We start from the raw sequence: 72,089 nt of genomic DNA on the forward strand, positions 1-72,089 counted from the left end.
GCCTAACCACAACCCAAACCCTAAACCTAACCCTATCCCTAATTCTAACCGTAACACTAACATTACCCCTAATGCTAAACCCTAAACCTAACCCTAACCTTAAACCTAAACATACCACTAACGCTAACACTAATACTAACATTAACCGTAACACTAACCCGAACCCTAAGGTAACATAACCCTAACACTAACGATAACCCTAACCTTACCCTAACCCAAACACTAACCGTAAGCTTTACCCTAAACTAACCATAAATATAACCCTAAACCCTAACCCTAAGCCTAACCCTAAAACTATCCCTCAACCCTAACGCTAACCACAATCCGAACCCTAACCTAACTCTAACACTAACCCTAACCCTAAGCTTACCCTAACCCTAACACTACCCTTAACCCTAAACACTAACCCTTACCATAACCCTAACACTAAGCCTAACACTAAACCCTAACCCTAAACCCTAACCCTAAACCTAATCTTAACCTAACCCTAAACCTAACGCTAACCCTAACCCAAACCGGAACCCTAATGCTAACACAAACCTAACCCTAGAGCTTACCCTAACCCTAAACAAAAACCTTAACCCTAATCGTACCCCAATCCTAACCCTTACGTAACCCTAAGCCTAACATTAACCCTAAACCTAAACGTAACCTTAAGCCACACCCAAACCCTAACCCAAACCCAAACCCTACCCTAACCCTAAACTTAACCCTAATCCTAACCTTACGTTAACATTATCCTAATCCAAACCCTAACCCTAACCCTAACCCAAACCCTTCCCTAACAATCACACTAACACTAAACAAACCCTAACCCTAACATTAACTCTAAACATAACCCTAACCCGAACCCGAACCCTAACCCGAACCCTAAACCTAACCCTAACCCTAACGCTAATCCTAATCCTAACATTACACTAACACCAATCCTTACCATAACGCTTAAATAACCCTAACCCTAACGCTATCGCTAACTCTAAACCCTAACTCTAACCTTAATCCGAACCTTAACTTAACACTAAACCTAACCCTAACCATAACACTAACCCTAAACCTAAGCCACACAATAACCCTAACCTGAACAGAACCCTAGCCCTGACCCTAACCCTAACCCTAACCTTATATTAACACTAACCCAAACCCTAACTGTAAACTAACCCTAACATTAAGCTTAATATAACCCTAACTCCAAACCCTAAACGAAACCCTAACTCTAACCCTAACCTAAACCTCATCCAAACCCTAACCCTAACCCTAACACTAAAGTAACCCTAACTCTAACATTAACCCTAACCTTAACCCTAACCCTAACCCAAATCCTAAACCTAACCATAACCCTAAGCTGAACCCTAACCTAAACCTAACCCTAACCCTAAACCCAATCCTAATCCTAACCCTAACAAAAAACCTAACCCTAACACTATCCCTAACCCTAACCCTTCCCTTAACCTAACCATAAACCTATTCCTAAACCCTAACCCTAACCTAACCCTAACCCATACACTAACCTGAACCCTAACCCTCAACTAACTATAATATGAACCCTAACAATAACCCTAACCCTAAACCCTAACCCTAACACTACCCTAACCCTAACCCTAAATCGAACATAACCATAACCCTAACCCCAACCCTAAATTTAAATCTAACCCTAACACTAACCCTAAACTTAATCCTAACCCTAAACCTAAACCTTGACCTAACCCTACACCTAACCCTATCCTTACGTAACCCAAATCTAACCCTCACCCTACCATAAACCAACACTAACATTAACCCTAACCTAAACCTAACACAAATACCTAAACCTAAACCTAACCCTAAATCTAACGCTAACACTAACCCTAACGAAACCCTAACCCGAACGCTAACCTAAACTTAACCTAACCCTAATCCGAACGCTAAACTAAAGCTATCCCTAACACTAACCCTAATCCTAACCCTAAACTTAAACCAAAGCCACACCCTGACCATAAACCTAAACCTAACCTTATCCCTAAACCTAACCTAACCCATACACTAAATTAACCCGAACGCAATCCTAATACTAACACTAACCCTAACCCTTACCTTAACCCTAACGCTAACCCTACGCTAAACATAACACTAACCCTAATCCTAAACCCTAAACCTAACCCTAACCCTAACCCTAAACATAATCCTAAGCCAAAACCTAACTCTAATTTAACCGTAACCCTAAATCTAACCCTACCCATAAACCTAAACTAAACCTAAACCTAACAAAAACCCAATCCTTAACCCTAACCTAACACTAATACAAACCGTAACCCTAACCCTAATCCGAACCCTAATCTAACCCAAACCCTAACCGTAAACCTAACCCTAACCCTACCTAACACTAACTGAAACCTTAACCCTAACCCTAACCCAAAAACTAACACTAAACCCTAACCCTAACCCTATTCCGAACCCTAACCTAACTATAATCCTAACCAAACTCTAACCCTAATATTACCCCTAATCTTAACCGAACCTATCCCTAACACTAACCCTAACACTAACCCTAACTCTAACCAAAACCCTAACCCTAACCTAAACCCTAAACCTAACCCTATACTTAACCCTACACTAACCCTAAAACTAACACTAAACCCTAACCCTAACCCTAATCTGAACCCTAACCTAACCCTAACCCTAAATCTAAACCTAACCCTAACCCTAACCCAAACCCTAACCACAACCCTACCCCTAACCCTAACCCCACCCTAACACTAACCCTAACCCTAAACCTAACCGTAACACTAACCCTACACTAACCGTAACACTAATGTTAAACCCTAACCCTAACAATAATCCGAACCCTAATTAACCCTCAGCCTACCCCAAAACCTTACCGTAACCCTAACCAAAACCCTAACCACAACCCTAACATTAACCTAACCCTAAACGTACTCTAACACTGACCTTATCGCTAACCAGAAACACTAACACTAACCCTAACCCTAACCCTAACCCTAACCCTACCTGTAATCCTAAATCTAATCCTAATCCTAACCCTAACGCTACCTGTAACCCTAAAACTAATCCTAACCCTAACCCTAACCCTAATCCGAACCCTAACCTAACGCTAACCCTAGTCCTAAACTTAACACAAACCCTAACCCAAACCTAAACCTAACCATAACCATATCCCTACCCTAACACTAACCCTAAACCTAAACCTAAACAATAACCCTAATCCTACCCTAACTCGAACCCTAACCCTAAACATTAACCCTAACTCTAACCCTAACCTTACCCTAACCCAAAGCCCAACCCTAACACTAACCCTAAACTGACTCTAACATTAATCCTAACCCTAAACCTAAACCCTAACCCTAACCCTAACGCAAACATAACCCTAACCCTAACACTAAACATGAACCTTAACCCTAACCCTAATCTGATACCTAACCTAACCCTAACCCTCAGCCTAACCACAACCCAAACCCTAAACCTAACCCTATCCCTAATTCTGACCGTAACACTAACATTACCCCTAATGCTAAACCCTAAACCTAACCCTAACCTTAAACCTAAACATACCACTAACGCTAACACTAATACTAACATTAACCGTAACACTAACCCGAACCCTAAGGTAACATAACCCTAACACTAACGATAACCCTAACCTTACCCTAACCCAAACACTAACCGTAATCTTTACCCTAAACTAACCATAAATATAACCCTAAACCCTAACCCTAAGCCTAACCCTAAAACTATCCCTCAACCCTAACGCTAACCACAATCCGAACCCTAACCTAACTCTAACACTAACCCTAACCCTAAGCTTACCCTAACCCTAACACTACCCTTAACCCTAAACACTAACCCTTACCATAACCCTAACACTAAGCCTAACACTAAACCCTAACCCTAAACCCTAACCCTAAACCTAATCTTAACCTAACCCTAAACCTAACGCTAACCCTAACCCAAACCGGAACCCTAATGCTAACACAAACCTAACCCTAGAGCTTACCCTAACCCTAAACAAAAACCTTAACCCTAATCGTACCCCAATCCTAACCCTTACGTAACCCTAAGCCTAACATTAACCCTAAACCTAAACGTAACCTTAAGCCACACCCAAACCCTAACCCAAACCCAAACCCTACCCTAACCCTAAACTTAACCCTAATCCTAACCTTACGTTAACATTATCCTAATCCAAACCCTAACCCTAACCCTAACCCAAACCCTTCCCTAACAATCACACTAACACTAAACAAACCCTAACCCTAACATTAACTCTAAACATAACCCTAACCCGAACCCGAACCCTAACCCGAACCCTAAACCTAACCCTAACCCTAACGCTAATCCTAATCCTAACATTACACTAACACCAATCCTTACCATAACGCTTAAATAACCCTAACCCTAACGCTATCGCTAACTCTAAACCCTAACTCTAACCTTAATCCGAACCTTAACTTAACACTAAACCTAACCCTAACCATAACACTAACCCTAAACCTAAGCCACACAATAACCCTAACCTGAACAGAACCCTAGCCCTGACCCTAACCCTAACCCTAACCTTATATTAACACTAACCCAAACCCTAACTGTAAACTAACCCTAACATTAAGCTTAATATAACCCTAACTCCAAACCCTAAACGAAACCCTAACTCTAACCCTAACCTAAACCTCATCCAAACCCTAACCCTAACCCTAACACTAAAGTAACCCTAACTCTAACATTAACCCTAACCTTAACCCTAACCCTAACCCAAATCCTAAACCTAACCATAACCCTAAGCTGAACCCTAACCTAAACCTAACCCTAACCCTAAACCCAATCCTAATCCTAACCCTAACAAAAAACCTAACCCTAACACTATCCCTAACCCTAACCCTTCCCTTAACCTAACCATAAACCTATTCCTAAACCCTAACCCTAACCTAACCCTAACCCATACACTAACCTGAACCCTAACCCTCAACTAACTATAATATGAACCCTAACAATAACCCTAACCCTAAACCCTAACCCTAACACTACCCTAACCCTAACCCTAAATCGAACATAACCATAACCCTAACCCCAACCCTAAATTTAAATCTAACCCTAACACTAACCCTAAACTTAATCCTAACCCTAAACCTAAACCTTGACCTAACCCTACACCTAACCCTATCCTTACGTAACCCAAATCTAACCCTCACCCTACCATAAACCAACACTAACATTAACCCTAACCTAAACCTAACACAAATACCTAAACCTAAACCTAACCCTAAATCTAACGCTAACACTAACCCTAACGAAACCCTAACCCGAACGCTAACCTAAACTTAACCTAACCCTAATCCGAACGCTAAACTAAAGCTATCCCTAACACTAACCCTAATCCTAACCCTAAACTTAAACCAAAGCCACACCCTGACCATAAACCTAAACCTAACCTTATCCCTAAACCTAACCTAACCCATACACTAAATTAACCCGAACGCAATCCTAATACTAACACTAACCCTAACCCTTACCTTAACCCTAACGCTAACCCTACGCTAAACATAACACTAACCCTAATCCTAAACCCTAAACCTAACCCTAACCCTAACCCTAAACATAATCCTAAGCCAAAACCTAACTCTAATTTAACCGTAACCCTAAATCTAACCCTACCCATAAACCTAAACTAAACCTAAACCTAACAAAAACCCAATCCTTAACCCTAACCTAACACTAATACAAACCGTAACCCTAACCCTAATCCGAACCCTAATCTAACCCAAACCCTAACCGTAAACCTAACCCTAACCCTACCTAACACTAACTGAAACCTTAACCCTAACCCTAACCCAAAAACTAACACTAAACCCTAACCCTAACCCTATTCCGAACCCTAACCTAACTATAATCCTAACCAAACTCTAACCCTAATATTACCCCTAATCTTAACCGAACCTATCCCTAACACTAACCCTAACACTAACCCTAACTCTAACCAAAACCCTAACCCTAACCTAAACCCTAAACCTAACCCTATACTTAACCCTACACTAACCCTAAAACTAACACTAAACCCTAACCCTAACCCTAATCTGAACCCTAACCTAACCCTAACCCTAAATCTAAACCTAACCCTAACCCTAACCCAAACCCTAACCACAACCCTACCCCTAACCCTAACCCCACCCTAACACTAACCCTAACCCTAAACCTAACCGTAACACTAACCCTACACTAACCGTAACACTAATGTTAAACCCTAACCCTAACAATAATCCGAACCCTAATTAACCCTCAGCCTACCCCAAAACCTTACCGTAACCCTAACCAAAACCCTAACCACAACCCTAACATTAACCTAACCCTAAACGTACTCTAACACTGACCTTATCGCTAACCAGAAACACTAACACTAACCCTAACCCTAACCCTAACCCTAACCCTACCTGTAATCCTAAATCTAATCCTAATCCTAACCCTAACGCTACCTGTAACCCTAAAACTAATCCTAACCCTAACCCTAACCCTAATCCGAACCCTAACCTAACGCTAACCCTAGTCCTAAACTTAACACAAACCCTAACCCAAACCTAAACCTAACCATAACCATATCCCTACCCTAACACTAACCCTAAACCTAAACCTAAACAATAACCCTAATCCTACCCTAACTCGAACCCTAACCCTAAACATTAACCCTAACTCTAACCCTAACCTTACCCTAACCCAAAGCCCAACCCTAACACTAACCCTAAACTGACTCTAACATTAATCCTAACCCTAAACCTAAACCCTAACCCTAACCCTAACGCAAACATAACCCTAACCCTAACACTAAACATGAACCTTAACCCTAACCCTAATCTGATACCTAACCTAACCCTAACCCTCAGCCTAACCACAACCCAAACCCTAAACCTAACCCTATCCCTAATTCTGACCGTAACACTAACATTACCCCTAATGCTAAACCCTAAACCTAACCCTAACCTTAAACCTAAACATACCACTAACGCTAACACTAATACTAACATTAACCGTAACACTAACCCGAACCCTAAGGTAACATAACCCTAACACTAACGATAACCCTAACCTTACCCTAACCCAAACACTAACCGTAATCTTTACCCTAAACTAACCATAAATATAACCCTAAACCCTAACCCTAAGCCTAACCCTAAAACTATCCCTCAACCCTAACGCTAACCACAATCCGAACCCTAACCTAACTCTAACACTAACCCTAACCCTAAGCTTACCCTAACCCTAACACTACCCTTAACCCTAAACACTAACCCTTACCATAACCCTAACACTAAGCCTAACACTAAACCCTAACCCTAAACCCTAACCCTAAACCTAATCTTAACCTAACCCTAAACCTAACGCTAACCCTAACCCAAACCGGAACCCTAATGCTAACACAAACCTAACCCTAGAGCTTACCCTAACCCTAAACAAAAACCTTAACCCTAATCGTACCCCAATCCTAACCCTTACGTAACCCTAAGCCTAACATTAACCCTAAACCTAAACGTAACCTTAAGCCACACCCAAACCCTAACCCAAACCCAAACCCTACCCTAACCCTAAACTTAACCCTAATCCTAACCTTACGTTAACATTATCCTAATCCAAACCCTAACCGTAACCCTAACCCAAACCCTTCCCTAACAATCACACTAACACTAAACAAACCCTAACCCTAACATTAACTCTAAACATAACCCTAACCCGAACCCGAACCCTAACCCGAACCCTAAACCTAACCCTAACCCTAACGCTAATCCTAATCCTAACATTACACTAACACCAATCCTTACCATAACGCTTAAATAACCCTAACCCTAACGCTATCGCTAAAATCTAAACCCTAACTCTAACCTTAATCCGAACCTTAACACTAAACCTAACCCTAACCATAACACTAACCCTAAACCTAAGCCACACAATAACCCTAACCTGAACAGAACCCTAGCCCTGACCCTAACCCTAACCCTAACCCTAATATTAACACTAACCCAAACCCTAACTGTAAACTAACCCTAACATTAAGCTTAATATAACCCTAACTCCAAACCCTAAACGAAACCCTAACTCTAACCCTAACCTAAACCTCATCCAAACCCTAACCTTAACCCTAACACTAAAGTAACCCTAACCCTAACATTAACCCTAACCTTAACCCTAACCCTAACCCAAATCCTAAACCTAACCATAACCCTAAGCTGAACCCTAACCTAAACCTAACCCTAACCCTAAACCCAATCCTAATCCTAACCCTAACAAAAAACCTAACCCTAACACTATCCCTAACCCTAACCCTTCCCTTAACCTAACCATAAACCTCTTCCTAAACCCTAACCCTAACCTAACCCTAACCCATACACTAACCTGAACCCTAACCCTCAACTAACTATAATATTAACCCTAACAATAACCCTAACCCTAAACCCTAACCCTAACACTACCCTAACCCTAACCCTAAATCGAACATAACCATAACCCTAACCCCAACCCTAAATTTAAATCTAACCCTAACACTAACCCTAAACTTAATCCTAACCCTAAACCTAAACCTTGACCTAACCCTACACCTAACCCTATCCTTACGTAACCCAAATCTAACCCTCACCCAACCATAAACCAACACTAACATTAACCCTAACCTAAACCTAACACAAATACCTAAACCTAAACCTAACCCTAAATCTAACGCTAACACTAACCCTAACGAAACCCTAACCCGAACGCTAACCTAAACTTAACCTAACCCTAATCCGAACGCTAAACTAAAGCTATCCCTAACACTAACCCTAATCCTAACCCTAAACTTAAACCAAAGCCACACCCTGACCATAACCCTAAACCTAACCTTATCCCTAAACCTAACCTAACCCATACACTAAATTAACCCGAACGCAATCCTAATACTAACACTAACCCTAACCCTTACCTTAACCCTAACGCTAACCCTACGCTAAACATAACACTAACCCTAATCCTAAACCCTAAACCTAACCCTAACCCTAACCCTAAACATAATCCTAAGCCAAAACCTAACTCTAATTTAACCGTAACCCTAAATCTAACCCTACCCATAAACCTAAACTAAACCTAAACCTAACAAAAACCCAATCCTTAACCCTAACCTTAACCCTAACCTAACACTAATACAAACCGTAACCCTAACCCTAATCCGAACCCTAATCTAACCCAAACCCTAACCGTAAACCTAACCCTAACCCTAACCTAACACTAACTGAAACCTTAACCCTAACCCTAACCCAAAAACTAACCCTAAACCCTAACCCTAACCCTATTCCGAACCCTAACCTAACTATAATCCTAACCAAACTCTAACCCTAATATTACCCCTAATCTTAACCGAACCTATCCCTAACACTAACCCTAACACTAACCCTAACTCTAACCCTAACCCTAACCCTAACCTAAACCCTAAACCTAACCCTATACTTAACCCTACACTAACCCTAAAACTAACACTAAACCCTAACCCTAACCCTAATCTGAACCCTAACCTAACCCTAACCCTAAATCTAAACCTAACCCTAACCCTAACCCAAACCCTAACCACAACCCTACCCCTACCCCTAACCCCACCCTAACACTAACCCTAACCCTAAACCTAACCGTAACACTAACCCTACACTAACCGTAACACTAATGTTAAACCCTAACCCTAACAATAATCCGAACCCTAATTAACCCTCAGCCTACCCCAAAACCTTACCGTAACCCTAACCAAAACCCTAACCACAACCCTAACATTAACCTAACCCTAAACGTACTCTAACACTGACCTTATCGCTAACCAGAAACACTAACACTAACCCTAACCCTAACCCTAACCCTAACCCTACCTGTAATCCTAAATCTAATCCTAATCCTAACCCTAACGCTACCTGTAGCCCTAAAACTAATCCTAACCCTAACCCTAACCCTAATCCGAACCCTAACCTAACGCTAACCCTAGTCCTAAACTTAACACAAACACTAACCCAAACCTAAACCTAACCATAACCATATCCCTACCCTAACACTAACCCTAAACATAAACCTAAACAATAACCCTAATCCTACCCTAACTCGAACCCTAACCCTAAACACTAACCCTAACTCTAACCCTAACCTTACCCTAACCCAAACCCCAACCCTAACACTAACCCTAAACTGACTCTAACATTAATCCTAACGCTAAACCTAAACCCTAACCCTAACCCTAACGCAAACATAACCCTAACCCTAACACTAAACATGAACCTTAACCCTAACCCTAATCTGATACCTAACCTAACCCTAACCCTCAGCCTAACCACAACCCAAACCCTAAACCTAACCCTATCCCTAATTCTGACCGTAACACTAACATTACCCCTAATGCTAAACCCTAAACCTAACCCTAACCTTAAACCTAAACATACCACTAACGCTAACACTAATACTAACATTAACCGTAACACTAACCCGAACCCTAAGGTAACATAACCCTAACACTAACGATAACCCTAACCTTACCCTAACCCAAACACTAACCGTAATCTTTACCCTAAACTAACCATAAATATAACCCTAAACCCTAACCCTAAGCCTAACCCTAAAACTATCCCTCAACCCTAACGCTAACCACAATCCGAACCCTAACCTAACTCTAACACTAACCCTAACCCTAAGCTTACCCTAACCCTAACACTACCCTTAACCCTAAACACTAACCCTTACCATAACCCTAACACTAAGCCTAACACTAAACCCTAACCCTAAACCCTAACCCTAAACCTAATCTTAACCTAACCCTAAACCTAACGCTAACCCTAACCCAAACCGGAACCCTAATGCTAACACAAACCTAACCCTAGAGCTTACCCTAACCCTAAACAAAAACCTTAACCCTAATCGTACCCCAATCCTAACCCTTACGTAACCCTAAGCCTAACATTAACCCTAAACCTAAATGTAACCTTAAGCCACACCCAAACCCTAACCCAAACCCAAACCCTACCCTAACCCTAAACTTAACCCTAATCCTAACCTTACGTTAACATTATCCTAATCCAAACCCTAACCCTAACCCTAACCCAAACCCTTCCCTAACAATCACACTAACACTAAACAAACCCTAACCCTAACATTAACTCTAAACATAACCCTAACCCGAACCCGAACCCTAACCCGAACCCTAAACCTAACCCTAACCCTAACGCTAATCCTAATCCTAACATTACACTAACACCAATCCTTACCATAACGCTTAAATAACCCTAACCCTAACGCTATCGCTAAAATCTAAACCCTAACTCTAACCTTAATCCGAACCTTAACACTAAACCTAACCCTAACCATAACACTAACCCTAAACCTAAGCCACACAATAACCCTAACCTGAACAGAACCCTAGCCCTGACCCTAACCCTAACCCTAACCCTAATATTAACACTAACCCAAACCCTAACTGTAAACTAACCCTAACATTAAGCTTAATATAACCCTAACTCCAAACCCTAAACGAAACCCTAACTCTAACCCTAACCTAAACCTCATCCAAACCCTAACCTTAACCCTAACACTAAAGTAACCCTAACCCTAACATTAACCCTAACCTTAACCCTAACCCTAACCCAAATCCTAAACCTAACCATAACCCTAAGCTGAACCCTAACCTAAACCTAACCCTAACCCTAAACCCAATCCTAATCCTAACCCTAACAAAAAACCTAACCCTAACACTATCCCTAACCCTAACCCTTCCCTTAACCTAACCATAAACCTCTTCCTAAACCCTAACCCTAACCTAACCCTAACCCATACACTAACCTGAACCCTAACCCTCAACTAACTATAATATTAACCCTAACAATAACCCTAACCCTAAACCCTAACCCTAACACTACCCTAACCCTAACCCTAAATCGAACATAACCATAACCCTAACCCCAACCCTAAATTTAAATCTAACCCTAACACTAACCCTAAACTTAATCCTAACCCTAAACCTAAACCTTGACCTAACCCTACACCTAACCCTATCCTTACGTAACCCAAATCTAACCCTCACCCAACCATAAACCAACACTAACATTAACCCTAACCTAAACCTAACACAAATACCTAAACCTAAACCTAACCCTAAATCTAACGCTAACACTAACCCTAACGAAACCCTAACCCGAACGCTAACCTAAACTTAACCTAACCCTAATCCGAACGCTAAACTAAAGCTATCCCTAACACTAACCCTAATCCTAACCCTAAACTTAAACCAAAGCCACACCCTGACCATAACCCTAAACCTAACCTTATCCCTAAACCTAACCTAACCCATACACTAAATTAACCCGAACGCAATCCTAATACTAACACTAACCCTAACCCTTACCTTAACCCTAACGCTAACCCTACGCTAAACATAACACTAACCCTAATCCTAAACCCTAAACCTAACCCTAACCCTAACCCTAAACATAATCCTAAGCCAAAACCTAACTCTAATTTAACCGTAACCCTAAATCTAACCCTACCCATAAACCTAAACTAAACCTAAACCTAACAAAAACCCAATCCTTAACCCTAACCTTAACCCTAACCTAACACTAATACAAACCGTAACCCTAACCCTAATCCGAACCCTAATCTAACCCAAACCCTAACCGTAAACCTAACCCTAACCCTAACCTAACACTAACTGAAACCTTAACCCTAACCCTAACCCAAAAACTAACCCTAAACCCTAACCCTAACCCTATTCCGAACCCTAACCTAACTATAATCCTAACCAAACTCTAACCCTAATATTACCCCTAATCTTAACCGAACCTATCCCTAACACTAACCCTAACACTAACCCTAACTCTAACCCTAACCCTAACCCTAACCTAAACCCTAAACCTAACCCTATACTTAACCCTACACTAACCCTAAAACTAACACTAAACCCTAACCCTAACCCTAATCTGAACCCTAACCTAACCCTAACCCTAAATCTAAACCTAACCCTAACCCTAACCCAAACCCTAACCACAACCCTACCCCTACCCCTAACCCCACCCTAACACTAACCCTAACCCTAAACCTAACCGTAACACTAACCCTACACTAACCGTAACACTAATGTTAAACCCTAACCCTAACAATAATCCGAACCCTAATTAACCCTCAGCCTACCCCAAAACCTTACCGTAACCCTAACCAAAACCCTAACCACAACCCTAACATTAACCTAACCCTAAACGTACTCTAACACTGACCTTATCGCTAACCAGAAACACTAACACTAACCCTAACCCTAACCCTAACCCTAACCCTACCTGTAATCCTAAATCTAATCCTAATCCTAACCCTAACGCTACCTGTAGCCCTAAAACTAATCCTAACCCTAACCCTAACCCTAATCCGAACCCTAACCTAACGCTAACCCTAGTCCTAAACTTAACACAAACCCTAACCCAAACCTAAACCTAACCATAACCATATCCCTACCCTAACACTAACCCTAAACCTAAACCTAAACAATAACCCTAATCCTACCCTAACTCGAACCCTAACCCTAAACACTAACCCTAACTCTAACCCTAACCTTACCCTAACCCAAACCCCAACCCTAACACTAACCCTAAACTGACTCTAACATTAATCCTAACGCTAAACCTAAACCCTAACCCTAACCCTAACGCAAACATAACCCTAACCCTAACACTAAACATGAACCTTAACCCTAACCCTAATCTGATACCTAACCTAACCCTAACCCTCAGCCTAACCACAACCCAAACCCTAAACCTAACCCTATCCCTAATTCTGACCGTAACACTAACATTACCCCTAATGCTAAACCCTAAACCTAACCCTAACCTTAAACCTAAACATACCACTAACGCTAACACTAATACTAACATTAACCGTAACACTAACCCGAACCCTAAGGTAACATAACCCTAACACTAACGATAACCCTAACCTTACCCTAACCCAAACACTAACCGTAATCTTTACCCTAAACTAACCATAAATATAACCCTAAACCCTAACCCTAAGCCTAACCCTAAAACTATCCCTCAACCCTAACGCTAACCACAATCCGAACCCTAACCTAACTCTAACACTAACCCTAACCCTAAGCTTACCCTAACCCTAACACTACCCTTAACCCTAAACACTAACCCTTACCATAACCCTAACACTAAGCCTAACACTAAACCCTAACCCTAAACCCTAACCCTAAACCTAATCTTAACCTAACCCTAAACCTAACGCTAACCCTAACCCAAACCGGAACCCTAATGCTAACACAAACCTAACCCTAGAGCTTACCCTAACCCTAAACAAAAACCTTAACCCTAATCGTACCCCAATCCTAACCCTTACGTAACCCTAAGCCTAACATTAACCCTAAACCTAAATGTAACCTTAAGCCACACCCAAACCCTAACCCAAACCCAAACCCTACCCTAACCCTAAACTTAACCCTAATCCTAACCTTACGTTAACATTATCCTAATCCAAACCCTAACCCTAACCCTAACCCAAACCCTTCCCTAACAATCACACTAACACTAAACAAACCCTAACCCTAACATTAACTCTAAACATAACCCTAACCCGAACCCGAACCCTAACCCGAACCCTAAACCTAACCCTAACCCTAACGCTAATCCTAATCCTAACATTACACTAACACCAATCCTTACCATAACGCTTAAATAACCCTAACCCTAACGCTATCGCTAAAATCTAAACCCTAACTCTAACCTTAATCCGAACCTTAACACTAAACCTAACCCTAACCATAACACTAACCCTAAACCTAAGCCACACAATAACCCTAACCTGAACAGAACCCTAGCCCTGACCCTAACCCTAACCCTAACCCTAATATTAACACTAACCCAAACCCTAACTGTAAACTAACCCTAACATTAAGCTTAATATAACCCTAACTCCAAACCCTAAACGAAACCCTAACTCTAACCCTAACCTAAACCTCATCCAAACCCTAACCTTAACCCTAACACTAAAGTAACCCTAACCCTAACATTAACCCTAACCTTAACCCTAACCCTAACCCAAATCCTAAACCTAACCATAACCCTAAGCTGAACCCTAACCTAAACCTAACCCTAACCCTAAACCCAATCCTAATCCTAACCCTAACAAAAAACCTAACCCTAACACTATCCCTAACCCTAACCCTTCCCTTAACCTAACCATAAACCTCTTCCTAAACCCTAACCCTAACCTAACCCTAACCCATACACTAACCTGAACCCTAACCCTCAACTAACTATAATATTAACCCTAACAATAACCCTAACCCTAAACCCTAACCCTAACACTACCCTAACCCTAACCCTAAATCGAACATAACCATAACCCTAACCCCAACCCTAAATTTAAATCTAACCCTAACACTAACCCTAAACTTAATCCTAACCCTAAACCTAAACCTTGACCTAACCCTACACCTAACCCTATCCTTACGTAACCCAAATCTAACCCTCACCCAACCATAAACCAACACTAACATTAACCCTAACCTAAACCTAACACAAATACCTAAACCTAAACCTAACCCTAAATCTAACGCTAACACTAACCCTAACGAAACCCTAACCCGAACGCTAACCTAAACTTAACCTAACCCTAATCCGAACGCTAAACTAAAGCTATCCCTAACACTAACCCTAATCCTAACCCTAAACTTAAACCAAAGCCACACCCTGACCATAACCCTAAACCTAACCTTATCCCTAAACCTAACCTAACCCATACACTAAATTAACCCGAACGCAATCCTAATACTAACACTAACCCTAACCCTTACCTTAACCCTAACGCTAACCCTACGCTAAACATAACACTAACCCTAATCCTAAACCCTAAACCTAACCCTAACACTAACCCTAAACATAATCCTAAGCCAAAACCTAACTCTAATTTAACCGTAACCCTAAATCTAACCCTACCCATAAACCTAAACTAAACCTAAACCTAACAAAAACCCAATCCTTAACCCTAACCTTAACCCTAACCTAACACTAATACAAACCGTAACCCTAACCCTAATCCGAACCCTAATCTAACCCAAACCCTAACCGTAAACCTAACCCTAACCCTAACCTAACACTAACTGAAACCTTAACCCTAACCCTAACCCAAAAACTAACCCTAAACCCTAACCCTAACCCTATTCCGAACCCTAACCTAACTATAATCCTAACCAAACTCTAACCCTAATATTACCCCTAATCTTAACCGAACCTATCCCTAACACTAACCCTAACACTAACCCTAACTCTAACCCTAACCCTAACCCTAACCTAAACCCTAAACCTAACCCTATACTTAACCCTACACTAACCCTAAAACTAACACTAAACCCTAACCCTAACCCTAATCTGAACCCTAACCTAACCCTAACCCTAAATCTAAACCTAACCCTAACCCTAACCCAAACCCTAACCACAACCCTACCCCTACCCCTAACCCCACCCTAACACTAACCCTAACCCTAAACCTAACCGTAACACTAACCCTACACTAACCGTAACACTAATGTTAAACCCTAACCCTAACAATAATCCGAACCCTAATTAACCCTCAGCCTACCCCAAAACCTTACCGTAACCCTAACCAAAACCCTAACCACAACCCTAACATTAACCTAACCCTAAACGTACTCTAACACTGACCTTATCGCTAACCAGAAACACTAACACTAACCCTAACCCGAACCCTAACCCTAACCCTACCTGTAATCCTAAATCTAATCCTAATCGTAACCCTAACGCTACCTGTAACCCTAAAACTAATCCTAACCCTAACCCTAACCCTAATCTGAACCCTAACCTAACGCTAACCCTAGTCCTAAACTTAACACAAACCCTAACCCAAACCTAAACCTAACCATAACCATATCCAAACCCTAACACTAACCCTAAACCTAAACCTAAACCTAAACAATAACCCTAATCCTACCCTAACTCGAACCCTAACCCTAAACACTAACCCTAACTCTAACCCTAACCTTACCCTAACCCAAAGCCCAACCCTAACACTAACCCTAAACTGACTCTAACATTAATCCTAACGCTAAACCTAAACCCTAACCCTAACCCTAACGCAAACATAACCCTAACCCTAACACTAAACATGAACCTTAACCCTAACCCTAATCTGATACCTAACCTAACCCTAACCCTCAGCCTAACCACAAACCAAACCCTAAACCTAACCCTATCCCTAATTCTGACCGTAACACTAACATTACCCCTAATGCTAAACCCTAAACCTAACCCTAACCTTAAACCTAAACATACCACTAACGCTAACACTAATACTAACATTAACCGTAACACTAACCCGAACCCTAAGGTAACATAACCCTAACACTAACGATAACCCTAACCTTACCCTAACCCAAACACTAACCGTAATCTTTACCCTAAACTAACCATAAATATAACCCTAAACCCTAACCCTAAGCCTAACCCTAAAACTATCCCTCAACCCTAACGCTAACCACAATCCGAACCCTAACCTAACTCTAACACTAACCCTAACCCTAAGCTTACCCTAACCCTAACACTACCCTTAACCCTAAACACTAACCCTTACCATAACCCTAACACTAAGCCTAACACTAAACCCTAACCCTAAACCCTAACCCTAAACCTAATCTTAACCTAACCCTAAACCTAACGCTAACCCTAACCCAAACCGGAACCCTAATGCTAACACAAACCTAACCCTAGAGCTTACCCTAACCCTAAACAAAAACCTTAACCCTAATCGTACCCCAATCCTAACCCTTACGTAACCCTAAGCCTAACATTAACCCTAAACCTAAACGTAACCTTAAGCCACACCCAAACCCTAACCCAAACCCAAACCCTACCCTAACCCTAAACTTAACCCTAATCCTAACCTTACGTTAACATTATCCTAATCCAAACCCTAACCCTAACCCTAACCCAAACCCTTCCCTAACAATCACACTAACACTAAACAAACCCTAACCCTAACATTAACTCTAAACATAACCCTAACCCGAACCCGAACCCTAACCCGAACCCTAAACCTAACCCTAACCCTAACGCTAATCCTAATCCTAACATTACACTAACACCAATCCTTACCATAACGCTTAAATAACCCTAACCCTAACGCTATCGCTAACTCTAAACCCTAACTCTAACCTTAATCCGAACCTTAACTTAACACTAAACCTAACCCTAACCATAACACTAACCCTAAACCTAAGCCACACAATAACCCTAACCTGAACAGAACCCTAGCCCTGACCCTAACCCTAACCCTAACCCTAATATTAACACTAACCCAAACCCTAACTGTAAACTAACCCTAACATTAAGCTTAATATAACCCTAACTCCAAACCCTAAACGAAACCCTAACTCTAACCCTAACCTAAACCTCATCCAAACCCTAACCCTAACCCTAACACTAAAGTAACCCTAACCCTAACATTAACCCTAACCTTAACCCTAACCCTAACCCAAATCCTAAACCTAACCATAACCCTAAGCTGAACCCTAACCTAAACCTAACCCTAACCCTAAACCCAATCCTAATCCTAACCCTATCAAAAAACCTAACCCTAACACTATCCCTAACCCTAACCCTTCCCTTAACCTAACCATAAACCTCTTCCTAAACCCTAACCCTAACCTAACCCTAACCCATACACTAACCTGAACCCTAACCCTCAACTAACTATAATATTAACCCTAACAATAACCCTAACCCTAAACCCTAACCCTAACACTACCCTAACCCTAACCCTAAATCGAACATAACCATAACCCTAACCCCAACCCTAAATTTAAATCTAACCCTAACACTAACCCTAAACTTAATCCTAACCCTAAACCTAAACATTGACCTAACCCTACACCTAACCCTATCCTTACGTAACCCAAATCTAACCCTCACCCTAACCATAAACCAACACTAACATTAACCCTAACCTAAACCTAACACAAATACCTAAACCTAAACCTAACCCTAAATCTAACGCTAACACTAACCCTAACGAAACCCTAACCCGAACGCTAACCTAAACTTAACCTAACCCTAATCCGAACGCTAAACTAAAGCTATCCCTAACACTAACCCTAATCCTAACCCTAAACTTAAACCAAAGCCACACCCTGACCATAACCCTAAACCTAACCTTATCCCTAAACCTAACCTAACCCATACACTAAATTAACCCGAACGCAATCCTAATACTAACACTAACCCTAACCCTTACCTTAACCCTAAAGCTAACCCTACGCTAAACATAACACTAACCCTAATCCTAAACCCTAAACCTAACCCTAACCCTAACCCTAAACATAATCCTAAGCCAAAACCTAACTCTAATTTAACCGTAACCCTAAATCTAACCCTACCCATAAACCTAAACTAAACCTAAACCTAACAAAAACCCAATCCTTAACCCTAACCTTAACCCTAACCTAACACTAATACAAACCGTAACCCTATCCCTAATCCGAACCCTAATCTAACCCAAACCCTAACCGTAAACCTAACCCTAACCCTAACCTAACACTAACTGAAACCTTAACCCTAACCCTAACCCAAAAACTAACCCTAAACCCTAACCCTAACCCTAATCCGAACCCTAACCTAACTATAATCCTAACCAAACTCTAACCCTAATATTACCCCTAATCTTAACCGAACCTATCCCTAACACTAACCCTAACACTAACCCTAACTCTAACCCTAACCCTAACCCTAACCTAAACCCTAAACCTAACCCTATACTTAACCCTACACTAACCCTAAAACTAACACTAAACCCTAACCCTAACCCTAATCTGAACCCTAACCTAACCCTAACCCTAAATCTAAACCTAACCCTAACCCTAACCCAAACCCTAACCAAAACCCTACCCCTACCCCTAACCCCACCCTAACACTAACCCTAACGCTAAACCTAACCGTAACACTAACCCTACACTAACCGTAACACTAATGTTAAACCCTAACCCTAACAATAATCCGAACCCTAATTAACCCTCAGCCTACCCCAAAACCTTACCGTAACCCTAACCAAAACCCTAACCACAACCCTAACATTAACCTAACCCTAAACGTACTCTAACACTGACCTTATCGCTAACCAGAAACACTAACACTAACCCTAACCCTAACCCTAACCCTAACCCTACCTGTAATCCTAAATCTAATCCTAATCCTAACCCTAACGCTACCTGTAACCCTAAAACTAATCCTAACCCTAACCCTAACCCTAATCCGAACCCTAACCTAACGCTAAACCTAGTCCTAAACTTAACACAAACCCTAACCCAAACCTAAACCTAACCATAACCATATCCCTACCCTAACACTAACCCTAAACCTAAAACTAAACAATAACCCTAATCCTACCCTAACTCGAACCCTAACCCTAAACACTAACCCTAACTCTAACCCTAACCTTACCCTAACCCAAAGCCCAACCCTAACACTAACCCTAAACTGACTCTAACATTAATCCTAACGCTAAACCTAAACCCTAACCCTAACCCTAACGCAAACATAACCCTAACCCTAACACTAAACATGAACCTTAACCCTAACCCTAATCTGATACCTAACCTAACCCTAACCCTCAGCCTAACCACAACCCAAACCCTAAACCTAACCCTATCCCTAATTCTAACCGTAACACTAACATTACCCCTAATGCTAAACCCTAAACCTAACCCTAACCTTAAACCTAAACATACCACTAACGCTAACACTAATACTAACATTAACCGTAACACTAACCCGAACCCTAAGGTAACATAACCCTAACACTAACGATAACCCTAACCTTACCCTAACCCAAACACTAACCGTAATCTTTACCCTAAACTAACCATAAATATAACCCTAAACCCTAACCCTAAGCCTAACCCTAAAACTATCCCTCAACCCTAACGCTAACCACAATCCGAACCCTAACCTAACTCTAACACTAACCCTAACCCTAAGCTTACCCTAACCCTAACACTACCCTTAACCCTAAACACTAACCCTTACCATAACCCTAACACTAAGCCTAACACTAAACCCTAACCCTAAACCCTAACCCTAAACCTAATCTTAACCTAACCCTAAACCTAACGCTAACCCTAACACAAACCGGAACCCTAATGCTAACACAAACCTTACCCTAGAGCTTACCCTAACCCTAAACAAAAACCTTAACCCTAATCGTACCCCAATCCTAACCCTTACGTAACCCTAAGCCTAACATTAACCCTAAACCTAAACGTAACCTTAAGCCACACCCAAACCCTAACCCAAACCCAAACCCTACCCTAACCCTAAACTTAACCCTAATCCTAACCTTACGTTAACATTATCCTAATCCAAACCCTAACCCTAACCCTAACCCAAACCCTTCCCTAACAATCACACTAACACTAAACAAACCCTAACCCTAACATTAACTCTAAACATAACCCTAACCCGAACCCGAACCCTAACCCGAACCCTAAACCTAACCCTAACCCTAACGCTAATCCTAATCCTAACATTACACTAACACCAATCCTTACCATAACGCTTAAATAACCCTAACCCTAACGCTATCGCTAACTCTAAACCCTAACTCTAACCTTAATCCGAACCTTAACTTAACACTAAACCTAACCCTAACCATAACACTAACCCTAAACCTAAGCCACACAATAACCCTAACCTGAACAGAACCCTAGCCCTGACCCTAACCCTAACCCTAACCCTAATATTAACACTAACCCAAACCCTAACTGTAAACTAACCCTAACATTAAGCTTAATATAACCCTAACTCCAAACCCTAAACGAAACCCTAACTCTAACCCTAACCTAAACCTCATCCAAACCCTAACCCTAACCCTAACACTAAAGTAACCCTAACTCTAACATTAACCCTAACCTTAACCCTAACCCTAACCCAAATCCTAAACCTAACCATAACCCTAAGCTGAACCCTAACCTAAACCTAACCCTAACCCTAAACCCAATCCTAATCCTAACCCTAACAAAAAACCTAACCCTAACACTATCCCTAACCCTAACCCTTCCCTTAACCTAACCATAAACCTATTCCTAAACCCTAACCCTAACTTAACCCTAACCCATACACTAACCTGAACCCTAACCCTCAACTAACTATAATATTAACCCTAACAATAACCCTAACCCTAAACCCTAACCCTAACACTACCCTAACCCTAACCCTAAATCGAACATAACCATAACCCTAACCCCAACCCTAAATTTAAATCTAACCCTAACACTAACCCTAAACTTAATCCTAACCCTAAACCTAAACCTTGACCTAACCCTACACCTAACCCTATCCTTACGTAACCCAAATCTAACCCTCACCCTACCATAAACCAACACTAACATTAACCCTAACCTAAACCTAACACAAATACCTAAACCTAAACCTAACCCTAAATCTAACGCTAACACTAACCCTAACGAAACCCTAACCCGAACGCTAACCTAAACTTAACCTAACCCTAATCCGAACGCTAAACTAAAGCTATCCCTAACACTAACCCTAATCCTAACCCTAAACTTAAACCAAAGCCACACCCTGACCATAACCCTAAACCTAACCTTATCCCTAAACCTAACCTAACCCATACACTAAATTAACCCGAACGCAATCCTAATACTAACACTAACCCTAACCCTTACCTTAACCCTAACGCTAACCCTACGCTAAACATAACACTAACCCTAATCCTAAACCCTAAACCTAACCCTAACCCTAACCCTAAACATAATCCTAAGCCAAAACCTAACTCTAATTTAACCGTAACCCTAAATCTAACCCTACCCATAAACCTAAACTAAACCTAAACCTAACAAAAACCCAATCCTTAACCCTAACCTTAACCCTAACCTAACACTAATACAAACCGTAACCCTAACCCTAATCCGAACCCTAATCTAACCCAAACCCTAACCGTAAACCTAACCCTAACCCTAACCTAACACTAACTGAAACCTTAACCCTAACCCTAACCCAAAAACTAACCCTAAACCCTAACCCTAACCCTATTCCGAACCCTAACCTAACTATAATCCTAACCAAACTCTAACCCTAATATTACCCCTAATCTTAACCGAACCTATCCCTAACACTAACCCTAACACTAACCCTAACTCTAACCCTAACCCTAACCCTAACCTAAACCCTAAACCTAACCCTATACTTAACCCTACACTAACCCTAAAACTAACACTAAACCCTAACCCTAACCCTAATCTGAACCCTAACCTAACCCTAACCCTAAATCTAAACCTAACCCTAACCCTAACCCAAACCCTAACCACAACCCTACCCCTACCCCTAACCCCACCCTAACACTAACCCTAACCCTAAACCTAACCGTAACACTAAGCCTACACTAACCGTAACACTAATGTTAAACCCTAACCCTAACAATAATCCGAACCCTAATTAACCCTCAGCCTACCCCAAAACCTTACCGTAACCCTAACCAAAACCCTAACCACAACCCTAACATTAACCTAACCCTAAACGTACTCTAACACTGACCTTATCGCTAACCAGAAACACTAACACTAACCCTAACCCTAACCCTAACCCTAACCCTACCTGTAATCCTAAATCTAATCCTAATCCTAACCCTAACGCTACCTGTAACCCTAAAACTAATCCTAACCCTAACCCTAACCCTAATCCGAACCCTAACCTAACGCTAACCCTAGTCCTAAACTTAACACAAACCCTAACCCAAACCTAAACCTAACCATAACCATATCCCTACCCTAACACTAACCCTAAACCTAAACCTAAACAATAACCCTAATCCTACCCTAACTCGAACCCTAACCCTAAACACTAACCCTAACTCTAACCCTAACCTTACCCTAACCCAAAGCCCAACCCTAACACTAACCCTAAACTGACTCTAACATTAATCCTAACGCTAAACCTAAACCCTAACCCTAACCCTAACGCAAACATAACCCTAACCCTAACACTAAACATGAACCTTAACCCTAACCCTAATCTGATACCTAACCTAACCCTAACCCTCAGCCTAACCACAACCCAAACCCTAAACCTGACCCTATCCCTAATTCTGACCGTAACACTAACATTACCCCTAATGCTAAACCCTAAACCTAACCCTAACCTTAAACCTAAACATACCACTAACGCTAACACTAATACTAACATTAACCGTAACACTAACCCGAACCCTAAGGTAACATAACCCTAACACTAACGATAACCCTAACCTTACCCTAACCCAAACACTAACCGTAATCTTTACCCTAAACTAACCATAAATATAACCCTAAACCCTAACCCTAAGCCTAACCCTAAAACTATCCCTCAACCCTAACGCTAACCACAATCCGAACCCTAACCTAACTCTAACACTAACCCTAACCCTAAGCTTACCCTAACCCTAACACTACCCTTAACCCTAAACACTAACCCTTACCATAACCCTAACACTAAGCCTAACACTAAACCCTAACCCTAAACCCTAACCCTAAACCTAATCTTAACCTAACCCTAAACCTAACGCTAACCCTAACACAAACCGGAACCCTAATGCTAACACAAACCTAACCCTAGAGCTTACCCTAACCCTAAACAAAAACCTTAACCCTAATCGTACCCCAATCCTAACCCTTACGTAACCCTAAGCCTAACATTAACCCTAAACCTAAACGTAACCTTAAGCCACACCCAAACCCTAACCCAAACCCAAACCCTACCCTAACCCTAAACTTAACCCTAATCCTAACCTTACGTTAACATTATCCTAATCCAAACCCTAACCCTAACCCTAACCCAAACCCTTCCCTAACAATCACACTAACACTAAACAAACCCTAACCCTAACATTAACTCTAAACATAACCCTAACCCGAACCCGAACCCTAACCCGAACCCTAAACCTAACCCTAACCCTAACGCTAATCCTAATCCTAACATTACACTAACACCAATCCTTACCATAACGCTTAAATAACCCTAACCCTAACGCTATCGCTAACTCTAAACCCTAACTCTAACCTTAATCCGAACCTTAACACTAAACCTAAAACTAACCATAACACTAACCCTAAACCTAAGCCACACAATAACCCTAACCTGAACAGAACCCTAGCCCTGACCCTAACCCTAACCCTAACCCTAATATTAACACTAACCCAAACCCTAACTGTAAACTAACCCTAACATTAAGCTTAATATAACCCTAACTCCAAACCCTAAACGAAACCCTAACTCTAACCCTAACCTAAACCTCATCGAAACCCTAACCCAAACCCTAACACTAAAGTAACCCTAACCCTAACATTAACCCTAACCTTAACCCTAACCCTAACCCAAATCCTAAACCTAACCCTAACCCTAAGCTGAACCCTAACCTAAACCTAACCCTAACCCTAAACCCAATCCTAATCCTAACCCTAACAAAAAACCTAACCCTAAAACTATCCCTAACCCTAACCCTTCCCTTAACCTAACCATAAACCTATTCCTAAACCCTAACCCTAATCTAACCCTAACCCATACACTAACCTGAACCCTAACCCTCAACTAACTATAATATTAACCCTAACAATAACCCTAACCCTAAACCCTAACCCTAACACTACCCTAACCCTAACCCTAAATCGAACATAACCATAACCCTAACCCCAACCCTAAATTTAAATCTAACCCTAACACTAACCCTAAACTTAATCCTAACCCTAAACCTAAACCTTGACCTAACCCTACACCTAACCCTATCCTTACGTAACCCAAATCTAACCCTCACCCTAACCATAAACCAACACTAACATTAACCCTAACCTAAACCTAACACAAATACCTAAACCTAAACCTAACCCTAAATCTAACGCTAACACTAACCCTAACGAAACCCTAACCCGAACGCTAACCTAAACTTAACCTAACCCTAATCCGAACGCTAAACTAAAGCTATCCCTAACACTAACCCTAATCCTAACCCTAAACTTAAACCAAAGCCACACCCTGACCATAACCCTAAACCTAACCTTATCCCTAAACCTAACCTAACCCATACACTAAATTAACCCGAACGCAATCCTAATACTAACACTAACCCTAACCCTTACCTTAACCCTAACGCTAACCCTACGCTAAACATAACACTAACCCTAATCCTAAACCCTAAACCTAACCCTAACCCTAACCCTAAACATAATCCTAAGCCAAAACCTAACTCTAATTTAACCGTAACCCTAAATCTAACCCTACCCATAAACCTAAACTAAACCTAAACCTAACAAAAACCCAATCCTTAACCCTAACCTTAACCCTAACCTAACACTAATACAAACCGTAACCCTAACCCTAATCCGAACCCTAATCTAACCCAAACCCTAACCGTAAACCTAACCCTAACCCTAACCTAACACTAACTGAAACCTTAACCCTAACCCTAACCCAAAAACTAACCCTAAACCCTAACCCTAACCCTAATCCGAACCCTAACCTAACTATAATCCTAACCAAACTCTAACCCTAATATTACCCCTAATCTTAACCGAACCTATCCCTAACACTAACCCTAACACTAACCCTAACTCTAACCCTAACCCTAACCCTAACCTAAACCCTAAACCTAACCCTATACTTAACCCTACACTAACCCTAAAACTAACACTAAACCCTAACCCTAACCCTAATCTGAACCCTAACCTAACCCTAACCCTAAATCTAAACCTAACCCTAACCCTAACCCAAACCCTAACCACAACCCTACCCCTACCCCTAACCCCACCCTAACACTAACCCTAACCCTAAACCTAACCGTAACACTAACCCTACACTAACCGTAACACTAATGTTAAACCCTAACCCTAACAATAATCCGAACCCTAATTAACCCTCAGCCTACCCCAAAACCTTACCGTAACCCTAACCAAAACCCTAACCACAACCCTAACATTAACCTAACCCTAAACGTACTCTAACACTGACCTTATCGCTAACCAGAAACACTAACACTAACCCTAACCCTAACCCTAACCCTAACCCTACCTGTAATCCTAAATCTAATCCTAATCCTAACCCTAACGCTACCTGTAACCCTAAAACTAATCCTAACCCTAACCCTAACCCTAATCCGAACCCTAACCTAACGCTAACCCTAGTCCTAAACTTAACACAAACCCTAACCCAAACCTAAACCTAACCATAACCATATCCCTACCCTAACACTAACCCTAAACCTAAACCTAAACAATAACCCTAATCCTATCCTAACTCGAACCCTAACCCTAAACACTAACCCTAACTCTAACCCTAACCTTACCCTAACCCAAAGCCCAACCTTAACACTAACCCTAAACTGACTCTAACATTAATCCTAACGCTAAACCTAAACCCTAACCCTAACCCTAACGCAAACATAACCCTAACCCTAACACTAAACATGAACCTTAACCCTAACCCTAATCTGATACCTAACCTAACCCTAACCCTCAGCCTAACCACAACCCAAACCCTAAACCTAACCCTATCCCTAATTCTGACCGTAACACTAACATTACCCCTAATGCTAAACCCTAAACCTAACCCTAACCTTAAACCTAAACATACCACTAACGCTAACACTAATACTAACATTAACCGTAACACTAACCCGAACCCTAAGGTAACATAACCCTAACACTAACGATAACCCTAACCTTACCCTAACCCAAACACTAACCGTAATCTTTACCCTAAACTAACCATAAATATAACCCTAAACCCTAACCCTAAGCCTAACCCTAAAACTATCCCTCAACCCTAACGCTAACCACAATCCGAACCCTAACCTAACTCTAACACTAACCCTAACCCTAAGCTTACCCTAACCCTAACACTACCCTTAACCCTAAACACTAACCCTTACCATAACCCTAACACTAAGCCTAACACTAAACCCTAACCCTAAACCCTAACCCTAAACCTAATCTTAACCTAACCCTAAACCTAACGCTAACCCTAACACAAACCGGAACCCTAATGCTAACACAAACCTAACCCTAGAGCTTACCCTAACCCTAAACAAAAACCTTAACCCTAATCGTACCCCAATCCTAACCCTTACGTAACCCTAAGCCTAACATTAACCCTAAACCTAAACGTAACCTTAAGCCACACCCAAACCCTAACCCAAACCCAAACCCTACCCTAACCCTAAACTTAACCCTAATCCTAACCTTACGTTAACATTATCCTAATCCAAACCCTAACCCTAACCCTAACCCAAACCCTTCCCTAACAATCACACTAACACTAAACAAACCCTAACCCTAACATTAACTCTAAACATAACCCTAACCCGAACCCGAACCCTAACCCGAACCCTAAACCTAACCCTAACCCTAACGCTAATCCTAATCCTAACATTACACTAACACCAATCCTTACCATAACGCTTAAATAACCCTAACCCTAACGCTATCGCTAACTCTAAACCCTAACTCTAACCTTAATTCGACCTTAACTTAACACTAAACCTAACCCTAACCATAACACTAACCCTAAACCTAAGCCACACAATAACCCTAACCTGAACAGAACCCTAGCCCTGACCCTAACCCTAACCCTAACCCTAATATTAACACTAACCCAAACCCTAACTGTAAACTAACCCTAACATTAAGCTTAATATAACCCTAACTCCAAACCCTAAACGAAACCCTAACTCTAACCCTAACCTAAACCTCATCCAAACCCTAACCCTAGCCCTAACACTAAAGTAACCCTAACCCTAACATTAACCCTAACCTTAAACCTAACCCTAACCCAAATCCTAAACCTAACCATAACCCTAAGCTGAACCCTAACCTAAACCTAACCCTAACCCTAAACCCAATCCTAATCCTAACCCTAACAAAAAACCTAACCCTAACCCTATCCCTAACCCTAACCCTTCCCTTAACCTAACCATAAACCTTTCCTAAACCCTAACCCTAACCTAACCCTAACCCATACACTAACCTGAACCCTAACCCTCAACTAACTATAATATTAACCCTAACAATAACCCTAACCCTAAACCCTAACCCTAACACTACCCTAACCCTAACCCTAAATCGAACATAACCATAACCCTAACCCCAACCCTAAATTTAAATCTAACCCTAACACTAACCCTAAACTTAATCCTAACCCTAAACCTAAACCTTGACCTAACCCTACACCTAACCCTATCCTTACGTAACCCAAATCTAACCCTCACTCTAACCATAAACCAACACTAACATTAACCCTAACCTAAACCTAACTCAAATACCTAAACCTAAACCTAACCCTAAATCTAACGCTAACACTAACCCTAACGAAACCCTAACCCGAACGCTAACCTAAACTTAACCTAACCCTAATCCGAACGCTAAACTAAAGCTATCCCTAACACTAACCCTAATCCTAACCCTAAACTTAAACCAAAGCCACACCCTGACCATAACCCTAAACCTAACCTTATCCCTAAACCTAACCTAACCCATACACTAAATTAACCCGAACGCAATCCTAATACTAACACTAACCCTAACCCTTACCTTAACCCTAACGCTAACCCTACGCTAAACATAACACTAACCCTAATCCTAAACCCTAAACCTAACCCTAACCCTAACCCTAAACATAATCCTAAGCCAAAACCTAACTCTAATTTAACCGTAAGCCTAAATCTAACCCTACCCATAAACCTAAACCTAACAAAAACCCAATCCTTAACCCTAACCTTAACCCTAACCTAACACTAATACAAACCGTAACCCTAACCCTAATCCGAACCCTAATCTAACCCAAACCCTAACCGTAAACCTAACCCTAACCCTAACCTAACACTAACTGAAACCTTAACCCTAACCCTAACCCAAAAACTAACCCTAAACCCTAACCCTAACCCTATTCCGAACCCTAACCTAACTATAATCCTAACCAAACTCTAACCCTAATATTACCCCTAATCTTAACCGAACCTATCCCTAACACTAACCCTAACACTAACCCTAACTCTAACCCTAACCCTAACCCTAACCTAAACCCTAAACCTAACCCTATACTTAACCCTACACTAACCCTAAAACTAACACTAAACCCTAACCCTAACCCTAATCTGAACCCTAACCTAACCCTAACCCTAAATCTAAACCTAACCCTAACCCTAACCCAAACCCTAACCACAACCCTACCCCTACCCCTAACCCCACCCTAACACTAACCCTAACCCTAAACCTAACCGTAACACTAACCCTACACTAACCGTAACACTAATGTTAAACCCTAACCCTAACAATAATCCGAACCCTAATTAACCCTCAGCCTACCCCAAAACCTTACCGTAACCCTAACCAAAACCCTAACCACAACCCTAACATTAACCTAACCCTAAACGTACTCTAACACTGACCTTATCGCTAACCAGAAACACTAACACTAACCCTAACCCTAACCCTAACCCTAACCCTACCTGTAATCCTAAATCTAATCCTAATCCTAACCCTAACGCTACCTGTAACCCTAAAACTAATCCTAACCCTAACCCTAACCCTAATCCGAACCCTAACCTAACGCTAACCCTAGTCCTAAACTTAACACAAACCCTAACCCAAACCTAAACCTAACCATAACCATATCCCTACCCTAACACTAACCCTAAACCTAAACCTAAACAATAACCCTAATCCTACCCTAACTCGAACCCTAACCCTACACACTAACCCTAACTCTAACCCTAACCTTACCCTAACCCAAACCCCAACCCTAACACTAACCCTAAACTGACTCTAACATTAATCCTAACGCTAAACCTAAACCCTAACCCTAACCCTAACGCAAACATAACCCTAACCCTAACACTAAACATGAACCTTAACCCTAACCCTAATCTGATACCTAACCTAACCCTAACCCTCAGCCTAACCACAACCCAAACCCTAAACCTAACCCTATCCCTAATTCTGACCGTAACACTAACATTACCCCTAATGCTAAACCCTAAACCTAACCCTAACCTTAAACCTAAACATACCACTAACGCTAACACTAATACTAACATTAACCGTAACACTAACCCGAACCCTAAGGTAACATAACCCTAACACTAACGATAACCCTAACCTTACCCTAACCCAAACACTAACCGTAATCTTTACCCTAAACTAACCATAAATATAACCCTAAACCCTAACCCTAAGCCTAACCCTAAAACTATCCCTCAACCCTAACGCTAACCACAATCCGAACCCTAACCTAACTCTAACACTAACCCTAACCCTAAGCTTACCCTAACCCTAACACTACCCTTAACCCTAAACACTAACCCTTACCATAACCCTAACACTAAGCCTAACACTAAACCCTAACCCTAAACCCTAACCCTAAACCTAATCTTAACCTAACCCTAAACCTAACGCTAACCCTAACACAAACCGGAACCCTAATGCTAACACAAACCTAACCCTAGAGCTTACCCTAACCGTAAACAAAAACCTTAACCCCAATCGTACCCCAATCCTAACCCTTACGTAACCCTAAGCCTAACATTAACCCTAAACCTAAACGTAACCTTAAGCCACACCCAAACCCTAACCCAAACCCAAACCCTACCCTAACCCTAAACTTAACCCTAATCCTAACCTTACGTTAACATTATCCTAATCCAAACCCTAACCCTAACCCTAACCCAAACCCGTCCCTAACAATCACACTAACACTAAACAAACCCTAACCCTAACATTAACTCTAAACATAACCCTAACCCGAACCCGAACCCTAACCCGAACCCTAAACCTAACCCTAACCCTAACGCTAATCCTAATCCTAACATTACACTAACACCAATCCTTACCATAACGCTTAAATAACCCTAACCCTAACGCTATCGCTAACTCTAAACCCTAACTCTAACCTTAATCCGAACCTTAACACTAAACCTAACCCTAACCATAACACTAACCCTAAACCTAAGCCACACAATAACCCTAACCTGAACATAACCCTAGCCCTGACCCTAACCCTAACCCTAACCCTAATATTAACACTAACCCAAACCCTAACTGTAAACTAACCCTAACATGAAGCTTAATATAACCCTAACTCCAAACCCTAAACGAAACCCTAACTCTAACCCTAACCTAAACCTCATCCAAACCCTAACCCTAACCCTAACACTAAAGTAACCCTAACCCTAACATTAACCCTAACCTTAACCCTAACCCTAACCCAAATCTTAAACCTAACCATAACCCTAAGCTGAACCCTAACCTAAACCTAACCCTAACCCTAAACCCAATCCTAATCCTAACCCTAAAAAAAACCTAACCCTAACACTATCCCTAACCCTAACCCTTCCCTTAACCTAACCATAAACCTATTCCTAAACCCTAACCCTAACCTAACCCTAACCCATACACTAACCTGAACCCTAACCCTCAACTAACTATAATATTAACCCTAACAATAACCCTAACCCTAAACCCTAACCCTAACACTACCCTAACCCTAACCCTAAATCGAACATAACCATAACCCTAACCCCAACCCTAAATTTAAATCTAACCCTAACACTAACCCTAAACTTAATCCTAACCCTAAACCTAAACCTTGACCTAACCCTACACCTAACCCTATCCTTACGTAACCCAAATCTAACCCTCACCCTAACCATAAACCAACACTAACATTAACCCTAACCTAAACCTAACACAAATACCTAAACCTAAACCTAACCCTAAATCTAACGCTAACACTAACCCTAACGAAACCCTAACCCGAACGCTAACCTAAACTTAACCTAACCCTAATCCGAACGCTAAACTAAAGCTATCCCTAACACTAGCCCTAAACCTAACCTTAAACTTAAACCAAAGCCACACCCTGACCATAACCCTAAAAGTAACCTTATCCCTAAACCTAACCTAACCCATACACTAAATTAACCCGAACGCAATCCTAATACTAACACTAACCCTAACCCTTACCTTACCCTAACGCTAACCCTACGCTAAACATAACACTAACCCTAATCTTAAACCCTAAACCTAACCCTAACCCTAACCCTAACCCTAAACATAATCCTAAGCCAAAACCTAACTCTAATTTAACCGTAACCCTAAATCTAACCCAACCCATAAACCTAAACTAAACCTAAACCTAACAAAAACCCAATCCTTAACCCTAACCTTAACCCTAACCTAACACTAATACAAACCGTAACCCTAACCCTAATCCGAACCCTAATCTAACCCAAACCCTAACCGTAAACCTAACCCTAACCCTAACCTAACACTAACTGAAACCTTAACCCTAACCCTAACCCAAAAACTAACCCTAAACCCTAACCCTAACCCTATTCCGAACCCTAACCTAACTATAATCCTAACCAAACTCTAACCCTAATATTACCCCTAATCTTAACCGAACCTATCCCTAACACTAACCCTAACACTAACCCTAACTCTAACCCTAACCCTAACCCTAACCTAAACCCTAAACCTAACCCTATACTTAACCCTACACTAACCCTAAAACTAACACTAAACCCTAACCCTAACCCTAATCTGAACCCTAACCTAACCCTAACCCTAAATCTAAACCTAACCCTAACCCTAACCCAAACCCTAACCACAACCCTACCCCTACCCCTAACCCCACCCTAACACTAACCCTAACCCTAAACCTAACCGTAACACTAACCCTACACTAACCGTAACACTAATGTTAAACCCTAACCCTAACAATAATCCGAACCCTAATTAACCCTCAGCCTACCCCAAAACCTTACCGTAACCCTAACCAAAACCCTAACCACAACCCTAACATTAACCTAACCCTAAACGTACTCTAACACTGACCTTATCGCTAACCAGAAACACTAACACTAACCCTAACCCTAACCCTAACCCTAACCCTACCTGTAATCCTAAATCTAATCCTAATCCTAACCCTAACGCTACCTGTAACCCTAAAACTAATCCTAACCCTAACCCTAACCCTAATCCGAACCCTAACCTAACGCTAACCCTAGTCCTAAACTTAACACAAACCCTAACCCAAACCTAAACCTAACCATAACCATATCCCTACCCTAACACTAACCCTAAACCTAAACCTAAACAATAACCCTAATCCTACCCTAACTCGAACCCTAACCGTACACACTAACCCTAACTCTAACCCTAACCTTACCCTAACCCAAACCCCAACCCTAACACTAACCCTAAACTGACTCTAACATTAATCCTAACGCTAAACCTAAACCCTAACCCTAACCCTAACGCAAACATAACCCTAACCCTAACACTAAACATGAACCTTAACCCTAACCCTAATCTGATACCTAACCTAACCCTAACCCTCAGCCTAACCACAACCCAAACCCTAAACCTAACCCTATCCCTAATTCTGACCGTAACACTAACATTACCCCTAATGCTAAACCCTAAACCTAACCCTAACCTTAAACCTAAACATACCACTAACGCTAACACTAATACTAACATTAACCGTAACACTAACCCGAACCCTAAGGTAACATAACCCTAACACTAACGATAACCCTAACCTTACCCTAACCCAAACACTAACCGTAATCTTTACCCTAAACTAACCATAAATATAACCCTAAACCCTAACCCTAAGCCTAACCCTAAAACTATCCCTCAACCCTAACGCTAACCACAATCCGAACCCTAACCTAACTCTAACACTAACCCTAACCCTAAGCTTACCCTAACCCTAACACTACCCTTAACCCTAAACACTAACCCTTACCATAACCCTAACACTAAGCCTAACACTAAACCCTAACCCTAAACCCTAACCCTAAACCTAATCTTAACCTAACCCTAAACCTAACGCTAACCCTAACCCAAACCGGAACCCTAATGCTAACACAAACCTAACCCTAGAGCTTACCCTAACCCTAAACAAAAACCTTAACCCCAATCGTACCCCAATCCTAACCCTTACGTAACCCTAAGCCTAACATTAACCCTAAACCTAAACGTAACCTTAAGCCACACCCAAACCCTAACCCAAACCCAAACCCTACCCTAACCCTAAACTTAACCCTAATCCTAACCTTACGTTAACATTATCCTAATCCAAACCCTAACCCTAACCCTAACCCAAACCCGTCCCTAACAATCACACTAACACTAAACAAACCCTAACCCTAACATTAACTCTAAACATAACCCTAACCCGAACCCGAACCCTAACCCGAACCCTAAACCTAACCCTAACCCTAACGCTAATCCTAATCCTAATATTACACTAACACCAATCCTTACCATAACGCTTAAATAACCCTAACCCTAACGCTATCGCTAACTCTAAACCCTAACTCTAATCTTAATTCGACCTTAACTTAACACTAAACCTAACCCTAACCATAACACTAACACTAAACCTAAGCCACACAATAACCCTAACCTGAACAGAACCCTAGCCCTGACCCTAACCCTAACCCTAACCCTAATATTAACACTAACCCAAACCCTAACTGTAAACTAACCCTAACATTAAGCTTAATATAACCCTAACTCCAAACCCTAAACGAAACCCTAACTCTAACCCTAACCTAAACCTCATCCAAACCCTAACCCTAACCCTAACACTAAAGTAACCCTAACCCTAACATTAACCCTAACCTTAACCCTAACCCTAACCCAAATCCTAAATCTAACCATAACCCTAAGCTGAACCCTAACCTAAACCTAACCCTAACCCTAAACCCAATCCTAATCCTAACCCTAACAAAAAACCTAACCCTAACACTATCCCTAACCCTAACCCTTCCCTTAACCTAACCATAAACCTATTCCTAAACCCTAACCCTAACCTAACCCTAACCCATACACTAACCTGAACCCTAACCCTCAACTAACTATAATATTAACCCTAACAATAACCCTAACCCTAAACCCTAACCCTAACACTACCCTAACCCTTACCCTAAATCGAACATAACCATAACCCTGACCCCAACCCTAAATTTAAATCTAACCCTAACACTAACCCTAAACTTAATCCTAACCCTAAACCTAAACCTTGACCTAACCCTACACCTAACCCTATCCTTACGTAACCCAAATCTAACCCTCACCCTAACCATAAACCAACACTAACATTAACCCTAACCTAAACCTAACACAAATACCTAAACCTAAACCTAACCCTAAATCTAACGCTAACACTAACCCTAACGATACCCTAACCCGAACGCTAACCTAAACTTAACCTAACCCTAATCCGAACGCTAAACTAAAGCTATCCCTAACACTAACCCTAATCCTAACCCTAAACTTAAACCAAAGCCACACCCTGACCATAACCCTAAACCTAACCTTATCGCTAAACCTAACCTAACCCATACACTAAATTAACCCGAACGCAATCCTAATACTAACACTAACCCTAACCCTTACCTTAACCCTAACGCTAACCCTACGCTAAACATAACACTAACCCTAATCCTAAACCCTAAACCTAACCCTAACCCTAACCCTAACCCTAAACATAATCCTAAGCCAAAACCTAACTCTAATTTAACCGTAACCCTAAATCTAACCCTACCCATAAACCTAAACTAAACCTAAACCTAACAAAAACCCAATCCTTAACCCTAACCTTAACCCTAACCTAACACTAATACAAACCGTAACCCTAACCCTAATCCGAACCCTAATCTAACCCAAACCCTAACCGTAAACCTAACCCTAACCCTAACCTAACACTAACTGAAACCTTAACCCTAACCCTAACCCAAAAACTAACCCTAAACCCTAACCCTAACCCTAATCCGAACCCTAACCTAACAATAATCCTAACCAAACTCTAACCCTAATATTACCCCTAATCTTAACCGAACCTATCCCTAACACTAACCCTAACACTAACCCTAACTCTAACCCTAACCCTAACCCTAACCTAAACCCTAAACCTAACCCTATACTTAACCCTACACTAACCCTAAAACTAACACTAAACCCTAACCCTAACCCTAACCTGAACCCTAACCTAACCCTAACCCTAAATCTAAACCTAACCCTAACCCTAACCCAAACCCTAACCACAACCCTACCCCTACCCCTAACCCCACCCTAACACTAACCCTAACCCTAAACCTAACCGTAACACTAACCCTACACTAACCGTAACACTAATGTTAAACCCTAACCCTAACAATAATCCGAACCCTAATTAACCCTCAGCCTACCCCAAAACCTTACCGTAACCCTAACCAAAACCCTAACCACAACCCTAACATTAACCTAACCCTAAACGTACTCTAACACTGACCTTATCGCTAACCAGAAACACTAACACTAACCCTAACCCTAACCCTAACCGTAACCCTACCTGTAATCCTAAATCTAATCCTAATCCTAACCCTAACGCTACCTGTAACCCTAAAACTAATCCTAACCCTAACCCTAACCCTAATCCGAACCCTAACCTAACGCTAACCCTAGTCCTAAACTTAACACAAACCCTAACCCAAACCTAAACCTAACCATAACCATATCCCTACCCTAACACTAACCCTAAACCTAAACCTAAACAATAACCCTAATCCTACCCTAACTCGAACCCTAACCCTAAACACTAACCCTAACTCTAACCCTAACCTTACCCTAACCCAAACCCCAACCCTAACACTAACCCTAAACTGACTCTAACATTAATCCTAACGCTAAACCTAAACCCTAACCCTAACCCTAACGCAAACATAACCCTAACCCTAACACTAAACATGAACCTTAACCCTAACCCTAATCTGATACCTAACCTAACCCTAACCCTCAGCCTAACCACAACCCAAACCCTAAACCTAACCCTATCCCTAATTCTGACCGTAACACTAACATTACCCCTAAAGCTAAACCCTAAACCTAACCCTAACCTTAAATCTAAACATACCACTAACGCTAACACTAATACTAACATTAACCGTAACACTAACCCGAACCCTAAGGTAACATAACCCTAACACTAACGATAACCCTAACCTTACCCTAACCCAAACACTAACCGTAATCTTTACCCTAAACTAACCATAAATATAACCCTAAACCCTAACCCTAAGCCTAACCCTAAACTATCCCTCAACCCTAAAGCTAACCACAATCCGAACCCTAACCTAACTCTAACACTAACCCTAACCCTAAGCTTACCCTAACCCTAACACTACCCTTAACCCTAAACACTAACCCTTACCATAACCCTAACACTAAGCCTAACACTAAACCCTAACCCTAAACCCTAACCCTAAACCTAATCTTAACCTAACCCTAAACCTAACGCTAACCCTAACACAAACCGGAACCCTAATGCTAACACAAACCTAACCCTAGAGCTTACCCTAACCCTAAACAAAAACCTTAACCCTAATCGTACCCCAATCCTAACCCTTACGTAACCCTAAGCCTAACATTAACCCTAAACCTAAACGTAACCTTAAGCCACACCCAAACCCTAACCCAAACCCAAACCCTACCCTAACCCTAAACTTAACCCTAATCCTAACCTTACGTTAACATTATCCTAATCCAAACCCTAACCCTAACCCTAACCCAAACCCTTCCCTAACAATCACACTAACACTAAACAAACCCTAACCCTAACATTAACTCTAAACATAACCCTAACCCGAACCCGAACCCTAACCCGAACCCTAAACCTAACCCTAACCCTAACGCTAATCCTAATCCTAACATTACACTAACACCAATCCTTACCATAACGCTTAAATAACCCTAACCCTAACGCTATCGCTAACTCTAAACCCTAACTCTAACCTTAATCTGAACCTTAACACTAAACCTAACCCTAACCATAACACTAACCCTAAACCTAAGCCACACAATAACCCTAACCTGAACAGAACCCTAGCCCTGACCCTAACCCTAACCCTAACCCTAATATTAACACTAACCCAAACCCTAACTGTAAACTAACCCTAACATTAAGCTTAATATAACCCTAACTCCAAACCCTAAACGAAACCTTACTCTAACCCTAACCTAAACCTCATCCAAACCCTAACCCTAACCCTAACACTAAAGTAACCCTAACCCTAACATTAACCCTAACCTTAACCCTAACCCTAACCCAAATCCTAAACCTAACCATAACCCTAAGCTGAACCCTAACCTAAACCTAACCCTAACCCTAAACCCAATCCTAATCCTACCCCTAACAAAAAACCTAACCCTAACACTATCCCTAACCCTAACCCTTCCCTTAACCTAACCATAAACCTCTTCCTAAACCCTAACCCTAACCTAACCCTAACCCATACACTAACCTGAACCCTAACCCTCAACTAACTATAATATTAACCCTAACAATAACCCTAACCCTAAACCCTAACCCTAACACTACCCTAACCCTAACCCTAAATCGAACATAACCATAACCCTAACCCCAACCCTAAATTTAAATCTAACCCTAACACTAACCCTAAACTTAATCCTAACCCTAAACCTAAACCTTCACCTAACCCTACACCTAACCCTATCCTTACGTAACCCAAATCTAACCCTCACCCTAACCATAAACCAACACTAACATTAACCCTAACCTAAACCTAACACAAATACCTAAACCTAAACCTAACCCTAAATCTAACGCTAACACTAACCCTAACGAAACCCTAACCCGAACGCTAACCTAAACTTAACCTAACCCTAATCCGAACGCTAAACTAAAGCTATCCCTAACACTAGCCCTAATCCTAACCCTAAACTTAAACCAAAGCCACACCCTGACCATAACCCTAAACCTAACCTTATCCCTAAACCTAACCTAACCCATACACTAAATTAACCCGAACGCAATCCTAATACTAACACTAACCCTAACCCTTACCTTACCCTAACGCTAACCCTACGCTAAACATAACACTAACCCTAATCTTAAACCCTAAACCTAACCCTAACCCTAACCCTAACCCTAAACATAATCCTAAGCCAAAACCTAACTCTAATTTAATCGTAACCCTAAATCTAACCCTACCCATAAACCTAAACTAAACCTAAACCTAACAAAAACCCAATCCTTAACCCTAACCTTAACCCTAACCTAACACTAACTGAAACCTTAACCCTAACCCTAACCCAAAAACTAACCCTAAACCCTAACCCTAACCCTAATCCGAACCCTAACCTAACAATAATCCTAACCAAACTCTAACCCTAATATTACCCCTAATCTTAACCGAACCTATCCCTAACACTAACCCTAACCCTAACTCTAACCCTAACCCTAACCCTAACCTAAACCCTAAACCTAACCCTCTACTTAACCCTACACTAACCCTAAAACTAACACTAAACCCTAACCCTAACCCTAATCTGAACCCTAACCTAACCCTAACCCTAAATCTAAACCTAACCCTAACCCTAACCCAAACCCTAACCACAACCCTACCCCTACCGCTAACCCCACCCTAACACTAACCCTAACCCTAAACCTAACCGTAACACTAACCCTACACTAACCGTAACACTAATGTTAAACCCTAACCCTAACAATAATCCGAACCCTAATTAACCCTCAGCCTACCCCAAAACCTTACCGTAACCCTAACCAAAACCCTAACCACAACCCTAACATTAACCTAACCCTAAACGTACTCTAACACTGACCTTATCGCTAACCAGAAACACTAACACTAACCCTAACCCTAACCCTAACCCTAACCCTACCTGTAATCCTAAATCTAATCCTAATCCTAACCCTAACGCTACCTGTAACCCTAAAACTAATCCTAACCCTAACCCTAACCCTAATCCGAACCCTAACCTAACGCTAACCCTAGTCCTAAACTTGACACAAACCCTAACCCAAACCTAAACCTAACCATAACCATATCCCTACCCTAACACTAACCCTAAACCTAAACCTAAACAATAACCCTAATCCTACCCTAACTCGAACCCTAACCCTAAACACTAACCCTAACTCTAACCCTAACCTTACCCTAACCCAAACCCCAACCCTAACACTAACCCTAAACTGACTCTAACATTAATCCTAACGCTAAACCTAAACCCTAACCCTAACCCTAACGCAAACATAACCCTAACCCTAACACTAAACATGAACCTTAACCCTAACCCTAATCTGATACCTAACCTAACCCTAACCCTCAGCCTAACCACAACCCAAACCCTAAACCTAACCCTATCCCTAATTCTAACCGTAACACTAACATTACCCCTAATGCTAAACCCTAAACCTAACCCTAACCTTAAACCTAAACATACCACTAACGCTAACACTAATACTAACATTAACCGTAACACTAACCCGAACCCTAAGGTAACATAACCCTAACACTAACGATAACCCTAACCTTACCCTAACCCAAACACTAACCGTAATCTTTACCCTAAACTAACCATAAATATAACCCTAAACCCTAACCCTAAGCCTAACCCTAAAACTATCCCTCAACCCTAACGCTAACCACAATCCGAACCCTAACCTAACTCTAACACTAACCCTAACCCTAAGCTTACCCTAACCCTAACACTACCCTTAACCCTAAACACTAACCCTTACCATAACCCTAACACTAAGCCTAACACTAAACCCTAACCCTAAACCCTAACCCTAAACCTAATCTTAACCTAACCCTAAACCTAACGCTAACCCTAACCCAAACCGGAACCCTAATGCTAACACAAACCTAACCCTAGAGCTTACCCTAACCCTAAACAAAAACCTTAACCCTAATCGTACCCCAATCCTAACCCTTACGTAACCCTAAGCCTAACATTAACCCTAAACCTAAACGTAACCTTAAGCCACACCCAAACCCTAACCCAAACCCAAACCCTACCCTAACCCTAAACTTAACCCTAATCCTAACCTTACGTTAACATTATCCTAATCCAAACCCTAACCCTAACCCTAACCCAAACCCTTCCCTAACAATCACACTAACACTAAACAAACCCTAACCCTAACATTAACTCTAAACATAACCCTAACCCGAACCCGAACCCTAACCCGAACCCTAAACCTAACCCTAACCCTAACGCTAATCCTAATCCTAACATTACACTAACACCAATCCTTACCATAACGCTTAAATAACCCTAACCCTAACGCTATCGCTAACTCTAAACCCTAACTCTAACCTTAATTCGACCTTAACTTAACACTAAACCTAACCCTAACCATAACACTAACCCTAAACCTAAGCCACACAATAACCCTAACCTGAACAGAACCCTAGCCCTGACCCTAACCCTAACCCTAACCCTAATATTAACACTAACCCAAACCCTAACTGTAAACTAACCCTAACATTAAGCTTAATATAACCCTAACTCCAAACCCTAAACGAAACCCTAACTCTAACCCTAACCTAAACCTCATCCAAACCCTAACCCTAGCGCTAACACTAAAGTAACCCTAACCCTAACATTAACCCTAACCTTATCCCTAACCCTAACCCAAATCCTAAACCTAACCATAACCCTAAGCTGAACCCTAACCTAAACCTAACCCTAACCCTAAACCCAATCCTAATCCTAACCCTAACAAAAAACCTAACCCTAACACTATCCCTAACCCTAACCCTTCCCTTAACCTAACCATAAACCTATTCCTAAACCCTAACCCTAACCTAACCCTAACCCATACACTAACCTGAACCCTAACCCTCAACTAACTATAATATTAACCCTAACAATAACCCTAACCGTAAACCCTAACCCTAACACTACCCTAACCCTAACCCTAAATCGAACATAACCATAACCCTAACCCCAACCCTAAATTTAAATCTAACCCTAACACTAACCCTAAACTTAATCCTAACCCTAAACCTAAACCTTGACCTAACCCTACACCTAACCCTATCCTTATGTAACCCAAATCTAACCCTCACCCTAACCATAAACCAACACTAACATTAACCCTAACCTAAACCTAACTCAAATACCTAAACCTAAACCTAACCCTAAATCTAACGCTAACACTAACCCTAACGAAACCCTAACCCGAACGCTAACCTAAACTTAACCTAACCCTAATCCGAACGCTAAACTAAAGCTATCCCTAACACTAACCCTAATCCTAACCCTAAACTTAAACCAAAGCCACACCCTGACCATAACCCTAAACCTAACCTTATCCCTAAACCTAACCTAACCCATACACTAAATTAACCCGAACGCAATCCTAATACTAACACTAACCCTAACCCTTACCTTAACCCTAACGCTAACCCTACGCTTAACATAACACTAACCCTAATCCTAAACCCTAAACCTAACCCTAACCCTAACCCTAAACATAATCCTAAGCCAAAACCTAACTCTAATTTAACCGTAAGCCTAAATCTAACCCTACCCATAAACCTAAACCTAACAAAAACCCAATCCTTAACCCTAACCTTAACCCTAACCTAACACTAATACAAACCGTAACCCTAACCCTAATCCGAACCCTAATCTAACCCAAACCCTAACCGTAAACCTAACCCTAACCCTAACCTAACACTAACTGAAACCTTAACCCTAACCCTAACCCAAAAACTAACCCTAAACCCTAACCCTAACCCTATTCCGAACCCTAACCTAACTATAATCCTAACCAAACTCTAACCCTAATATTACCCCTAATCTTAACCGAACCTATCCCTAACACTAACCCTAACACTAACCCTAACTCTAACCCTAACCCTAACCCTAACCTAAACCCTAAACCTAACCCTATACTTAACCCTACACTAACCCTAAAACTAACACTAAACCCTAACCCTAACCCTAATCTGAACCCTAACCTAACCCTAACCCTAAATCTAAACCTAACCCTAACCCTAACCCAAACCCTAACCACAACCCTACCCCTACCCCTAACCCCACCCTAACACTAACCCTAACCCTAAACCTAACCGTAACACTAACCCTACACTAACCGTAACACTAATGTTAAACCCTAACCCTAACAATAATCCGAACCCTAATTAACCCTCAGCCTACCCCAAAACCTTACCGTAACCCTAACCAAAACCCTAACCACAACCCTAACATTAACCTAACCCTAAACGTACTCTAACACTGACCTTATCGCTAACCAGAAACACTAACACTAACCCTAACCCTAACCCTAACCCTAACCCTACCTGTAATCCTAAATCTAATCCTAATCCTAACCCTAACGCTACCTGTAACCCTAAAACTAATCCTAACCCTAACCCTAACCCTAATCCGAACCCTAACCTAACGCTAACCCTAGTCCTAAACTTAACACAAACCCTAACCCAAACCTAAACCTAACCATAACCATATCCCTACCCTAACACTAACCCTAAACCTAAACCTAAACAATAACCCTAATCCTACCCTAACTCGAACCCTAACCCTACACACTAACCCTAACTCTAACCCTAACCTTACCCTAACCCAAACCCCAACCCTAACACTAACCCTAAACTGACTCTAACATTAATCCTAACGCTAAACCTAAACCCTAACCCTAACCCTAACGCAAACATAACCCTAACCCTAACACTAAACATGAACCTTAACCCTAACCCTAATCTGATACCTAACCTAACCCTAACCCTCAGCCTAACCACAACCCAAACCCTAAACCTAACCCTATCCCTAATTCTGACCGTAACACTAACATTACCCCTAATGCTAAACCCTAAACCTAACCCTAACCTTAAACCTAAACATACCACTAACGCTAACACTAATACTAACATTAACCGTAACACTAACCCGAACCCTAAGGTAACATAACCCTAACACTAACGATAACCCTAACCTTACCCTAACCCAAACACTAACCGTAATCTTTACCCTAAACTAACCATAAATATAACCCTAAACCCTAACCCTAAGCCTAACCCTAAAACTATCCCTCAACCCTAACGCTAACCACAATCCGAACCCTAACCTAACTCTAACACTAACCCTAACCCTAAGCTTACCCTAACCCTAACACTACCCTTAACCCTAAACACTAACCCTTACCATAACCCTAACACTAAGCCTAACACTAAACCCTAACCCTAAACCCTAACCCTAAACCTAATCTTAACCTAACCCTAAACCTAACGCTAACCCTAACACAAACCGGAACCCTAATGCTAACACAAACCTAACCCTAGAGCTTACCCTAACCGTAAACAAAAACCTTAACCCCAATCGTACCCCAATCCTAACCCTTACGTAACCCTAAGCCTAACATTAACCCTAAACCTAAACGTAACCTTAAGCCACACCCAAACCCTAACCCAAACCCAAACCCTACCCTAACCCTAAACTTAACCCTAATCCTAACCTTACGTTAACATTATCCTAATCCAAACCCTAACCCTAACCCTAACCCAAACCCGTCCCTAACAATCACACTAACACTAAACAAACCCTAACCCTAACATTAACTCTAAACATAACCCTAACCCGAACCCGAACCCTAACCCGAACCCTAAACCTAACCCTAACCCTAACGCTAATCCTAATCCTAACATTACACTAACACCAATCCTTACCATAACGCTTAAATAACCCTAACCCTAACGCTATCGCTAACTCTAAACCCTAACTCTAACCTTAATCCGAACCTTAACACTAAACCTAACCCTAACCATAACACTAACCCTAAACCTAAGCCACACAATAACCCTAACCTGAACATAACCCTAGCCCTGACCCTAACCCTAACCCTAACCCTAATATTAACACTAACCCAAACCCTAACTGTAAACTAACCCTAACATTAAGCTTAATATAACCCTAACTCCAAACCCTAAACGAAACCCTAACTCTAACCCTAACCTAAACCTCATCCAAACCCTAACCCTAACCCTAACACTAAAGTAACCCTAACCCTAACATTAACCCTAACCTTAACCCTAACCCTAACCCAAATCCTAAACCTAACCATAACCCTAAGCTGAACCCTAACCTAAACCTAACCCTAACCCTAAACCCAATCCTAATCCTAACCCTAAAAAAAACCTAACCCTAACACTATCCCTAACCCTAACCCTTCCCTTAACCTAACCATAAACCTATTCCTAAACCCTAACCCTAACCTAACCCTAACCCATACACTAACCTGAACCCTAACCCTCAACTAACTATAATATTAACCCTAACAATAACCCTAACCCTAAACCCTAACCCTAACACTACCCTAACCCTAACCCTAAATCGAACATAACCATAACCCTAACCCCAACCCTAAATTTAAATCTAACCCTAACACTAACCCTAAACTTAATCCTAACCCTAAACCTAAACCTTCACCTAACCCTACACCTAACCCTATCCTTACGTAACCCAAATCTAACCCTCACCCTAACCATAAACCAACACTAACATTAACCCTAACCTAAACCTAACACAAATACCTAAACCTAAACCTAACCCTAAATCTAACGCTAACACTAACCCTAACGAAACCCTAACCCGAACGCTAACCTAAACTTAACCTAACCCTAATCCGAACGCTAAACTAAAGCTATCCCTAACACTAGCCCTAAACCTAACCTTAAACTTAAACCAAAGCCACACCCTGACCATAACCCTAAAAGTAACCTTATCCCTAAACCTAACCTAACCCATACACTAAATTAACCCGAACGCAATCCTAATACTAACACTAACCCTAACCCTTACCTTACCCTAACGCTAACCCTACGCTAAACATAACACTAACCCTAATCTTAAACCCTAAACCTAACCCTAACCCTAACCCTAACCCTAAACATAATCCTAAGCCAAAACCTAACTCTAATTTAACCGTAACCCTAAATCTAACCCTACCCATAAACCTAAACTAAACCTAAACCTAACAAAAACCCAATCCTTAACCCTAACCTTAACCCTAACCTAACACTAATACAAACCGTAACCCTAACCCTAATCCGAACCCTAATCTAACCCAAACCCTAACCGTAAACCTAACCCTAACCCTAACCTAACACTAACTGAAACCTTAAACCTAACCCTAACCCAAAAACTAACCCTAAACCCTAACCCTAACCCTATTCCGAACCCTAACCTAACTATAATCCTAACCAAACTCTAACCCTAATATTACCCCTAATCTTAACCGAACCTATCCCTAACACTAACCCTAACACTAACCCTAACTCTAACCCTAACCCTAACCCTAACCTAAACCCTAAACCTAACCCTATACTTAACCCTACACTAACCCTAAAACTAACACTAAACCCTAACCCTAACCCTAATCTGAACCCTAACCTAACCCTAACCCTAAATCTAAACCTAACCCTAACCCTAACCCAAACCCTAACCACAACCCTACCCCTACCCCTAACCCCACCCTAACACTAACCCTAACCCTAAACCTAACCGTAACACTAACCCTACACTAACCGTAACACTAATGTTAAACCCTAACCCTAACAATAATCCGAACCCTAATTAACCCTCAGCCTACCCCAAAACCTTACCGTAACCCTAACCAAAACCCTAACCACAACCCTAACATTAACCTAACCCTAAACGTACTCTAACACTGACCTTATCGCTAACCAGAAACACTAACACTAACCCTAACCCTAACCCTAACCCTAACCCTACCTGTAATCCTAAATCTAATCCTAATCCTAACCCTAACGCTACCTGTAACCCTAAAACTAATCCTAACCCTAACCCTAACCCTAATCCGAACCCTAACCTAACGCTAACCCTAGTCCTAAACTTAACACAAACCCTAACCCAAACCTAAACCTAACCATAACCATATCCCTACCCTAACACTAACCCTAAACCTAAACCTAAACAATAACCCTAATCCTACCCTAACTCGAAACCTAACCGTACACACTAACCCTAACTCTAACCCTAACCTTACCCTAACCCAAACCCCAACCCTAACACTAACCCTAAACTGACTCTAACATTAATCCTAACGCTAAACCTAAACCCTAACCCTAACCCTAACGCAAACATAACCCTAACCCTAACACTAAACATGAACCTTAACCCTAACCCTAATCTGATACCTAACCTAACCCTAACCCTCAGCCTAACCACAACCCAAACCCTAAACCTAACCCTATCCCTAATTCTGACCGTAACACTAACATTACCCCTAATGCTAAACCCTAAACCTAACCCTAACCTTAAACCTAAACATACCACTAACGCTAACACTAATACTAACATTAACCGTAACACTAACCCGAACCCTAAGGTAACATAACCCTAACACTAACGATAACCCTAACCTTACCCTAACCCAAACACTAACCGTAATCTTTACCCTAAACTAACCATAAATATAACCCTAAACCCTAACCCTAAGCCTAACCCTAAAACTATCCCTCAACCCTAACGCTAACCACAATCCAAACCCTAACCTAACTCTAACACTAACCCTAACCCTAAGCTTACCCTAACCCTAACACTACCCTTAACCCTAAACACTAACCCTTACCATAACCCTAACACTAAGCCTAACACTAAACCCTAACCCTAAACCCTAACCCTAAACCTAATCTTAACCTAACCCTAAACCTAACGCTAACCCTAACCCAAACCGGAACCCTAATGCTAACACAAACCTAACCCTAGAGCTTACCCTAACCCTAAACAAAAACCTTAACCCCAATCGTACTCCAATCCTAACCCTTACGTAACCCTAAGCCTAACATTAACCCTAAACCTAAACGTAACCTTAAGCCACACCCAAACCCTAACCCAAACCCAAACCCTACCCTAACCCTAAACTTAACCCTAATCCTAACCTTACGTTAACATTATCCTAATCCAAACCCTAACCCTAACCCTAACCCAAACCCGTCCCTAACAATCACACTAACACTAAACAAACCCTAACCCTAACATTAACTCTAAACATAACCCTAACCCGAACCCGAACCCTAACCCGAACCCTAAACCTAACCCTAACCCTAACGCTAATCCTAATCCTAATATTACACTAACACCAATCCTTACCATAACGCTTAAATAACCCTAACCCTAACGCTATCGCTAACTCTAAACCCTAACTCTAATCTTAATTCGACCTTAACTTAACACTAAACCTAACCCTAACCATAACACTAACACTAAACCTAAGCCACACAATAACCCTAACCTGAACAGAACCCTAGCCCTGACCCTAACCCTAACCCTAACCCTAATATTAACACTAACCCAAACCCTAACTGTAAACTAACCCTAACATTAAGCTTAATATAACCCTAACTCCAAACCCTAAACGAAACCCTAACTCTTACCCTAACCTAAACCTCATCCAAACCCTAACCCTAGCCCTAACACTAAAGTAACCCTAACCCTAACATTAACCCTAACCTTAACCCTAACCCTAACCCAAATCCTAAACCTAACCATAACCCTAAGCTGAACCCTAACCTAAACCTAACCCTAACCCTAAACCCAATCCTAATCCTAACCCTAACAAAAAACCTAACCCTAACACTATCCCTAACCCTAACCCTTCCCTTAACCTAACCATAAACCTATTCCTAAACCCTAACCCTAACCTAACCCTAACCCATACACTAACCTGAACCCTAACCCTCAACTAACTATAATATTAACCCTAACAATAACCCTAACCCTAAACCCTAACCCTAACACTACCCTAACCCTAACCCTAAATCGAACATAACCATAACCCTAACCCCAAACCTAAATTTAAAGCTAACCCTAACACTAACCCTAAACTTAATCCTAACACTAAACCTAAACCTTGACCTAACCCTACACCTAACCCTATCCTTACGTAACCCAAATCTAACCCTCACCCAACCATAAACCAACACTAACATTAACCCTAACCTAAACCTAACACAAATACCTAAACCTAAACCTAACCCTAAATCTAACGCTAACACTAACCCTAACGAAACCCTAACCCGAACGCTAACCTAAACTTAACCTAACCCTAATCCGAACGCTAAACTAAAGCTATCCCTAACACTAACCCTAAACCTAACCCTAAACTTAAACCAAAGCCACACCCTGACCATAACCCTAAACCTAACCTTATCCCTAAACCTAACCTAACCCATACACTAAATTAACCCGAACGCAATCCTAATACTAACACTAACCCTAACCCTTACCTTAACCCTAACGCTAACCCTACGCTAAACATAACACTAACCCTAATCCTAAACCCTAAACCTAACCCTAACCCTAACCCTAACCCTAAACATAATCCTAAGCCAAAACCTAACTCTAATTTAACCGTAACCCTAAATCTAACCCTACCCATAAACCTAAACTAAACCTAAACCTAACAAAAACCCAATCCTTAACCCTAACCTTAACCCTAACCTAACACTAATACAAACCGTAACCCTAACCCTAATCCGAACCCTAATCTAACCCAAACCCTAACCGTAAACCTAACCCTAACCCTAACCTAACACTAACTGAAACCTTAACCCTAACCCTAACCCAAAAACTAACCCTAAACCCTAACCCTAACCCTAATCCGAACCCTAACTAACAATAATCCTAACCAAACTCTAACCCTAATATTACCCCTAATCTTAACCGAACCTATCCCTAACACTAACCCTAACACTAACCCTAACTCTAACCCTAACCCTAACCCTAACCTAAACCCTAAACCTAACCCTATACTTAACCCTACACTAACCCTAAAACTAACACTAAACCCTAACCCTAACCCTAACCTGAAACCTAACCTAACCCTAACCCTAAATCTAAACCTAACCCTAACCCTAACCCAAACCCTAACCACAACCCTACCCCTACCCCTAACCCCACCCTAACACTAACCCTAACCCTAAACCTAACCGTAACACTAACCCTACACTAACCGTAACACTAATGTTAAACCCTAACCCTAACAATAATCCGAACCCTAATTAACCCTCAGCCTACCCCAAAACCTTACCGTAACCCTAACCAAAACCCTAACCACAACCCTAACATTAACCTAACCCTAAACGTACTCTAACACTGACCTTATCGCTAACCAGAAACACTAACACTAACCCTAACCCTAACCCTAACCGTAACCCTACCTGTAATCCTAAATCTAATCCTAATCCTAACCCTAACGCTACCTGTAACCCTAAAACTAATCCTAACCCTAACCCTAACCCTAATCCGAACCCTAACCTAACGCTAACCCTAGTCCTAAACTTAACACAAACCCTAACCCAAACCTAAACCTAACCATAACCATATCCCTACCCTAACACTAACCCTAAACCTAAACCTAAACAATAACCCTAATCCTACCCTAACTCGAACCCTAACCCTAAACACTAACCCTAACTCTAACCCTAACCTTACCCTAACCCAAACCCCAACCCTAACACTAACCCTAAACTGACTCTAACATTAATCCTAACGCTAAACCTAAACCCTAACCCTAACCCTAACGCAAACATAACCCTAACCCTAACACTAAACATGAACCTTAACCCTAACCCTAATCTGATACCTAACCTAACCCTAACCCTCAGCCTAACCACAACCCAAACCCTAAACCTAACCCTATCCCTAATTCTGACCGTAACACTAACATTACCCCTAATGCTAAACCCTAAACCTAACCCTAACCTTAAATCTAAACATACCACTAACGCTAACACTAATACTAACATTAACCGTAACACTAACCCGAACCCTAAGGTAACATAACCCTAACACTAACGATAACCCTAACCTTACCCTAACCCAAACACTAACCGTAATCTTTACCCTAAACTAACCATAAATATAACCCTAAACCCTAACCCTAAGCCTAACCCTAAACTATCCCTCAACCCTAAAGCTAACCACAATCCGAACCCTAACCTAACTCTAACACTAACCCTAACCCTAAGCTTACCCTAACCCTAACACTACCCTTAACCCTAAACACTAACCCTTACCATAACCCTAACACTAAGCCTAACACTAAACCCTAACCCTAAACCCTAACCCTAAACCTAATCTTAACCTAACCCTAAACCTAACGCTAACCCTAACACAAACCGGAACCCTAATGCTAACACAAACCTAACCCTAGAGCTTACCCTAACCCTAAACAAAAACCTTAACCCTAATCGTACCCCAATCCTAACCCTTACGTAACCCTAAGCCTAACATTAACCCTAAACCTAAACGTAACCTTAAGCCACACCCAAACCCTAACCCAAACCCAAACCCTACCCTAACCCTAAACTTAACCCTAATCCTAACCTTACGTTAACATTATCCTAATCCAAACCCTAACCCTAACCCTAACCCAAACCCTTCCCTAACAATCACACTAACACTAAACAAACCCTAACCCTAACATTAACTCTAAACATAACCCTAACCCGAACCCGAACCCTAACCCGAACCCTAAACCTAACCCTAACCCTAACGCTAATCCTAATCCTAACATTACACTAACACCAATCCTTACCATAACGCTTAAATAACCCTAACCCTAACGCTATCGCTAACTCTAAACCCTAACTCTAACCTTAATCTGAACCTTAACACTAAACCTAACCCTAACCATAACACTAACCCTAAACCTAAGCCACACAATAACCCTAACCTGAACAGAACCCTAGCCCTGACCCTAACCCTAACCCTAACCCTAATATTAACACTAACCCAAACCCTAACTGTAAACTAACCCTAACATTAAGCTTAATATAACCCTAACTCCAAACCCTAAACGAAACCCTAACTCTAACCCTAACCTAAACCTCATCCAAACCCTAACCCTAACCCTAACACTAAAGTAACCCTAACCCTAACATTAACCCTAACCTTAACCCTAACCCTAACCCAAATCCTAAACCTAACCATAACCCTAAGCTGAACCCTAACCTAAACCTAACCCTAACCCTAAACCCAATCCTAATCCTACCCCTAACAAAAAACCTAACCCTAACACTATCCCTAACCCTAACCCTTCCCTTAACCTAACCATAAACCTCTTCCTAAACCCTAACCCTAACCTAACCCTAACCCATACACTAACCTGAACCCTAACCCTCAACTAACTATAATATTAACCCTAACAATAACCCTAACCCTAAACCCTAACCCTAACACTACCCTAACCCTAACCCTAAATCGAACATAACCATAACCCTAACCCCAACCCTAAATTTAAATCTAACCCTAACACTAACCCTAAACTTAATCCTAACCCTAAACCTAAACCTTCACCTAACCCTACACCTAACCCTATCCTTACGTAACCCAAATCTAACCCTCACCCTAACCATAAACCAACACTAACATTAACCCTAACCTAAACCTAACACAAATACCTAAACCTAAACCTAACCCTAAATCTAACGCTAACACTAACCCTAACGAAACCCTAACCCGAACGCTAACCTAAACTTAACCTAACCCTAATCCGAACGCTAAACTAAAGCTATCCCTAACACTAGCCCTAATCCTAACCCTAAACTTAAACCAAAGCCACACCCTGACCATAACCCTAAACCTAACCTTATCCCTAAACCTAACCTAACCCATACACTAAATTAACCCGAACGCAATCCTAATACTAACACTAACCCTAACCCTTACCTTACCCTAACGCTAACCCTACGCTAAACATAACACTAACCCTAATCTTAAACCCTAAACCTAACCCTAACCCTAACCCTAACCCTAAACATAATCCTAAGCCAAAACCTAACTCTAATTTAATCGTAACCCTAAATCTAACCCTACCCATAAACCTAAACTAAACCTAAACCTAACAAAAACCCAATCCTTAACCCTAACCTTAACCCTAACCTAACACTAATACAAACCGTAACCCTAACCCTAATCCGAACCCTAATCTAACCCAAACCCTAACCGTAAACCTAACCCTAACCCTAACCTAACACTAACTGAAACCTTAACCCTAACCCTAACCCAAAAACTAACCCTAAACCCTAACCCTAACCCTAATCCGAACCCTAACCTAACAATAATCCTAACCAAACTCTAACCCTAATATTACCCCTAATCTTAACCGAACCTATCCCTAACACTAACCCTAACCCTAACTCTAACCCTAACCCTAACCCTAACCTAAACCCTAAACCTAACCCTCTACTTAACCCTACACTAACCCTAAAACTAACACTAAACCCTAACCCTAACCCTAATCTGAACCCTAACCTAACCCTAACCCTAAATCTAAACCTAACCCTAACCCTAACCCAAACCCTAACCACAACCCTACCCCTACCGCTAACCCCACCCTAACACTAACCCTAACCCTAAACCTAACCGTAACACTAACCCTACACTAACCGTAACACTAATGTTAAACCCTAACCCTAACAATAATCCGAACCCTAATTAACCCTCAGCCTACCCCAAAACCTTACCGTAACCCTAACCAAAACCCTAACCACAACCCTAACATTAACCTAACCCTAAACGTACTCTAACACTGACCTTATCGCTAACCAGAAACACTAACACTAACCCTAACCCTAACCCTAACCCTAACCCTACCTGTAATCCTAAATCTAATCCTAATCCTAACCCTAACGCTACCTGTAACCCTAAAACTAATCCTAACCCTAACCCTAACCCTAATCCGAACCCTAACCTAACGCTAACCCTAGTCCTAAACTTGACACAAACCCTAACCCAAACCTAAACCTAACCATAACCATATCCCTACCCTAACACTAACCCTAAACCTAAACCTAAACAATAACCCTAATCCTACCCTAACTCGAACCCTAACCCTAAACACTAACCCTAACTCTAACCCTAACCTTACCCTAACCCAAACCCCAACCCTAACACTAACCCTAAACTGACTCTAACATTAATCCTAACGCTAAACCTAAACCCTAACCCTAACCCTAACGCAAACATAACCCTAACCCTAACACTAAACATGAACCTTAACCCTAACCCTAATCTGATACCTAACCTAACCCTAACCCTCAGCCTAACCACAACCCAAACCCTAAACCTAACCCTATCCCTAATTCTAACCGTAACACTAACATTACCCCTAATGCTAAACCCTAAACCTAACCCTAACCTTAAACCTAAACATACCACTAACGCTAACACTAATACTAACATTAACCGTAACACTAACCCGAACCCTAAGGTAACATAACCCTAACACTAACGATAACCCTAACCTTACCCTAACCCAAACACTAACCGTAATCTTTACCCTAAACTAACCATAAATATAACCCTAAACCCTAACCCTAAGCCTAACCCTAAAACTATCCCTCAACCCTAACGCTAACCACAATCCGAACCCTAACCTAACTCTAACACTAACCCTAACCCTAAGCTTACCCTAACCCTAACACTACCCTTAACCCTAAACACTAACCCTTACCATAACCCTAACACTAAGCCTAACACTAAACCCTAACCCTAAACCCTAACCCTAAACCTAATCTTATCCTAACCCTAAACCTAACGCTAACCCTAACCCAAACCGGAACCCTAATGCTAACACAAACCTAACCCTAGAGCTTACCCTAACCCTAAACAAAAACCTTAACCCTAATCGTACCCCAATCCTAACCCTTACGTAACCCTAAGCCTAACATTAACCCTAAACCTAAACGTAACCTTAAGCCACACCCAAACCCTAACCCAAACCCAAACCCTACCCTAACCCTAAACTTAACCCTAATCCTAACCTTACGTTAACATTATCCTAATCCAAACCCTAACCCTAACCCTAACCCAAACCCTTCCCTAACAATCACACTAACACTAAACAAACCCTAACCTTAACATTAACTCTAAACATAACCCTAACCCGAACCCGAACCCTAACCCGAACCCTAAACCTAACCCTAACCCTAACGCTAATCCTAATCCTAACATTACACTAACACCAATCCTTACCATAACGCTTAAATAACCCTAACCCTAACGCTATCGCTAACTCTAAACCCTAACTCTAACCTTAATTCGACCTTAACTTAACACTAAACCTAACCCTAACCATAACACTAACCCTAAACCTAAGCCACACAATAACCCTAACCTGAACATAACCCTAGCCCTGACCCTAACCCTAACCCTAACCCTAATAATAACACTAACCCAAACCCTAACTGTAAACTAACCCTAACATTAAGCTTAATATAACCCTAACTCCAAACCCTAAACGAAACCCTAACTCTAACCCTAACCTAAACCTCATCCAAACCCTAACCCTAGCCCTAACACTAAAGTAACCCTAACCCTAACATTAACCCTAACCTTAACCCTAACCCTAACCCAAATCCTAAACCTAACCATAACCCTAAGCTGAACCCTAACCTAAACCTAACCCTAACCCTAAACCCAATCCTAATCCTAACCCTAACAAAAAACCTAACCCTAACACTATCCCTAACCCTAACCCTTCCCTTAACCTAACCATAAACCTATTCCTAAACCCTAACCCTAACCTAACCCTAACCCATACACTAACCTGAACCCTAACCCTCAACTAACTATAATATTAACCCTAACAATAACCCTAACCGTAAACCCTAACCCTAACACTACCCTAACCCTAACCCTAAATCGAACATAACCATAACCCTAACCCCAACCCTAAATTTAAATCTAACCCTAACACTAACCCTAAACTTAATCCTAACCCTAAACCTAAACCTTGACCTAACCCTACACCTAACCCTATCCTTATGTAACCCAAATCTAACCCTCACCCTAACCATAAACCAACACTAACATTAACCCTAACCTAAACCTAACTCAAATACCTAAACCTAAACCTAACCCTAAATCTAACGCTAACACTAACCCTAACGAAACCCTAACCCGAACGCTAACCTAAACTTAACCTAACCCTAATCCGAACGCTAAACTAAAGCTATCCCTAACACTAACCCTAATCCTAACCCTAAACTTAAACCAAAGCCACACCCTGACCATAACCCTAAACCTAACCTTATCCCTAAACCTAACCTAACCCATACACTAAATTAACCCGAACGCAATCCTAATACTAACACTAACCCTAACCCTTACCTTAACCCTAACGCTAACCCTACGCTTAACATAACACTAACCCTTATCCTAAACCCTAAACCTAACCCTAACCCTAACCCTAAACATAATCCTAAGCCAAAACCTAACTCTAATTTAACCGTAAGCCTAAATCTAACCCTACCCATAAACCTAAACATAACAAAAACCCAATCCTTAACCCTAACCTTAACCCTAACCTAACACTAATACAAACCGTAACCCTAACCCTAATCCGAACCCTAATCTAACCCAAACCCTAACCGTAAACCTAACCCTAACCCTAACCTAACACTAACTGAAACCTTAACCCTAACCCTAACCCAAAAACTAACCCTAAACCCTAACCCTAACCCTATTCCGAACCCTAACCTAACTATAATCCTAACCAAACTCTAACCCTAATATTACCCCTAATCTTAACCGAACCTATCCCTAACACTAACCCTAACACTAACCCTAACTCTAACCCTAACCCTAACCCTAACCTAAACCCTAAACCTAACCCTATACTTAACCCTACACTAACCCTAAAACTAACACTAAACCCTAACCCTAACCCTAATCTGAACCCTAACCTAACCCTAACCCTAAATCTAAACCTAACCCTAACCCTAACCCAAACCCTAACCACAACCCTACCCCTACCCCTAACCCCACCCTAACACTAACCCTAACCCTAAACCTAACCGTAACACTAACCCTACACTAACCGTAACACTAATGTTAAACCCTAACCCTAACAATAATCCGAACCCTAATTAACCCTCAGCCTACCCCAAAACCTTACCGTAACCCTAACCAAAACCCTAACCACAACCCTAACATTAACCTAACCCTAAACGTACTCTAACACTGACCTTATCGCTAACCAGAAACACTAACACTAACCCTAACCCTAACCCTAACCCTAACCCTACCTGTAATCCTAAATCTAATCCTAATCCTAACCCTAACGCTACCTGTAACCCTAAAACTAATCCTAACCCTAACCCTAACCCTAATCCGAACCCTAACCTAACGCTAACCCTAGTCCTAAACTTAACACAAACCCTAACCCAAACCTAAACCTAACCATAACCATATCCCTACCCTAACACTAACCCTAAACCTAAACCTAAACAATAACCCTAATCCTACCCTAACTCGAACCCTAACCCTACACACTAACCCTAACTCTAACCCTAACCTTACCCTAACCCAAACCCCAACCCTAACACTAACCCTAAACTGACTCTAACATTAATCCTAACGCTAAACCTAAACCCTAACCCTAACCCTAACGCAAACATAACCCTAACCCTAACACTAAACATGAACCTTAACCCTAACCCTAATCTGATACCTAACCTAACCCTAACCCTCAGCCTAACCACAACCCAAACCCTAAACCTAACCCATTCCCTAATTCTGACCGTAACACTAACATTACCCCTAATGCTAAACCCTAAACCTAACCCTAACCTTAAACCTAAACATACCACTAACGCTAACACTAATACTAACATTAACCGTAACACTAACCCGAACCCTAAGGTAACATAACCCTAACACTAACGATAACCCTAACCTTACCCTAACCCAAACACTAACCGTAATCTTTACCCTAAACTAACCATAAATATAACCCTAAACCCTAACCCTAAGCCTAACCCTAAAACTATCCCTCAACCCTAACGCTAACCACAATCCGAACCCTAACCTAACTCTAACACTAACCCTAACCCTAAGCTTACCCTAACCCTAACACTACCCTTAACCCTAAACACTAACCCTTACCATAACCCTAACACTAAGCCTAACACTAAACCCTAACCCTAAACCCTAACCCTAAACCTAATCTTAACCTAACCCTAAACCTAACGCTAACCCTAACACAAACCGGAACCCTAATGCTAACACAAACCTAACCCTAGAGCTTACCCTAACCGTAAACAAAAACCTTAACCCCAATCGTACCCCAATCCTAACCCTTACGTAACCCTAAGCCTAACATTAACCCTAAACCTAAACGTAACCTTAAGCCACACCCAAACCCTAACCCAAACCCAAACCCTACCCTAACCCTAAACTTAACCCTAATCCTAACCTTACGTTAACATTATCCTAATCCAAACCCTAACCCTAACCCTAACCCAAACCCGTCCCTAACAATCACACTAACACTAAACAAACCCTAACCCTAACATTAACTCTAAACATAACCCTAACCCGAACCCGAACCCTAACCCGAACCCTAAACCTAACCCTAACCCTAACGCTAATCCTAATCCTAACATTACACTAACACCAATCCTTACCATAACGCTTAAATAACCCTAACCCTAACGCTATCGCTAACTCTAAACCCTAACTCTAACCTTAATCCGAACCTTAACACTAAACCTAACCCTAACCATAACACTAACCCTAAACCTAAGCCACACAATAACCCTAACCTGAACATAACCCTAGCCCTGACCCTAACCCTAACCCTAACCCTAATATTAACACTAACCCAAACCCTAACTGTAAACTAACCCTAACATTAAGCTTAATATAACCCTAACTCCAAACCCTAAACGAAACCCTAACTCTAACCCTAACCTAAACCTCATCCAAACCCTAACCCTAACCCTAACACTAAAGTAACCCTAACCCTAACATTAACCCTAACCTTAACCCTAACCCTAACCCAAATCCTAAACCTAACCATAACCCTAAGCTGAACCCTAACCTAAACCTAACCCTAACCCTAAACCCAATCCTAATCCTAACCCTAAAAAAAACCTAACCCTAACACTATCCCTAACCCTAACCCTTCCCTTAACCTAACCATAAACCTATCCCTAAACCCTAACCCTAACCTAACCCTAACCCATACACTAACCTGAACCCTAACCCTCAACTAACTATAATATTAACCCTAACAATAACCCTAACCCTAAACCCTAACCCTAACACTACCCTAACCCTAACCCTAAATCGAACATAACCATAACCCTAACCCCAACCCTAAATTTAAATCTAACCCTAACACTAACCCTAAACTTAATCCTAACCCTAAACCTAAACCTTCACCTAACCCTACACCTAACCCTATCCTTACGTAACCCAAATCTAACCCTCACCCTAACCATAAACCAACACTAACATTAACCCTAACCTAAACCTAACACAAATACCTAAACCTAAACCTAACCCTAAATCTAACGCTAACACTAACCCTAACGAAACCCTAACCCGAACGCTAACCTAAACTTAACCTAACCCTAATCCGAACGCTAAACTAAAGCTATCCCTAACACTAGCCCTAAACCTAACCTTAAACTTAAACCAAAGCCACACCCTGACCATAACCCTAAAAGTAACCTTATCCCTAAACCTAACCTAACCCATACACTAAATTAACCCGAACGCAATCCTAATACTAACACTAACCCTAACCCTTACCTTACCCTAACGCTAACCCTACGCTAAACATAACACTAACCCTAATCTTAAACCCTAAACCTAACCCTAACCCTAACCCTAATCCTAAACATAATCCTAAGCCAAAACCTAACTCTAATTTAACCGTAACCCTAAATCTAACCCTACCCATAAACCTAAACTAAACCTAAACCTAACAAAAACCCAATCCTTAACCCTAACCTTAACCCTAACCTAACACTAATACAAACCGTAACCCTAACCCTAATCCGAACCCTAATCTAACCCAAACCCTAACCGTAAACCTAACCCTAACCCTAACCTAACACTAACTGAAACCTTAACCCTAACCCTAACCCAAAAACTAACCCTAAACCCTAACCCTAACCCTATTCCGAACCCTAACCTAACTATAATCCTAACCAAACTCTAACCCTAATATTACCCCTAATCTTAACCGAACCTATCCCTAACACTAACCCTAACACTAACCCTAACTCTAACCCTAACCCTAACCCTAACCTAAACCCTAAACCTAACCCTATACTTAACCCTACACTAACCCTAAAACTAACACTAAACCCTAACCCTAACCCTAATCTGAACCCTAACCTAACCCTAACCCTAAATCTAAACCTAACCCTAACCCTAACCCAAACCCTAACCACAACCCTACCCCTACCCCTAACCCCACCCTAACACTAACCCTAACCCTAAACCTAACCGTAACACTAACCCTACACTAACCGTAACACTAATGTTAAACCCTAACCCTAACAATAATCCGAACCCTAATTAACCCTCAGCCTACCCCAAAACCTTACCGTAACCCTAACCAAAACCCTAACCACAACCCTAACATTAACCTAACCCTAAACGTACTCTAACACTGACCTTATCGCTAACCAGAAACACTAACACTAACCCTAACCCTAACCCTAACCCTAACCCTACCTGTAATCCTAAATCTAATCCTAATCCTAACCCTAACGCTACCTGTAACCCTAAAACTAATCCTAACCCTAACCCTAACCCTAATCCGAACCCTAACCTAACGCTAACCCTAGTCCTAAACTTAACACAAACCCTAACCCAAACCTAAACCTAACCATAACCATATCCCTACCCTAACACTAACCCTAAACCTAAACCTAAACAATAACCCTAATCCTACCCTAACTCGAACCCTAACCGTACACACTAACCCTAACTCTAACCCTAACCTTACCCTAACCCAAACCCCAACCCTAACACTAACCCTAAACTGACTCTAACATTAATCCTAACGCTAAACCTAAACCCTAACCCTAACCCTAACGCAAACATAACCCTAACCCTAACACTAAACATGAACCTTAACCCTAACCCTAATCTGATACCTAACCTAACCCTAACCCTCAGCCTAACCACAACCCAAACCCTAAACCTAACCCTATCCCTAATTCTGACCGTAACACTAACATTACCCCTAATGCTAAACCCTAAACCTAACCCTAACCTTAAACCTAAACATACCACTAACGCTAACACTAATACTAACATTAACCGTAACACTAACCCGAACCCTAAGGTAACATAACCCTAACACTAACGATAACCCTAACCTTACCCTAACCCAAACACTAACCGTAATCTTTACCCTAAACTAACCATAAATATAACCCTAAACCCTAACCCTAAGCCTAACCCTAAAACTATCCCTCAACCCTAACGCTAACCACAATCCGAACCCTAACCTAACTCTAACACTAACCCTAACCCTAAGCTTACCCTAACCCTAACACTACCCTTAACCCTAAACACTAACCCTTACCATAACCCTAACACTAAGCCTAACACTAAACCCTAACCCTAAACCCTAACCCTAAACCTAATCTTAACCTAACCCTAAACCTAACGCTAACCCTAACCCAAACCGGAACCCTAATGCTAACACAAACCTAACCCTAGAGCTTACCCTAACCCTAAACAAAAACCTTAACCCCAATCGTACTCCAATCCTAACCCTTACGTAACCCTAAGCCTAACATTAACCCTAAACCTAAACGTAACCTTAAGCCACACCCAAACCCTAACCCAAACCCAAACCCTACCCTAACCCTAAACTTAACCCTAATCCTAACCTTACGTTAACATTATCCTAATCCAAACCCTAACCCTAACCCTAACCCAAACCCGTCCCTAACAATCACACTAACACTAAACAAACCCTAACCCTAACATTAACTCTAAACATAACCCTAACCCGAACCCGAACCCTAACCCGAACCCTAAACCTAACCCTAACCCTAACGCTAATCCTAATCCTAATATTACACTAACACCAATCCTTACCATAACGCTTAAATAACCCTAACCCTAACGCTATCGCTAACTCTAAACCCTAACTCTAATCTTAATTCGACCTTAACTTAACACTAAACCTAACCCTAACCATAACACTAACACTAAACCTAAGCCACACAATAACCCTAACCTGAACAGAACCCTAGCCCTGACCCTAACCCTAACCCTAACCCTAATATTAACACTAACCCAAACCCTAACTGTAAACTAACCCTAACATTAAGCTTAATATAACCCTAACTCCAAACCCTAAACGAAACCCTAACTCTTACCCTAACCTAAACCTCATCCAAACCCTAACCCTAGCCCTAACACTAAAGTAACCCTAACCCTAACATTAACCCTAACCTTAACCCTAACCCTAACCCAAATCCTAAACCTAACCATAACCCTAAGCTGAACCCTAACCTAAACCTAACCCTAACCCTAAACCCAATCCTAATCCTAACCCTAACAAAAAACCTAACCCTAACACTATCCCTAACCCTAACCCTTCCCTTAACCTAACCATAAACCTATTCCTAAACCCTAACCCTAACCTAACCCTAACCCATACACTAACCTGAACCCTAACCCTCAACTAACTATAATATTAACCCTAACAATAACCCTAACCCTAAACCCTAACCCTAACACTACCCTAACCCTAACCCTAAATCGAACATAACCATAACCCTAACCCCAAACCTAAATTTAAAGCTAACCCTAACACTAACCCTAAACTTAATCCTAACACTAAACCTAAACCTTGACCTAACCCTACACCTAACCCTATCCTTACGTAACCCAAATCTAACCCTCACCCAACCATAAACCAACACTAACATTAACCCTAACCTAAACCTAACACAAATACCTAAACCTAAACCTAACCCTAAATCTAACGCTAACACTAACCCTAACGAAACCCTAACCCGAACGCTAACCTAAACTTAACCTAACCCTAATCCGAACGCTAAACTAAAGCTATCCCTAACACTAACCCTAAACCTAACCCTAAACTTAAACCAAAGCCACACCCTGACCATAACCCTAAACCTAACCTTATCCCTAAACCTAACCTAACCCATACACTAAATTAACCCGAACGCAATCCTAATACTAACACTAACCCTAACCCTTACCTTAACCCTAACGCTAACCCTACGCTAAACATAACACTAACCCTAATCCTAAACCCTAAACCTAACCCCAACCCTAACCCTAAACATAATCCTAAGCCAAAACCTAACTCTAATTTAACCGTAACCCTAAATCTAACCCTACCCATAAACCTAAACTAAACCTAAACCTAACAAAAACCCAATCCTTAACCCTAACCTTAACCCTAACCTAACACTAATACAAACCGTAACCCTAACCCTAATCCGAACCCTAATCTAACCCAAACCCTAACCGTAAACCTAACCCTAACCCTAACCTAACACTAACTGAAACCTTAACCCTAACCCTAACCCAAAAACTAACCCTAAACCCTAACCCTAACCCTATTCCGAACCCTAACCTAACTATAATCCTAACCAAACTCTAACCCTAATATTACCCCTAATCTTAACCGAACCTATCCCTAACACTAACCCTAACACTAACCCTAACTCTAACCCTAACCCTAACCCTAACCTAAACCCTAAACCTAACCCTATACTTAACCCTACACTAACCCTAAAACTAACACTAAACCCTAACCCTAACCCTAATCTGAACCCTAACCTAACCCTAACCCTAAATCTAAACCTAACCCTAACCCTAACCCAAACCCTAACCACAACCCTACCCCTACCCCTAACCCCACCCTAACACTAACCCTAACCCTAAACCTAACCGTAACACTAACCCTACACTAACCGTAACACTAATGTTAAACCCTAACCCTAACAATAATCCGAACCCTAATTAACCCTCAGCCTACCCCAAAACCTTACCGTAACCCTAACCAAAACCCTAACCACAACCCTAACATTAACCTAACCCTAAACGTACTCTAACACTGACCTTATCGCTAACCAGAAACACTAACACTAACCCTAACCCTAACCCTAACCCTAACCCTACCTGTAATCCTAAATCTAATCCTAATCCTAACCCTAACGCTACCTGTAACCCTAAAACTAATCCTAACCCTAACCCTAACCCTAATCCGAACCCTAACCTAACGCTAACCCTAGTCCTAAACTTAACACAAACCCTAACCCAAACCTAAACCTAACCATAACCATATCCCTACCCTAACACTAACCCTAAACCTAAACCTAAACAATAACCCTAATCCTACCCTAACTCGAACCCTAACCCTAAACACTAACCCTAACTCTAACCCTAACCTTACCCTAACCCAAAGCCCAACCCTAACACTAACCCTAACTGACTCTAACATTAATCCTAACGCTAAACCTAAACCCTAACCCTAACCCTAACGCAAACATAACCCTAACCCTAACACTAAACATGAACCTTAACCCTAACCCTAATCTGATACCTAACCTAACCCTAACCCTCAGCCTAACCACAACCCAAACCCTAAACCTAACCCTATCCCTAATTCTGACCGTAACACTAACATTACCCCTAATGCTAAACCCTAAACCTAACCCTAACCTTAAATCTAAACATACCACTAACGCTAACACTAATACTAACATTAACCGTAACACTAACCCGAACCCTAAGGTAACATAACCCTAACACTAACGATAACCCTAACCTTACCCTAACCCAAACACTAACCGTAATCTTTACCCTAAACTAACCATAAATATAACCCTAAACCCTAACCCTAAGCCTAACCCTAAAACTATCCCTCAACCCTAACGCTAACCACAATCCGAACCCTAACCTAACTCTAACACTAACCCTAACCCTAAGCTTACCCTAACCCTAACACTACCCTTAACCCTAAACACTAACCCTTACCATAACCCTAACACTAAGCCTAACACTAAACCCTAACCCTAAACCCTAACCCTAAACCTAATCTTAACCTAACCCTAAACCTAACGCTAACCCTAACACAAACCGGAACCCTAATGCTAACACAAACCTAACCCTAGAGCTTACCCTAACCCTAAACAAAAACCTTAACCCTAATCGTACCCCAATCCTAACCCTTACGTAACCCTAAGCCTAACATTAACCCTAAACCTAAACGTAACCTTAAGCCACACCCAAACCCTAACCCAAACCCAAACCCTACCCTAACCCTAAACTTAACCCTAATCCTAACCTTACGTTAACATTATCCTAATCCAAACCCTAACCCTAACCCTAACCCAAACCCTTCCCTAACAATCACACTAACACTAAACAAACCCTAACCCTAACATTAACTCTAAACATAACCCTAACTCGAACCCGAACCCTAACCCGAACCCTAAACCTAACCCTAACCCTAACGCTAATCCTAATCCTAACATTACACTAACACCAATCCTTACCATAACGCTTAAATAACCCTAACCCTAACGTATCGCTAACTCTAAACCCTAACTCTAACCTTAATTCGACCTTAACTTAACACTAAACCTAACCCTAACCATAACACTAACCCTAAACCTAAGCCACACAATAACCCTAACCTGAACATAACCCTAGCCCTGACCCTAACCCTAACCCTAACCCTAATATTAACACTAACCCAAACCCTAACTGTAAACTAACCCTAACATTAAGCTTAATATAACCCTAACTCCAAACCCTAAACGAAACCCTAACTCTTACCCTAACCTAAACCTCATCCAAACCCTAACCCTAGCCCTAACACTAAAGTAACCCTAACCCTAACATTAACCCTAACCTTAACCCTAACCCTAACCCAAATCCTAAACCTAACCATAACCCTAAGCTGAACCCTAACCTAAACCTAACCCTAACCCTAAACCCAATCCTAATCCTAACCCTAACAAAAAACCTAACCCTAACACTATCCCTAACCCTAACCCTTCCCTTAACCTAACCATAAACCTATTCCTAAACCCTAACCCTAACCTAACCCTAACCCATACACTAACCTGAACCCTAACCCTCAACTAACTATAATATTAACCCTAACAATAACCCTAACCCTAAACCCTAACCCTAACACTACCCTAACCCTAACCCTAAATCGAACATAACCATAACCCTAACCCCAAACCTAAATTTAAAGCTAACCCTAACACTAACCCTAAACTTAATCCTAACACTAAACCTAAACCTTGACCTAACCCTACACCTAACCCTATCCTTACGTAACCCAAATCTAACCCTCACCCAACCATAAACCAACACTAACATTAACCCTAACCTAAACCTAACACAAATACCTAAACCTAAACCTAACCCTAAATCTAACGCTAACACTAACCCTAACGAAACCCTAACCCGAACGCTAACCTAAACTTAACCTAACCCTAATCCGAACGCTAAACTAAAGCTATCCCTAACACTAACCCTAAACCTAACCCTAAACTTAAACCAAAGCCACACCCTGACCATAACCCTAAACCTAACCTTATCCCTAAACCTAACCTAACCCATACAATAAATTAACCCGAACGCAATCCTAATACTAACACTAACCCTAACCCTTACCTTAACCCTAACGCTAACCCTACGCTAAACATAACACTAACCCTAATCCTAAACCCTAAACCTAACCCCAACCCTAACCCTAAACATAATCCTAAGCCAAAACCTAACTCTAATTTAACCGTAACCCTAAATCTAACCCTACCCATAAACCTAAACTAAACCTAAACCTAACAAAAACCCAATCCTTAACCCTAACCTTAACCCTAACCTAACACTAATACAAACCGTAACCCTAACCCTAATCCGAACCCTAATCTAACCCAAACCCTAACCGTAAACCTAACCCTAACCCTAACCTAACACTAACTGAAACCTTAACCCTAACCCTAACCCAAAAACTAACCCTAAACCCTAACCCTAACCCTATTCCGAACCCTAACCTAACTATAATCCTAACCAAACTCTAACCCTAATATTACCCCTAATCTTAACCGAACCTATCCCTAACACTAACCCTAACACTAACCCTAACTCTAACCCTAACCCTAACCCTAACCTAAACCCTAAACCTAACCCTATACTTAACCCTACACTAACCCTAAAACTAACACTAAACCCTAACCCTAACCCTAATCTGAACCCTAACCTAACCCTAACCCTAAATCTAAACCTAACCCTAACCCTAACCCAAACCCTAACCACAACCCTACCCCTACCCCTAACCCCACCCTAACACTAACCCTAACCCTAAACCTAACCGTAACACTAACCCTACACTAACCGTAACACTAATGTTAAACCCTAACCCTAACAATAATCCGAACCCTAATTAACCCTCAGCCTACCCCAAAACCTTACCGTAACCCTAACCAAAACCCTAACCACAACCCTAACATTAATCTAACCCTAAACGTACTCTAACACTGACCTTATCGCTAACCAGAAACACTAACACTAACCCTAACCCTAACCCTAACCCTAACCCTACCTGTAATCCTAAATCTAATCCTAATCCTAACCCTAACGCTACCTGTAACCCTAAAACTAATCCTAACCCTAACCCTAACCCTAATCCGAACCCTAACCTAACGCTAACCCTAGTCCTAAACTTAACACAAACCCTAACCCAAACCTAAACCTAACCATAACCATATCCCTACCCTAACACTAACCCTAAACCTAAACCTAAACAATAACCCTAATCCTACCCTAACTCGAACCCTAACCCTAAACACTAACCCTAACTCTAACCCTAACCTTACCCTAACCCAAAGCCCAACCCTAACACTAACCCTAACTGACTCTAACATTAATCCTAACGCTAAACCTAAACCCTAACCCTAACCCTAACGCAAACATAACCCTAACCCTAACACTAAACATGAACCTTAACCCTAACCCTAATCTGATACCTAACCTAACCCTAACCCTCAGCCTAACCACAACCCAAACCCTAAACCTAACCCTATCCCTAATTCTGACCGTAACACTAACATTACCCCTAATGCTAAACCCTAAACCTAACCCTAACCTTAAATCTAAACATACCACTAACGCTAACACTAATACTAACATTAACCGTAACACTAACCCGAACCCTAAGGTAACATAACCCTAACACTAACGATAACCCTAACCTTACCCTAACCCAAACACTAACCGTAATCTTTACCCTAAACTAACCATAAATATAACCCTAAACCCTAACCCTAAGCCTAACCCTAAAACTATCCCTCAACCCTAACGCTAACCACAATCCGAACCCTAACCTAACTCTAACACTAACCCTAACCCTAAGCTTACCCTAACCCTAACACTACCCTTAACCCTAAACACTAACCCTTACCATAACCCTAACACTAAGCCTAACACTAAACCCTAACCCTAAACCCTAACCGTAACCTAATCTTAACCTAACCCTAAACCTAACGCTAACCCTAACACAAACCGGAACCCTAATGCTAACACAAACCTAACCCTAGAGCTAACCCTAACCCTAAACAAAAACCTTAACCCTAATCGTACCCCAATCCTAACCCTTACGTAACCCTAAGCCTAACATTAACCCTAAACCTAAACGTAACCTTAAGCCACACCCAAACCCTAACCCAAACCCAAACCCTACCCTAACCCTAAACTTAACCCTAATCCTAACCTTACGTTAACATTATCCTAATCCAAACCCTAACCCTAACCCTAACCCAAACCCTTCCCTAACAATCACACTAACACTAAACAAACCCTAACCCTAACATTAACTCTAAACATAACCCTAACCCGAACCCGAACCCTAACCCGAACCCTAAACCTAACCCTAACCCTAACGCTAATCCTAATCCTAACATTACACTAACACCAATCCTTACCATAACGCTTAAATAACCCTAACCCTAACGCTATCGCTAACTCTAAACCCTAACTCTAACCTTAATCCGAACCTTAACTTAACACTAAACCTAACCCTAACCATAACACTAACCCTAAACCTAAGCCACACAATAACCCTAACCTGAACATAACCCTAGCCCTGACCCTAACCCTAACCCTAACCCTAATATTAACACTAACCCAAACCCTAACTGTAAACTAACCCTAACATTAAGCTTAATATAACCCTAACTCCAAACCCTAAACGAAACCCTAACTCTAACCCTAACCTAAACCTCATCCAAACCCTAACCCTAACCCTAACACTAAAGTAACCCTAACCCTAACATTAACCCTAACCTTAACCCTAACCCTAACCCAAATCCTAAATCTAACCATAACCCTAAGCTGAACCCTAACCTAAACCTAACCCTAACCCTAAACCCAATCCTAATCCTAACCCTAACAAAAAACCTAACCCTAACACTATCCCTAACCCTAACCCTTCCCTTAACCTAACCATAAACCTATTCCTAAACCCTAACCCTAACCTAACCCTAACCCATACACTAACCTGAACCCTAACCCTCAACTAACTATAATATTAACCCTAACAATAACCCTAACCCTAAACCCTAACCCTAACACTACCCTAACCCTTACCCTAAATCGAACATAACCATAACCCTGACCCCAACCCTAAATTTAAATCTAACCCTAACACTAACCCTAAACTTAATCCTAACCCTAAACCTAAACCTTGACCTAACCCTACACCTAACCCTATCCTTACGTAACCCAAATCTAACCCTCACCCTAACCATAAACCAACACTAACATTAACCCTAACCTAAACCTAACACAAATACCTAAACCTAAACCTAACCCTAAATCTAACGCTAACACTAACCCTAACGATACCCTAACCCGAACGCTAACCTAAACTTAACCTAACCCTAATCCGAACGCTAAACTAAAGCTATCCCTAACACTAACCCTAATCCTAACCCTAAACTTAAACCAAAGCCACACCCTGACCATAACCCTAAACCTAACCTTATCGCTAAACCTAACCTAACCCATACACTAAATTAACCCGAACGCAATCCTAATACTAACACTAACCCTAACCCTTACCTTAACCCTAACGCTAACCCTACGCTAAACATAACACTAACCCTAATCCTAAACCCTAAACCTAACCCTAACCCTAACCCTAACCCTAAACATAATCCTAAGCCAAAACCTAACTCTAATTTAACCGTAACCCTAAATCTAACCCTACCCATAAACCTAAACTAAACCTAAACCTAACAAAAACCCAATCCTTAACCCTAACCTTAACCCTAACCTAACACTAATACAAACCGTAACCCTAACCCTAATCCGAACCCTAATCTAACCCAAACCCTAACCGTAAACCTAACCCTAACCCTAACCTAACACTAACTGAAACCTTAACCCTAACCCTAACCCAAAAACTAACCCTAAACCCTAACCCTAACCCTAATCCGAACCCTAACCTAACAATAATCCTAACCAAACTCTAACCCTAATATTACCCCTAATCTTAACCGAACCTATCCCTAACACTAACCCTAACACTAACCCTAACTCTAACCCTAACCCTAACCCTAACCTAAACCCTAAACCTAACCCTATACTTAACCCTACACTAACCCTAAAACTAACACTAAACCCTAACCCTAACCCTAACCTGAACCCTAACCTAACCCTAACCCTAAATCTAAACCTAACCCTAACCCTAACCCAAACCCTAAACACAACCCTACCCCTACCCCTAACCCCACCCTAACACTAACCCTAACCCTAAACCTAACCATAACACTAACCCTACACTAACCGTAACACTAATGTTAAACCCTAACCCTAACAATAATCCGAACCCTAATTAACCCTCAGCCTACCCCAAAACCTTACCGTAACCCTAACCAAAACCCTAACCACAACCCTAACATTAACCTAACCCTAAACGTACTCTAACACTGACCTTATCGCTAACCAGAAACACTAACACTAACCCTAACCCTAACCCTAACCGTAACCCTACCTGTAATCCTAAATCTAATCCTAATCCTAACCCTAACGCTACCTGTAACCCTAAAACTAATCCTAACCCTAACCCTAACCCTAATCCGAACCCTAACCTAACGCTAACCCTAGTCCTAAACTTAACACAAACCCTAACCCAAACCTAAACCTAACCATAACCATATCCCTACCCTAACACTAACCCTAAACCTAAACCTAAACAATAACCCTAATCCTACCCTAACTCGAACCCTAACCCTAAACACTAACCCTAACTCTAACCCTAACCTTACCCTAACCCAAACCCCAACCCTAACACTAACCCTAAACTGACTCTAACATTAATCCTAACGCTAAACCTAAACCCTAA

This window comes from Rhinolophus sinicus, chromosome 15 (genome assembly GCF_057876585.1).
Source record: "Rhinolophus sinicus isolate RSI-liver-muscle chromosome 15, RSI-T2T, whole genome shotgun sequence".
Taxonomy (NCBI): domain Eukaryota; kingdom Metazoa; phylum Chordata; class Mammalia; order Chiroptera; family Rhinolophidae; genus Rhinolophus; species Rhinolophus sinicus.